This window comes from Bombina bombina, chromosome 3, assembly GCF_027579735.1.
Source record: "Bombina bombina isolate aBomBom1 chromosome 3, aBomBom1.pri, whole genome shotgun sequence".
Taxonomy (NCBI): Eukaryota; Metazoa; Chordata; class Amphibia; order Anura; family Bombinatoridae; genus Bombina; species Bombina bombina.
This window is the reverse complement of record NC_069501.1, coordinates 973,425,943-973,498,031: the sequence shown is the minus strand read 5'-3', so window position 1 is coordinate 973,498,031 and position 72,089 is coordinate 973,425,943. Positions and strand designations below refer to the sequence as shown.

At 40.8% G+C, this 72,089-nt stretch overlaps 1 protein-coding gene across 1 annotated transcript; it reads right to left on the bottom strand.

Moving 5' to 3' along the window:
* Window positions 1–21,874: 21,874 nt before the first annotated feature.
* CCDC65 (coiled-coil domain containing 65) lies at window positions 21,875–46,688 on the bottom strand. Its single transcript, XM_053704954.1, has 8 exons — window positions 46,548–46,688; window positions 41,083–41,250; window positions 38,969–39,138; window positions 38,164–38,302; window positions 37,293–37,490; window positions 35,871–36,089; window positions 25,224–25,376; window positions 21,875–22,352 (listed from the first exon to the last, which is right to left on the bottom strand). The coding sequence occupies exons 1-8, from the start codon at window positions 46,686–46,688 to the stop codon at window positions 22,032–22,034; spliced, it is 1,509 nt and encodes a 502-aa protein (XP_053560929.1). The 3' UTR covers window positions 21,875–22,031.
* Window positions 46,689–72,089: the final 25,401 nt, after the last annotated feature.

The window sequence follows — 72,089 nt, the reverse complement described above, 5'->3', positions numbered from 1 at the left end:
CTCTTTGCTCTCTCTCCCTCTCTTTTGCTCTCTCTCCCTCTCTTTTTCTCTCTCTCTCCCCCTCTTTTGCTGTCTCTCTCCCTCTCTTTTGCTCTCTCTCTTCCCCCCTCTCGTTTGCTCTCTATCCCTCTCTTTTGCTCTCTCTCCCTCTCTTTTGCTCTCTCTCCCTCTCTTTTGCTCTCTCTCTCCCTCTCTTTTGCTCTCTCTCTCCCTCTCTTTTGCTCTCTCTCCCTCTCTCTTTTGCGCTCTCACCCCCTCTCATTTGTGCTCTCTCTCCCTCTCTCTTTTGCGCTCTCTTCCACTCTCTTTTGCGTTCTCTATCGCTCCACCTCTCTTTTGCTCTCTCTCCCCCCTCTCTTTTGCTCCCTCTCCCTCTCTCTTTTGCGCTCTCTTCCACTCTCTTTTGCGTTCTCTATCGCTCCACCTCTCTTTTGCTCTCTCTCCCCCCCTCTCTTTTGCTCCCTCTCTCTCCCCTCTCTTTTGCTTTCTCTCCCCCCTCTCTTTTGCTCTCTCTCCCCCTCTCTTTTGCACTCTCCCCCCTCTCTTTTATGCTCTCTCCCCCTCTCTTTTGCGCTCTCTCTCCACCCTCTTTTGCACGCTCTCTCTCCCCCTCTCTTTTGCGCGCTCTCTCTCCCTCTTTTGCGTTCTCTCTCTCCCCCTCTCTTTTGCTCTCCCCCATCTCTTTTGCGCTCTCTCTCCCCCCTCTCTTTTAATCCTTCTCTCCCCCTCTCTTTTGCTTTCTCTCCCCCCTCTCTTTTGCTCTCTCCCACTCTCTTTTGCGCTCTCTCTCCCCCCCCTCTTTTTTACGCTGTCTCAACCCCCTCTTTTGCATTCTCTCTCTTTTGCACTCTCTCTCTCTCCCCCCTCTCTTTTGCGCTCTCTCTCTCCCCCTATTTTGCGTTCTCTCTCTCCCCCTCTCTTTTGCGCTCTCTCTCCCCCTCTCTTTTGCTTTCTCTCCCCCCTCTCTTTTGCTTTCTCTCCCCCTCTCTTTTGCACGCTCTCTCCCCCCTCTCTTTTACGCTCTCTCAACCCCCTCTCTTTTGCATTCTCTCTCTTTTGCGCTCTCTCTCCCCCCTCTTTTGCGTGCTCTCTCTCCCCCTCTCTTTTGTGCTCTCTCTCTCCCCTTCTCTTTTGCGCTCTCTCTCTCCCCCTCTGTTTTGCTCTCTCTCCCCCTCTTTTGCTGTCTCTTTCCCTCTCTTTTGCTCTCTCTCCCCCTCTTTTGCTCCCTCTCTCTCCCCTTCTCTTTTGCTTTCTCTCCCCCCTCTCTTTTGCTCTCTCTCCCCCTCTCTTTTGCGCTCTCTCTCTCCCCCTCTTTTGTGCTCTCTCTCTCCCCCTCTTTTGTGCTCTCTCTCCCCCCCTCTCTTTTGCGCTCTCTCTCCCCCCTCTCTTTTGCTCCCTCTCTCCCCCTCTCTTTTGCTTTCTCTCCCCCCTCTCTTTTGCTCTCTCCCCCTCTCTTTTGCTCTCTCTCCCCCTCTCTTTTGCGCTCTCTCCCCCCCTCTTTTATGCTCTCTCAACCCCCTCTCTTTTGCATTCTCTCTCTCTTTTGCGCTCTCTCTCTCCCCCTCTTTTGCGTGCTCTCTCTTCCCCTCTCTTTTGTGCTCTCTCTCTCCCCTTCTCTTTTGCGCTCTCTCTCTCTCCCCCTCTCTTTTGCTCTCTCTCCCCCTCTTTTGCTGTCTCTTTCCCTCTCTTTTGCTCTCTCTCCCCCTCTTTTGCTGTCTCTCTCCCTATCTTTTGCTCTCTCTCTTCCCCCTCTCAATTGCTCTCTCTCCTCTCGTTTGCTCTCTCTCTCCTCTCTTTTGTGCTCCCTCCCCCTCTCTTTTGTGCTCTCTCCCCCCTCTCTTTTGTGCTCTCTCCCCCCTCTCTTTGGCGCTCTCTACCCCTCTCTTTTGCGCTCTCTCCCCCTCTCTTTTGCCCGCTCTCTCTCCCCCTCTTTTGCTGTCTCTCTCCCTCTCTTTTTCTCTCTCTCTCCCTCTCTTTTGCTGTCTCTCTCCCTCTCTTTTGCTCTCTCTCTTCCCCCCTCTCGTTTGCTCTCGCTCCTCTTGTTTGCTCTCTCTCTCCTCTCGTTTGCTCTCTCTCCCTCTCTTTTGCTCGTTCTCCCTCTCTTTTGCTCTCTCTCCCCCTCTCTTTTGTGCTCTCTCCCCCAATTTTTGCGCTCTCTCCCCCTCTCTTTTGCGCTCTATCCCCCCCCTCTCTTTTGTGCTATCTCCCCCTCTCTTTTGCGCTCTCTCCCCCCCTCTCTTTTGCGCTCTCTCTCCCCCTCTCTTTTGTGCTCTCTCACCCTCTCTTTTGCGCTCTCTCCCCCCTCTCTTTTGTGCTCTCTCCCCCCTCTCTTTTGTGCTCTCTCTCCCCCTCTCTTTTGCGCTCTCTCCCCCTCTCTTTTGCGCTCTCTCCCCCTCTATTTTGCGCTCTCTCCCCCTTTTTTGCGCTCTCTCCCCCTCTCTTTTGCACTCTCTCCCCCCTCTTTTGCGCTCTCTCCCCCTCTATTTTGCGCTCTCTCCCCCTCTTTTTTGCGCTCTCTCCCCCCCTCTCTTTTGCGCTCTCTCCCCCCTCTCTTTTGCGCTCTCTCCCCCTCTCTTTTGCGCTCAATCCCCCTCTCTTTTGCTCTCTCTCCCCCTCTCTTTTGTGCTCTCTCCCCCCTCTCTTCTGCGCTCTCTACCCCCTTTTTTGCTCTCTCTCCCCCCTCTCTTTTGCGCTCTCTCCCCCTCTCTTTTGCGCTCTCTCCCCCCCTCTTTTGCGCACTCTCCCCCTCTCTTTTGCGCACTCTCCCCCCTCTCTTTTGCGCACTCTCCCCCTCTCTCTTTTGCGCACTCTCCCCCCTCTCTTTTGCTGTCTCTCTCCCCCCTCTCTTTTGCTGTCTCTCTCCCTCCTCTCTTTTGCTTTCTCCCTCCCTCCTCTCTTTTGCTGTCTCTCTCCCTCCTCTCTTTTGCTGTCTCTCTCCCCCCTCTCTTTTGCTGTCTCTCTCCCCCTCTCTTTTGCTCTCTCTCTTCCCCCCTCTCTTTTGCTGTCTCTCTCCTCCCCTCTCTTTTGCTGTCTCTCTCTCCCTCTCTCTATCACCACACTTCTGCTCTCTCTATCCCCAGTCTTTAGAGCTCTCTGTCTCTCGGCATCTGGCCCAGTCCAGCCCCGCCCACGTCACGCCCATGCCGCGCCCGGCCACGTCCATGTCGCATCCGGCCGGCCACGCCCACTCCACACCTGCAGGTCCACGCCCACTCCACCACATGACACCAGGTCAGTTGGAAGGCCAGGTGTGTTTGTCCTTGCGCGCAGTCTCTACTGTGCATGACAGCTTTGGACAAACACACTTGGGGGCCTATCTATCAAGCTCCGAATGGAGCTTGATGCCCTGTGTTTCTGGCGAGCCTGCAGGCTCGCCAAAAACAGCAGTTATGAAGCAGTGGTCACAAAGACCGCTGCTCCATAACCTGTCCGCCTGCTCTGAGCAGGCGGACAGCCATCGCCGGAAATCAACCCGATCAAGTACGATCGGGTTGATTGACACCCCCCTGCTGGCGGCCCATTGGCCGCGAGTCTGCAGAGGGTGGTTTTGCAATGCTGAATACGGAGAGCGCATTGCTTTCCGTATTCAGCGAGGTCTGGCACTGTCGGATCAGGTCCGCCACACCTTGTTAAATATAGGCCTTGGCCTTTTATTATATAGGATAGAAATATGAGATTTGGTTATTGAGGAGGTAATACATAAAACTTCAAGGGGGGTAAGAGGTCTGATAAGGTCTGGTTTAAAGGGGCTATTAAATATAGTGTGTCTCACTTGTAGATAGGGAAATTAGAGATGAAATGGAGGACCTAGTAGTTGGGAAAGTTCCATTTGGGAACGGATGAGGCCTTTATTTAGTACCAAATGTACTGGGATATTAGTGGGTGAACCTGCAACAAACAGAGTATGTATAACGAGTGATTGTAGTAGAATAGGGTTATTGAGAAGAAGAGTGAGGGGAGACGGCTGGCTTGAGATCAGTTTATCGGAGGCTAAGGTTTTTTTTCCCCATACCCGCAGCGTAGATGCAACATAATAGTTTGTGTTAGCTTCTGGGGGTCTGTTTTTGGATAGGATCCAGCATAAATCTCCAAGATTATATCCTCCAGTTAGAAAGGATTCTAGTTGCACCCAGGGCTTATTGGGTTGAGAGTGCTTCCATGCTATTATTCGTGCTATATAAGCTGCTTTAAAATAGTCAATTAGATTTGGGGCTCCTAACCCACCATGTTCTCTGCTAAGGTATAAAGTATTTTTAGTTACTCTCGTTCTCTTTTGGGCCCAAAAAAAAGCTTCAAACATTTTTTGTTGTTTTGTTAAGAATAGGGGAGGGGAAGATCTAAGGGGAGGATCTTAAAGGGACAGTAAACACCAGAATTTTTGTTGTTTAAAAAGGTAGATAATCCCTTTATTACCCATTCCCCAATTTTGCATAACCAACACAGTTATAATAATATACTTTTTACCTCTGTGATTACCTTGTATCTATGCAAACTGCCCCCTTATTTCAGTTCTTTTGACAGACTTCCACTTTTAGCCAATCAGTGCTTGCTCCTAGGAGCTTCACGTGCCTAAGCTCAATGTTATCTATATGAAACACATGAACTAACGCCTTCTAGTGGTGAAAAACTGTCAAAATGCTTTGAGATTAGAGGCGGCCTTCAAGGTCTAAGAAATTAGCATATGAACCTCCTAGATTTAGCTTTCAACTAAGAATACCAAGAGAACAAAGCAAAATTGGTAATAAAAGTAAATTGGAAAGTTGTTTAAAATTACATGCCCTATTTAAATCATGAAAGTTTTTTTTTTTTACTTTACCGTCCCTTTAAATATGTATAAGAATTTAGGGAGAAGATTCATTTTTATTGGGTTAATACACCCCATCCAAGAGAGATGACCTTGCTTATGCTATACTTCAAGGGAGGATTGTGATTATTTTTGAAGGGGGATGAAATTAAGGTCAAATAGATCAGACTGGTTAGGGGAAATATCAATTCCTAGGTGGCGGTTTTTTTTTTTTAAAAGTGGTATGTGCCATAATAAATCGGGATTCATCTTCTGTAATATTTAGAGGCATTAACATTGATTTCTCCATATTAATAGAGAAGTTGGAGACTTTCTTATAATCCTCAAATTCGGTAAGAAGGACAGGCAACAAAGTAATCAGGGAGCGAATCATAAATATGATATCGTCAGCATATAGTAGGCATTTTTGTTGGGCGACTCCAAAAGAAATGCCCGGTATTGAATATTATTTCTAACCCTTGTTGCCAATACCTCCACCACCAGTGAGAATAATAAGGGACAGAGGGGACATCCCTGACGTGTTCCATTTCTGATGGGGATCTTTTGGGATATAGTGTTATTAGCATTAATTCTAGCATTTGGGTTATTATATAATGCTGGTATTCGGGTGATTAGTGTTTTTGAGAATCCAAACTTTGACAGAGTGGCCCAGAGAAAGTCCCAGTCCACCCTGTTGAAGGCCTTTTCCACATCCGTAGAAAGAAGGATTAGGGGAGTTTTGGAGGCATTAGCAGAAAATATAGTTTGTAGGACACGAATAATATTATCTTTGGCTTCTCTACCAGGGATAAAGCCTACCTGGTCGGTATGAATAAGAGTGGGGAGAATTTTATTTATTCTTGTTGCCAATAATTTTGCATACAGCTTAATGTCAATGTTTATCAAGGATATTAGGCGGTAATTAGAGACATGTTCCATGGATTCCCCTGATTTTGGGATGACGGATATTGTGGCTTCCAGAAGAGACTGCGTTAGGTGACAGTCATGATCTAGGGAATTATACATTGTTAGAAGGTTGGGACTTAGGTGAGATTTTAAACAAGTGGTAGAATTTAGGAGTAAAGCCATCAGGGTCAGGTGCTTTACCCTGAGGGAGATTTTTAATGGCTATAAGGATTTCTTGTAGGGAAAACTGTGAATCCAAGGACTCACAGTTTTCCGTGTTTAAGATGGGAAGTTGGACTTGTGAAAGATAGTCATCAATCAATTAAAGTTTAGTGTGAAGACGGAGGTTGTACAATGAAGAGTAGTATTTTGCAAATTGATTAACTAAATCTGTATTAATAGTGAGTGAAGACCCAGAAGAGTCTAAAATTTTAGTAATAAAGGTTTTGTATCTTTTCTTTTTGAGAGATCTGGGCAATAGGCCTCCAGCTTTACTTTCAATAAAAAATGTTGATTTTGTTGTGAGTGCTCGTAGGTGTGCATTTTTAACCAGGTATTGGTTAAGGGCTTCTCTTGCTTGTTGCGACTGTAATAAGAGTTGTTGGGATTGAGGGTTTAGTTTTAGTGCTTTTTGGCTATTATGGACATCTGATGTTAGTGATAGGAATTGCGCCATTCTTTGTTTACGTAGCTTGTGTGTGTGGCTCATTATCACCCCTGTTATGTAGCATTTATATGCCTCCCAGTTATTAGTAGCCGAGGTATTGGTAGGATCATTAAAAGTAAAGAACTCAGATGTTTTTTTCAGCTATATCTGTGGTTATTAGTGGGTCAGAAAAGATTTGATTGCTGAGTTTTCAAAGCTGTTGGTGTTGTGGTTTGGAGGACCACAAGAAAGTGGAACTGACTATACTATGATCAGACCATGTGGTGTGATACAGTCTGGAATCTATTAAAGTGGTCAGTATGTTTTGATCAAAAAAATGTAATCCAAACGGGTATATGAGCGTTGTAGGTTGGAAAAGAATGTAAACTCTTTTGTAGTAGGATGGGTTATTCTCCAGGTGTCAAAGAAGGGTATTGTACATATTGCTTGCCAGTTGGCTTTTATTTGATTATTTCATATATAGGATTTGCCTGTAGATGTGTCTAATACTGGACAGATAGGAAAATTAAAGTCTCCATCTAATAATATTTTGGCCTTTGGAGATATCTATAAGTTGTTTAATGTTTTTGCGAAAGAAGGGAGGGGAGGGGCGATTAGGAGCATAGATATCTGCCAGAATTATGGGTCTACCATAGTATAGCCTCACCAGGATCAATATTCTACCTTCCTGATCTTGATATTTTTGTAAGAGTTTGAAAGATGTTCCCTTCCTAAAAGAAATACATACCCCATTGTGTTTTGTCAGGCCAAAGTTTAGAAAGTGTTGGTCGTAATAAAAGCTGGTTTGTTAATTTTTCTAATATGTGTTTCTTGATACCATTATAACGTCTAATTGTTTCTTATAAAAGTCATGAAATGCTATAGAACGTTTTTGTGGAGAAAAGAAGCCCTTAACGGTTTGTGAAGCAACTTTAAAATGGTTAACTAGGGAATGAGGAGCCATAGGTGCCTTGATGAGGTTATATGTATTAGATGTGTTTCAGATAAAGACTAGGAAGAATTACAATTGTTGTAGTCGAAATATATTCTGAACTTAAGGACTTTTTAAAAATGAAATAAACAATAACATGCACAAAAGGAAAGGAGGGTTTTGGGAGGGAGGGTTTAAGATAAAGAAGGAAATAGGGAGTAGAAAGGTAGAAAAAATACCTGACGGAGTTAAGCCTGACAGGAAAATGAGAATACGGAGAAGGAGAAAAGAAAAGGTTAAGAGAAATAACAATAGGGGGAAGTACAGCTCAACGGAGCCCCCCCAACAGGCACATTAAACTGATATATATATATATATGCCTTGTAAAGAAGCATAACATTTTGCAACAGGATTTACAACATATTACCAAATGAATTCTGAACAAGTTTAAACTAGAATTGATAAGTAGACTATGCTATAATATCAATTTACGGCCTATATTAAGACCCAGTAGCACCTAAATTTAATATAAGAATTAAACAGTAATACAAATTATTGAAAAATACAGTGTGAGTTAATTTAGCGCAGCTTCTATTTATGCCACAAAGTTTGCAAACAAATGATAAGTGGAATCTAAACAATTTGAATTAGAATAAAGAATAATTACTCTATAACAGAGTCTATAACCTGAATTGGACAGTAGTCTGTTGATAGAAAAGTCAGTGTAAATGGTATTATTACAGCTTCTAGGTAAGGGTACCCAAAGCTCAATACTTACTAACTCCGAAGAACATAAATAATGTTACCATGGTTCAAGACGTGTCCAGCGGATTAGAAGGTTTGATACATTGGGGCATTTGTATCAAGCTCGCCAGAAACAGCAGTTATGAAGCTACGGTCACAAAGACCGCTGCTCCATAACCTGTCCGCCTGCTCTGAGCAGGCGGACACAGATCGCCGGAAATTAACCCGATCAAGTACGATCGGGTTGATTGACACCCCCTGCTGGCGGCTTATTGGCCGAGAGTCTGCAGGGTGCGGCGTTGCACCAGCAGCTCTTGTGAGCTGCTGGTGCAATGCTGAATACGGCGAGCGTATTGCTTGCTGTATTCAGCGATGTCTGTCGGACCTGATCCACTCTGTCGGATCAGGTCCGACAGACATTGATAACTATAGGCCATTGTTTCTTCTTGGTCTGTTTGCTGGTGATTTCAGACCACAGTCTTCTCTGTGGTTTAGAAGGTGTAGATGCGTCTTTTGTTGAGGAGGTGTTTTTTTGAAGAGGTAGATCCAGTTGTTTGCAAAAGTCAGATACATTAGCTGGATTAGAACATTCATATCTTTTACCATTTTTAATGACTTGCAGAGAGACGGGGAAGCCCCATCTGTAGGGGATCTTTAGGGATCGCAGTTGGGTAGTGAAGAAGGCAAACTCTTTTCTCATTTGAAGCGTTCTTGCAGAGAGATCCTGGAATATTTGAATTTTAGCGCTCATGAAGGAGAAGGTTGGTTGTGCTCTTGCTAGTTGGAATATCTTTTCTCTGTAGCTTTGGAAGCACACAATAATATCTCTAGGAGGTTGATTGTCGTTTGGCTTAGGTCGCAGAGCACGATGGGCTCTTTCAAGAGGTATCTACTCAATTACACGCTGGTTGGCAATAGCCAATGATCGAAACAAATTTTGTAGATGTTCAGAAATATCTTCACCTTTTACTGATTCATGTACTCCACGAATTCGAAGGTTGTTCCTTCTTGCTCTATTCTCAATATCGTCCAATTTGTTTTCCAAGTCAGATATCTGTACCTGTTGTGTTTCAATGGAATGCGACATGACAGACATTTCTTTGACTAGTTCTTCCCTGTCGTCTTCTAAAGTTTAAACACGAAAACCCAATTCATTTATATATTTTTTCAATTCCGCGCATTCAGATTTAATGCAGGATTTGACTTGATTTATAAGGGCTTCCATGGCTTTTAGCGTCACCAGGCCATCTTCAGCTTGTGTTAATGAGCTAGGTGAAGCAGGAGGGGCTTGAGAGATATCTGGATTGTCAGACAGGGATTCTTCTTCACTGTATACATGAGAAGTATCCGCTTTTTTCTTTCTTTCTATATTCTCAAAGAAAGTGTTCACTGTGCTGGTAGTATTACTTTGTTTTAAATTTTTGTCTGCTTTAGAATTTCTATGCAGCGCCATTTTGTGGTCTGAATGCTCGAATGGACGTGCAGATTATGGTTCCTTATTTCTATGTGCTAAAACAGAATATTTTTTATAAAGGAAAACCTCAGATGTGACACAGCGAGAGAGATTCAACAGCATTTATAGTGCTTTGTAACTTGTATGATTTCCTACTTGTGCCCACCTTGCAGATAACAGAAGTTAGCTATATATGGGGTTAATGGCATTTCAGTTGCTTAAGTGGTAAAGTGCATGCTTTTATGCAAACACTGCGTATGTAGTTGTCTGTATAATTTTTGCCAGTACCAAGTTATTTAAAAGTTATCTCTGCTTTCAGCTTTTCAAAGCAGTTTTTAGTATGTTCTGATATATTATAATTGACAATATAAATGGTGTTGAGATTTTGAGCTTATAATGGATGCTAGCTGAGCCAACACTGTAGATGTCAAAATTAAGCTGTTTAGGCAGTTGAAAGCAATTGAAGCATTTAAAGTTAAAAGTACATGCAGTTACGACTTGATATAATTTGCTGCTAAGTAAATAATGCTTGTCTAAGCAGTGTTATATAAAGGTTGCAGGCTATTTGCAGCTGTGCGGTGAAGCTGTAGTATTGATTTGGGGGCTATTTATGAGAGTTTAAGTGTTCATTTAGCATTTCCCACATGCTTGCTTACCCGCAAGATAGTGGCCTGTAAAGGGAGTGCGTCACTCACATAGGGACCATGGCGGTCGGTCTCATACAGCAGGTTTGGTGTTCCTGGGTAGCAGAGAACCTTTAGTCCTGGTTCAGGCAGATGCTCTCTTCTTTGTGCAGATGTGTGCAGATGAGGCTCTGTGCCGCAGTGCGCAAAGACTTAACTATAGGTACGCTCTGTTTGCGGCCTACACCGCAAGTCACATAGGAATCTCCGGGTGTAGATTGAGGCACAGATGATGTGGCCAGAAGGTCCGTGGGCACTCCTGAATGTGCTGTGAATATTTTTAGGGCATCAATCTTGCACACTATAAGCCTGGGAGAAGGCTCCGTTGCTACCGCCTACTGGCACATGAGCTCTAGTGTGGTACGGCCATTCAGAACGCCCGTACGCTCCACCCCCCCCCCCCCCCGGTTCATTGTTTTTATGACATAGGCACCCACTAATGAAGGATTTTTGGAAAGTACGTCCCTAAGGGGGTGAATTGTTTTTATTAGTATACCTATATATCAAAAACCAAAGATGTTACAGATGTGAAAATTGGTATTTAGATTCACCTTTAAAAATAGAGAAACACATGATTTACCATTTCCTGAAAATCCACTTAAGGGGGGGGGATTTATGGGGATACCTATATTTTAAAAACCAAAGATGTTACAGACGTGAGCCGAACCGAAGATGATAGAAAAGTAAAAATTATCATTTAAAATCTTCATTATAAAGTAAGTTTACATGCCAAATTTCTTGCTCGAGTCATAATATATCATTTTGATTTAATATTAAAGTATTTGTGCACAGGATAATAATAACATATTTTTGATGTGCCGGACAGACTACCCGCCCAAAACCTAGCTAATTAGTGCCCATGTACGAGAAACACAGAGAATTGTGTTTTTTGCTATTTTTTTTAAAAATCACAAATTCCACGTGAGGCAAGATCGTCTGGGGTTGTCATGTTCCTTGTTCAGAGGAGAATTGCCTGGTATTTCGGGGCTGGACTGACCTTACTTGGCGGGATCAGACTGATATACTTCAGGAAAGTTTTCTTCTGTGAAAAGCACACTGGTCTAAAAGAGGCTGCTTCCGGGTGGTAAATCGCCATAGAACAAGCCACTGAGCTGTTGTTCGTTCCTGGTAGAGCGCTTCTCTCTTTGTATGCAAATTATTATGACCCTGGGGAAGTCTCCCTATGGGTGATGGGGGAAACCAGACGTGGACTCCTTGCCCAGTGTGCTTAGAGGAATGTGGCTGCACCTCACTGACGAGGCCCATAGAAGGCCGAAACGATCGTCTGGGGTTGTCATGTTCCTTGTTCAGAGGAGAATTGGCTGGTATTTCGGGGCTGGACTGACCTTACTTGGCGGGATCAGACTGATATACTTCAGGAAAGTTTTCTTCTGTGAAAAGCACACTGGTCTAAAAGAGGCTGCTTCCGGGTGGTAAATCGCCATAGAACAAGCCACTGAGCTGTTGTTCGTTCCTGGTAGAGCGCTTCTCTCTTTGTATGCAAATTATTATGACCCTGGGGAAGTCTCCCTATGGGTGATGGGGGAAACCAGACGTGGACTCCTTGCCCAGTGTGCTTAGAGGAATGTGGCTGCACCTCACTGACGAGGCCCATAGAAGGCCGAAACGATCGTCTGGGGTTGTCATGTTCCTTGTTCAGAGGAGAATTGCCTGGTATTTCGGGGCTGGACTGACCTTACTTGGCGGGATCAGACTGATATACTTCAGGAAAGTTTTCTTCTGTGAAAAGCACACTGGTCTAAAAGAGGCTGCTTCCGGGTGGTAAATCGCCATAGAACAAGCCACTGAGCTGTTGTTCGTTCCTGGTAGAGCGCTTCTCTCTTTGTATGCAAATTATTATGACCCTGGGGAAGTCTCCCTATGGGTGATGGGGGAAACCAGACGTGGACTCCTTGCCCAGTGTGCTTAGAGGAATGTGGCTGCACCTCACTGACGAGGCCCATAGAAGGCCGAAACGATCGTCTGGGGTTGTCATGTTCCTTGTTCAGAGGAGAATTGCCTGGTATTTCGGGGCTGGACTGACCTTACTTGGCGGGATCAGACTGATATACTTCAGGAAAGTTTTCTTCTGTGAAAAGCACACTGGTCTAAAAGAGGCTGCTTCCGGGTGGTAAATCGCCATAGAACAAGCCACTGAGCTGTTGTTCGTTCCTGGTAGAGCGCTTCTCTCTTTGTATGCAAATTATTATGACCCTGGGGATGTCTCCCTATGGGTGATGGGGGAAACCAGACGTGGACTCCTTGCCCAGTGTGCTTAGAGGAATGTGGCTGCACCTCACTGACGAGGCCCATAGAAGGCCGAAACGATCGTCTGGGGTTGTCATGTTCCTTGTTCAGAGGAGAATTGCCTGGTATTTCGGGGCTGGACTGACCTTACTTGGCGGGATCAGACTGATATACTTCAGGAAAGTTTTCTTCTGTGAAAAGCACACTGGTCTAAAAGAGGCTGCTTCCGGGTGGTAAATCGCCATAGAACAAGCCACTGAGCTGTTGTTCGTTCCTGGTAGAGCGCTTCTCTCTTTGTATGCAAATTATTATGACCCTGGGGAAGTCTCCCTATGGGTGATGGGGGAAACCAGACGTGGACTCCTTGCCCAGTGTGCTTAGAGGAATGTGGCTGCACCTCACTGACGAGGCCCATAGAAGGCCGAAACGATCGTCTGGGGTTGTCATGTTCCTTGTTCAGAGGAGAATTGCCTGGTATTTCGGGGCTGGACTGACCTTACTTGGCGGGATCAGACTGATATACTTCAGGAAAGTTTTCTTCTGTGAAAAGCACATTGGTCTAAAAGAGGCTGCTTCCGGGTGGTAAATCGCCATAGAACAAGCCACTGAGCTGTTGTTCGTTCCTGGTAGAGCGCTTCTCTCTTTGTATGCAAATTATTATGACCCTGGGGAAGTCTCCCTATGGGTGATGGGGGAAACCAGACGTGGACTCCTTGCCCAGTGTGCTTAGAGGAATGTGGCTGCACCTCACTGACGAGGCCCATAGAAGGCCGAAACGATCGTCTGGGGTTGTCATGTTCCTTGTTCAGAGGAGAATTGCCTGGTATTTCGGGGCTGGACTGACCTTACTTGGCGGGATCAGACTGATATACTTCAGGAAAGTTTTCTTCTGTGAAAAGCACACTGGTCTAAAAGAGGCTGCTTCCGGGTGGTAAATCGCCATAGAACAAGCCACTGAGCTGTTGTTCGTTCCTGGTAGAGCGCTTCTCTCTTTGTATGCAAATTATTATGACCCTGGGGAAGTCTCCCTATGGGTGATGGGGGAAACCAGACGTGGACTCCTTGCCCAGTGTGCTTAGAGGAATGTGGCTGCACCTCACTGACGAGGCCCATAGAAGGCCGAAACGATCGTCTGGGGTTGTCATGTTCCTTGTTCAGAGGAGAATTGCCTGGTATTTCGGGGCTGGACTGACCTTACTTGGCGGGATCAGACTGATATACTTCAGGAAAGTTTTCTTCTGTGAAAAGCACACTGGTCTAAAAGAGGCTGCTTCCGGGTGGTAAATCGCCATAGAACAAGCCACTGAGCTGTTGTTCGTTCCTGGTAGAGCGCTTCTCTCTTTGTATGCAAATTATTATGACCCTGGGGAAGTCTCCCTATGGGTGATGGGGGAAACCAGACGTGGACTCCTTGCCCAGTGTGCTTAGAGGAATGTGGCTGCACCTCACTGACGAGGCCCATAGAAGGCCGAAACGATCGTCTGGGGTTGTCATGTTCCTTGTTCAGAGGAGAATTGCCTGGTATTTCGGGGCTGGACTGACCTTACTTGGCGGGATCAGACTGATATACTTCAGGAAAGTTTTCTTCTGTGAAAAGCACACTGGTCTAAAAGAGGCTGCTTCCGGGTGGTAAATCGCCATAGAACAAGCCACTGAGCTGTTGTTCGTTCCTGGTAGAGCGCTTCTCTCTTTGTATGCAAATTATTATGACCCTGGGGAAGTCTCCCTATGGGTGATGGGGGAAACCAGACGTGGACTCCTTGCCCAGTGTGCTTAGAGGAATGTGGCTGCACCTCACTGACGAGGCCCATAGAAGGCCGAAACGATCGTCTGGGGTTGTCATGTTCCTTGTTCAGAGGAGAATTGCCTGGTATTTCGGGGCTGGACTGACCTTACTTGGCGGGATCAGACTGATATACTTCAGGAAAGTTTTCTTCTGTGAAAAGCACACTGGTCTAAAAGAGGCTGCTTCCGGGTGGTAAATCGCCATAGAACAAGCCACTGAGCTGTTGTTCGTTCCTGGTAGAGCGCTTCTCTCTTTGTATGCAAATTATTATGACCCTGGGGAAGTCTCCCTATGGGTGATGGGGGAAACCAGACGTGGACTCCTTGCCCAGTGTGCTTAGAGGAATGTGGCTGCACCTCACTGACGAGGCCCATAGAAGGCCGAAACGATCGTCTGGGGTTGTCATGTTCCTTGTTCAGAGGAGAATTGCCTGGTATTTCGGGGCTGGACTGACCTTACTTGGCGGGATCAGACTGATATACTTCAGGAAAGTTTTCTTCTGTGAAAAGCACACTGGTCTAAAAGAGGCTGCTTCCGGGTGGTAAATCGCCATAGAACAAGCCACTGAGCTGTTGTTCGTTCCTGGTAGAGCGCTTCTCTCTTTGTATGCAAATTATTATGACCCTGGGGAAGTCTCCCTATGGGTGATGGGGGAAACCAGACGTGGACTCCTTGCCCAGTGTGCTTAGAGGAATGTGGCTGCACCTCACTGACGAGGCCCATAGAAGGCCGAAACGATCGTCTGGGGTTGTCATGTTCCTTGTTCAGAGGAGAATTGCCTGGTATTTCGGGGCTGGACTGACCTTACTTGGCGGAATCAGACTGATATACTTCAGGAAAGTTTTCTTCTGTGAAAAGCACACTGGTCTAAAAGAGGCTGCTTCCGGGTGGTAAATCGCCATAGAACAAGCCACTGAGCTGTTGTTCGTTCCTGGTAGAGCGCTTCTCTCTTTGTATGCAAATTATTATGACCCTGGGGAAGTCTCCCTATGGGTGATGGGGGAAACCAGACGTGGACTCCTTGCCCAGTGTGCTTAGAGGAATGTGGCTGCACCTCACTGACGAGGCCCATAGAAGGCCGAAACGATCGTCTGGGGTTGTCATGTTCCTTGTTCAGAGGAGAATTGCCTGGTATTTCGGGGCTGGACTGACCTTACTTGGCGGGATCAGACTGATATACTTCAGGAAAGTTTTCTTCTGTGAAAAGCACACTGGTCTAAAAGAGGCTGCTTCCGGGTGGTAAATCGCCATAGAACAAGCCACTGAGCTGTTGTTCGTTCCTGGTAGAGCGCTTCTCTCTTTGTATGCAAATTATTATGACCCTGGGGAAGTCTCCCTATGGGTGATGGGGGAAACCAGACGTGGACTCCTTGCCCAGTGTGCTTAGAGGAATGTGGCTGCACCTCACTGACGAGGCCCATAGAAGGCCGAAACGATCGTCTGGGGTTGTCATGTTCCTTGTTCAGAGGAGAATTGCCTGGTATTTCGGGGCTGGACTGACCTTACTTGGCGGGATCAGACTGATATACTTCAGGAAAGTTTTCTTCTGTGAAAAGCACACTGGTCTAAAAGAGGCTGCTTCCGGGTGGTAAATCGCCATAGAACAAGCCACTGAGCTGTTGTTCGTTCCTGGTAGAGCGCTTCTCTCTTTGTATGCAAATATATATATATATATGTGTGTGTTAAATATATATAATATATATATATATTTATGTGTTAATATGCAGACCCGGCGCTTGCATAAAGGCAGACTTTGCAGCCGCCTTAGGTCGCCCAAGCAGTGGGGCGCAATCTTGGAGAAAAACAACAATGATATTTAAAAAAAAATATATATATATTTTATTTAGTGAGCCTATTCATAATTATTTGATGCAGATTTTATTCTCGCCTGTGTGGCCAAAAATCCTAGCACCGGCCCTGCTAATATGTGTATATACACATATTAACACATAAATATATATGTATATAAACATATACATAAATATTTATTTTCCCATAGACTGCAATCTACCCCACTCGCACCAACTTTAAAGCCTCAAAACTACAATGCCCTCTATTTTGAGGGCATTTATAGCACTTTTAGAAAATGAACCACAGATCAGATCTCTGGTTAATTTTCTGCGCTAATTGCTCATGGTAGCAATAACTAGCCACTTATAATGACTGGTTAATTATTGGGCGCCCAAACAACAGCCAAATTTGCCGGTTTGCGAAAGCGCGATAATTTAACGTGCCACATGTAATCTAGCCCAAAGGGTTTACTGCCCCTTTAAATGTGTAACGCTATAATGTGGGCAACAGTACTCACATAGGACTAGGTTACAAGTGAAGCTCTACAGATAGCACAAGGTGCGGTTTTAATATCGCTAGCTCATGCTCATTGGGGCTTATGGAAGCGCGCTCTCGTGAGCCCAATGCTTCCTAGCAATGGGAACGCAAGCTTGCCTTCACATTGTGCTTTACTTGTAATACAAGCTCACATTAGCATGCAAGCGATATTTAGCGCTCCACTTGTAATCTGGCCCATTGTAATTACAAGACATTTCTGTTGTGTTGCTATAGAATAACAGATTAGCCAAGTTTTAACATTTTTTTTTAATAATGTTTTAGTGGCCAAACTCCACCCTCCATTTGTATTATTTGGAGGAGCCAGTCTAGACTTTAGTCCACAGACAAGGCTAGTCACTGTCAGAAAGTTAGTATAAAGTATATTTTGCAGTTGTTATCTGATAAAGCCAATTAGGGAGAGATATGTAGCAGAGTTAGCCTTGACAAGTCAGCCATTTCAAGTTCTGAAATGCTCAGTTTTCAGAACTAAATTACATACAAAGTGGGCAAAATAAATAATGAAAGTATAATTCAAAGCTGTTTCATTACGCATAACATTTTATTTGAAAATCCCAAGTTGTTTATTGTCCTTTTAAATTAGCATGGAATGAAAAGATGGATCCCCCCCCCTCTTCCCATTGGAAATAATAGACAGGCACACAGTTCTGAATAACATTTCTTGTTCTGGCTGCTGGTAAGATGAGGAAGAAGGTTGCAGGCTGCTATGACAGCCTGGGCAGCTGCTTTCCCTTTCGATCAGTTTGCTCCATCACTGTAATACTTCCTGAATGAAATCTAATCAGGTAAATGTAACAATCTGAGTGTAAAAACAATCTTCATAAAACAACTTATGTCGACAAAACAAACGAAAAAATATTAAAACTGCATGGCCTCTCACTCCCAAAAATCTACATTCTGTTTGACCTTAAAGGGACAGTACACTGTAAAATTGTTTTTCCATTAATGTATTTTAAATGACTTGTTATACCAACTGCAGAGTATAAAATATTTGAGAAATTCAATTTTCATGCTTATTTGTGTATATGAAGTAGCTGATTTTGTGCTTTGAAACCACAGCCTATTACAATGGGTTGAACTTAAAGTGAAGGTAAAGTTTTCCCAATTGCATTATCTAATTATACTTTTTACCCAAAATAAATAGTAGTTTAATTCATGATTTTTTTTTAATTAAGTATAAAATGAGTTTTATAGCTGTAAACTTACTTGCTTTTGAGTAGAAAATTCAACCCGTCATAATTTATTTTTTTTATTTGCAGGTCACGTTTTTATTTCTGCCTATTGAAATCCTGGCCGTTAGGCGTCCGTTAAACTACGTCATCCACCTAAGGGATGATCTGCGCAGGCGTTTAGCCTTTGTTTTTGGTCTAGAAGATTACCGCATGCGCATTGCTTAGTAGACAATGCTGTGCGTATGCGCAGATCATTTGGATCCTCCTGAACGCTCTTTTGAGACACGTATAGAGCGGGTGGGACCGCTCTATACGTCACTGTCACTAAGATCAGGAAATGGATGTGGGGAGGAGTTTTTAACATAACGGTATGTTAATATAGAACAATATTATTTTGCAATTAAATAATGAATTGTAAAAATAAAGTTAGTATTGGAACTAGGAAGACTTAATATTGGAACTAGGAAGACTTTGTTACTGTTTACAAGTAGGTAAAACTTTACCTTCACTTTAAAGGTGATATCAGATCTCATTCTGTTCTAAGTTTGTGTAAACAGACTTGCTTCCTTATCTTTTATTTGGCTGGAACACCAAAGCTCAATACATAGAGAGAACAATGGAAAATTATCATTTTATTACTTAACTATCCTGCATCCCACTGAGAGTGTAATCTCTTCTGCTGGCTGTGTATACTTAGGCTATTCAATAGCCTATACTCCAGTATTAATTTGTTCAGTGTAGGTGGCGATACCAAAGGCTAAATCAGCTATTTCAAATGCTGAAATAGGAGTAAAGGAGCTACTTGTAACCAATTTAATACACTCTAGCAGGTTAAAAGGATCATTGGGAATAATTTAAAGTGGAGAATTTTTTGGGTGAACTGTCCCTTTAATACTGCATATTTGTTTACTGGATTTCAGAATCAGGATATTAATGACAAAGGTGACAATGTTTTGTTGTTTTTGGGAGATAAACATTTTGAACTTGAAGTGTGTTAAATTGAAGGTCCATTTTGATGAATTAGTGCCCGGTTTTTAATAAACCTATTAAAAACAAGGGCACTTTAATTCATCAAAATTTACATTTCACTGTTTTCTTCAAAAACTTACCTTTTAATCCTGAATGCCGCTCCAGCGTCAGAAATGACGAATCAGGCTTCCTCCAATCACAGCTTCCCCCCGGGGGAATCTTGGCCTGATGCAACGCTGTGATTGGAGGAAGACGGCTTCGTCATTTTGGACCCGCAAAGACGGCTTGCGACGGGCGGAGGAAGTGCTGGAGTGGGTGCCAGGATTAAAAGGTAAGTTTTTGAAGAAAACAGTGAAATGTCAATTTTGTTTAATTAAATTGCCCTTGTTTTTAACAGGTTTATTAAAAACCGGGCACTAATTCATCAAAATGGACCTTCACTTTAAAGTCAAAATTAATCTTACACAGGAATCATTCTTATTATTATTATCATTATTATTATTATCATCAGGTATTTGTAAAGGTTTTGGCTTTTGAAAAAGATCTAAATGCCCTTTAAAGGGCAATGAAAAAGAGCTTCATGCCCTTTTAAGGGCAATGCCCATACAGATGCCCCTTTAGGGGCAATGAATAGCTTAGGTTTTTTTTAGAGTTAGGTTTTTTTTATTTTGGGGGGTTGGTTGGGTGGTGGGTTTTACTGTTGGGGGAACTTTGTATTTTTTTACAGTTAAAAGAGCTGTTTAACTTAGGGCAATGCCCTCCAAAAGGCCCTTTTAAGAGATATTGGTAGTTTATTGTAGACTAGGGGGTGTTTTTATTTTTATAGGGCTATTAGATTAGGTGTAATTCTTTTTATTTTTGATCATTTTGTTTATTATTTTTTGTAATCTTAGAGTTTTTTATTTTTTGTAATTTAGTGTTAATTATTTTTTGTAATTTTTTTCGTAGTGTTTGTAATTTAAATTTTTTAATTGGTAGTATTTTTTATTTTATTAGAATAGTAAGGTTAGGTTAATTTATAGTTTAATATTAGGTTTATTTTTAAGTTTTTATTAATGTAAATATAGTTATATTATAATTTTAATTTAAAGTTATGGGGGTTTAAGGTTTAGGGGTTAATAGTTTAATTTAGTGTTTTGCGATGTGGGGGGCCAGCGGTTTAAGGGTTAATATGTTTATTTCGTGGTGGAGATGTGGGAGGCCGGAGGTTTAGGGATTAATAACTTTATTATAGTGTTGTTGATGTCGGGGAGCGGCAGAATAGGGGTTAATAACTTTATTATAGTGGCGGTGATGTTGGGGAGCGGCGGAATAGGGGTTAATAACGTTATTATAGTGGCGGTGATGTCCTGGAGTGGCGGAATAGGGGTTAATAACTTTTATTAATGTCAGCGACGTTGGAAGAGGCAGATTAGGGGATATTAACTTTATTTAGGTGTTGGCGATGTCGGGGACGGCGGATCAGGGGTATTTAGACTTGGGGTTAGGGTATTAGGTTTAAACTTAACTTTTTTTTCCCCATAGACATCAATGGGGTTGCGTTACAGAGATTTTTCATTCCGCACTTCAGGTTTTTTTCTAACACTCTATCCCCAGTGATGTCTAAGGAGGAAAGCGTGCACGAGCACGTCAAAGCAGCCCTTGGATTTTGTGCGGTATGGAGTTTAACGCCACCATATCGCATGCATAAGGAGGCTTTTCAGGAACTCGTAATGGCAGCGCTATGGAGAGTGAAATAACGCAACTTTTTTTGGTGTTAGTTTCACACCCTGTTTAGCGCAAAACTTGTAATCTAGGTGAAAGTCACTGATGCTCATCGGTTTACAGTGCATTGATAAAGGGACATGAAAGTCAAAATCAAACTTTCATGATTCATATAGAGCCTGCAACATTCAGAGGCTTTCCAATTTATTCCTATTATCAAATGTACTTTGTTCTAATCGAATCCTTTGAAGAAAAGCATATCTAGGTAGGCTCAGAATCAGCAACGTACTACTAGGTCCCTATAAATGTATGGAAATATTTAGCAAAATCAATTCAATCAAATCAAATGTTCATAAAATCTGCAAATTATTTGGAAAAAATGTTAAAAGTTACCCATCTAGGGCTAGATTACAAGTGGCGCACTAAAGCTAGCGTGGTAAATGATAAGCAATAATGCAACCGAGCTAACTTGTGCGCATTACAAGTCGAATGTAAATGGGTGCGCTTTAGCGCAAACAAAATTTGCGATCGTTGGGTTAGTGCGAGTGAAGACCTTGTAAAGTATAAGGGGTACAATTAAAGTTGCAGCAAGCACGGCATAAGTACATTAAATAAAGTGTTACAGTCATCTATACACTATCTTATACAAATTATTAATTTCAATATTTTTAAAAAAGTATTAAAAGATTTGGTATATGACAAGGTGTTTGACTGGAAAGGGCTATTATGTATATTAATATATATATATATATATATATATATATATGTCTAAATATGTGTATATATATATGTATGAATACATATTATACACACACACACAATATATACACATATACATATAATACACTTTGGAGCCCTTCCCAGACAAATACCCTTATCATGAAAATTAATCATTTATTCAATCGGAATTATAAAAAAGAAAATTTTCTCCTATGTGAAGAACATTGGAATGTGAAATATTCATAACTACCTTTGGCTTTAGCACAGTTAGTCTAACGCGATGTCGGGTAAGTGCGCGATCAATAAGTGTTCATTTGTTTTTTTTAAAAGCACACTTCATTGAAGTATATGGAGGGAAGAAGTTAATGTGGTCGCTATATTCGTATATAAGTCCCAAAGTTAGTGTTCATCAGGTTTCGATAGCTCGCTCGCTAACTTTTTATTCTTAACTTGTAATATGCACGTTAAAAGTTTTCTTCCAGTGGTGTAAGCTCGCAATCTAAATAAATATTTAGCGCACCACTTGTAATCTGGCCCCGAATAGGCAGGACTTTACCTATGTATTTAACAAGTTGTGAGGTTTAAACGCATATGCTCTATGATTCAAAACATATAATTTGTTCATTAATAAATAATATGTAAACTGGTATCTTTGAACAGCAGTATGTTAATAAGTGATATCTATGAGATTTCAGGTTCACAAACCCATTTGCTACCAATCTTTACTCTAGATAGCAAATGCAACCCCGTATATGAGATCCAAGCATGCAGCATTTATACAGCCTTTTTTGACTTGCAAGTTTATTGAAAACTAAGGATACTGTACCCAGTACACAGAGTAGATCATTCACTGTAAGCAGAAAGTCTGTGACAACTAGACAGCGGTGTGACACAATAAAGTATTCACTGTTGGGCCATAAAAAAATCATTTTGAGCAGGTATTAGCTCACAGTATGGCTGACGATGTGAGCAGCTTCAATGACGTTGTGGACTGGACGTCGAACCCTTGTGTCAGTGACGGGAACTTGCAACGGAAGCTTCTGCTGCAACATGCTTTGGTTGTTTAGTATCAGCAGAGAGTTATCCTGAGACAGGACCTCATCACTCACAGAGATGCCATCCAAATATTGCTTCAGCAAAATGCGCAACCTCTTATTGTCTTCAGCCAGAACAACTTTCTCACGGTCCAAAGCCCAGCGTTCAAGCAGTACCTTGTTGTATCTCTTCCAGAAGAGGTCCAGGGCTGTGTAATCATTCATTAGCTACAATAGACAGAAATAAAACACTTTACAATGCTATTATTTGTTACTGATTCATTTTTAACCCATTAGCTGTCAAATAAGCTTGCAATGCAACTGATATCTAGAAAGACAAAATGCAGATAAAAACCACAGGACCATCAAATTGGCCCCTATTGCCTATAAAGTGTAAGCTTAATCAGTACATAGGATAGCCTTAAGTTTATCTCAGACATTTTTGAAGTTGCACATGCTGTATATCTTTACCAATGTAATGGAAGCTTATTCAATTAATCAACCACCCTTTCTTACTACTGAACCTATTACCCTTCAACTTGAGATTATGACCCCATACTCTGGTTTTGCTCTTTTTGTGAAACATACTTTCAGTTACATGCACTGTGTTGTAGCTCTACATGGTAAGAAAGGGTTAAACACCTATAACGTAACTTTGTAAGTTTATATTTAATAAAGAAGTCAGCAGTATTCATACTCTGTAGTTATACAAGTGCAAGATATAACATTTGAAAAGATATTAAAGGGACATCATAACATGCTGGCAAGTCACATCATTCATACTATAGGAGAAAGGTAATAATAAAAAAGACTTGACTGATGTTGATGAGTAGTAGAATTTAAAGAAAGGGGAACTGAGTATGCAACAGTCTTTCAGCAGCAGCCATAGGTAGAATATGATGTATCTATGTCTAACCTGAGAATAACTTAAAGGGACATTGTACTCAGTTTTTCCCATCTTCAAGAGAATATTTAAAAAAGTATTACCGTGTTTGTTTTTAAATGTATGCTTCTGTGCTAAATAAAGTGTAGCAGCTGTTCCTATCAGCCAGTGAGCAACAGACACCTAGCTAATAACATGCACTTTCTGTTTATTTTCAATTTAAACAGCTTTTACTTTTGTTCTTGCAAAATAAATAAATAAATAAATAAATAAATAAATAAATAACTAACATGTTTACTGTTTTTTTCCCTTCATATACACTAAAAAACAATTCTGAGTATTGTGTCCCTTAAAGCTCCATAAAATGTGCAAAGTTAAAAACAAAAAAATGCTAAGGGGTTGATTTGTTAAGCAGCGGATGCGGCATCGAAACCCCATTGTTTCAGGTCCGCCTGAAACAGAAGTTAAGAAGCAGCTGGATGATTGACGGCCCCTGCTAGCGGCCAATGAGCAGGGGGTGGCATTGCACAAGCATTTCACCAGAAATGCTTGTGCAATGTTAAATGCCGACAGCATTTAGCGAGGTCAAGTGGACATGATTCGCTACAGCAAATCATGTCCGCTCAACCATTAATAAATCTGCCCCCCCCCCCTTTCTTGCAATTTAATTCTGAAAACTGCTCCCAGAAAGGCTAAAGTGAATTCTGGAGGATACCCTTATATTGTAACATTTTACACAGCTATGAGGCAGAGACAATAAAGTGTGTTGCACCTATGCTTTTATAAACAGATTTTCCGTTGTGAGGCCAGTTACTGTCTATGAATAAAGCAGTGGGAGCTCTGCTTATCAGTCAGTAAGCCATTTGTATATAGATCCTAGCACTTTATCAGCCAGTAAGCCATTTGTATATAGATCCTAGCACTTTATCAGCCAGTAACCCATTTGTATATAGATCCTAGCACTTTATCAGCCAGTAAGCCATTTGTATATAGATCCTAGCATTTTATCAGCCAATAACCCATTTGTATATAGATCCTAGCACTTTATCAGCCAGTAACCCATTTGTATATAGATCCTAGCACTTTATCAGCCAGTAAGCCATTTGTATATAGATCCTAGCACTTTATCAGCCAGTAACCCATTTGTATATAGATCCTAGCACTTTATCAGCCAGTAACCCATTTGTATATAGATCCTAGCACTGTATCAGCCAGTAAGCCATTTGTATATAGATCCTAGCACTTTATCAGCCAGTAAGCCATTTGTATATAGATCCTAGCACTTTATCAGCCAGTAACCCATTTGTATATAGATCCTAGCACTTTATCAGCCAGTAAGCCATTTGTATATAGATCCTAGCACTTTATCAGCCAGTAACCCATTTGTACATAGATCCTAGCACTTTATCAGTCAGTAAGCCATTTGTATATAGATCCTAGCACTTTATCAGCCAGTAACCCATTTGTATATAGATCCTAGCACCTTTAAAATAAAGCTTAGTTACTTTCATTGCTTGATCAGTGCAGGAGCTCATTTCTATTTGTCACTAATTGACCACTGTGAATGACATGAGTATAATATACTAATACATTTCAAAAGGGTGTGTCCCTGTACTGCAAAACATTGTGCATTATGTTGATAGTTGATATATACTATGTATATATAAGAAAAAATATTATAGTGTTCCTTTAAAGTTATACTGAGGCACCGATTAATGTTCTTACAGTTTATATCATTCTCCTTTAACTCAGCATGTTAATTTCATTAATTACCGAAATAGGACAAAGGGGTCAATTTATCAAGCTCCGTACGGAGCTTGATGCCCCATGTTTCTAAAGACCGCTGCTTCATAACTTGACCGCCTGCTCTGAGGTGGCGGACAGAAATCAACCCAATCAAATACGATCTGGTTGATTGACACCCCCTGCTGCAGGGAGCGGCATTGCACCAGCAGTTCACATGAACTGCTTGTGCAATGATAAATGCTGACAGCGTATGCTGTCGGCATTTATCAATGTGGGGCGGACATGATACGCTACATCGTATCATGTCCGCCCGCACGTTAATAAATTGACCCCAAAGAGTGCTGTGAAAAACATGCCTGAACAACAAGTGTTTAGTTTTATAACACGGAATGATTGTAAACTGCTCCCGTTACTATTATGTGTACAGATCACACCTTAGGCTAAGGAGTGCGGTTTCTATCCATACTCACCAGTGCCAGCTGCTCGGAAGGTTTTTCCATGGTGGCTCTTTCTACCTCTTCTTTTTCTTCCGCGCTGAGAGAAGAAGTATAGAAAGGCAACACCTTCTCCTCCTCAGTCTCCAATTTGCGACACATCTCTGCCAGGCGAAGAATGTGATCACCCTGGATCCAGGAAAACACAAAATAATTAGCGAATATGATGTAAGAAAGAAAAAAAAGGTAAGACACATATCATAGGGAATGTCACTTAAAGTGCAATTATAGTCAAAAAATCACATGCGCTTATTCATTAGAGCATGTCATTTTAAGACTAGCGACCCTGCACCTCTGTGTGTTTAACCACTGCAAAGGGGTTAAACACATAGTAGAAGTAGCAATCAGGACCCACAGCGCACTCTTGGTTCAGAGCAGAAACTGCAGCAGATCAACTCAGCATTGTTAGTTACACAGATGGATTTTGTGACTAGTGCTTCCGGTTGGCTCAGTGTCATTTTCTGTTTAGGACCAGCAGTGCTCTGTAGGTCCTGAATGATACTTCTACACATAGAGGTGCAGGGTCGCTAGTCTTAAAATTGCATGCTCTAATATATATGCATAAAAAGTTAAATTATTAATCTTAATGCAAAGAGGTAAAGCAAGCAGCTATTGAACTATTGAACGTCAGCCAATACTGTCAGTGTATTTTTCCCAGTAATCACAATCCTAAAATGCTCCTGGCATTAATAACCCTGAAGCAAAAATATTTACAACACTAAGGACTAAATTATAAGTGGTGCGCTTACTGTTGCGCACAAGAAATAAGGGGTTAATCGTGGCTCTTGGCGTTCATTGGAAGTAGAGCACTTATTACGAGTTGAAAGTAAATGCGTTTGCTTGAGCACAATTAAATTTAACGCATGTTGAGTTAGCACTTCAGAGCTCTGGATAACTGTTACATGGGACAAAAAAGTTGCACAAATCACATAAAAAATACATTTAAAAGTACAGTTACACATTGTATAACACTGTCTGAAAAACGGAACATGAAAAGTAGAAAAACCTAACACCCTTACTCATGCGCAAAGCTGATCGCATTTACTCAAGTGCGCTAAACCGACATGAAATATTTTACATTGTTTTTCACATAGCAGAATATGTTCAATTTATGCTTAAATACATATTTCTATATAGAAAAGAAAAAAATTGTGTTTCATGTCCTTTTAAGATAGTACTGGCTCTTGGGAGCCTGAGAAATTCGTTATGTATTATAAAGGCCCAAGTGTTTATTAATGGCAATATGATGTTTTATAGTGATTGGTTTAAAGTGAAATGGTGAGTAAGAGAATGGCTGCTTGAGAGGAAAGCTCCGTGCAGGATAACCGGTCTGAAGGCAAGGATAAGGAGTCAGAGGCGCAAAATATAAAGAATATGTAACCGCAAGAGTCGCGGCACCCGTGGGCAACTACCTGTAAGCTCCGGTTCACATATATCCCAGTCAGGGAGCGGAGTCTCAGAGGAGGTCATACAGAGACGGCCGGGCGCCATTGCCGCAACCCACGTGGCAGCATCTGATGGAGTGGCGGCCGCAATGAAAGGAGAGCCCCAAAGTTAAGGTTGGTTGAAAGTGAGCAAACGGCTACAGAGGGGCCAATTGATTGTGTGAGAAGGGCAAATAAACCGCAGAAGGCGGTGGGAAGATAGTGACAGAGGGGGCACCGGTTGCAGCTCCTAAGCTACGGCACACAGAACAGACATTAACGGCTCAGTCACTTTACATCTGCCTGGCAGGGAGGTCTGCAATCTTGAATTTAGAAATGTGATGGGGATGTGAGGAATGAGCACAGCAGTAGAGGGGAGACAGTGAACTTTATTGCGGATCCAGTATGCTGCAGCTCCTTTAGCAGAACTTTTGAGACCATAGTGGTTAAATTGGACTAGCCCTGCCCCAGGAGAGCTATGAGACGTTCAATCCAGGAGATTTTATGAGGAGCTCCACAAGGAAGGTTTTGGGGAAATCTCTTTATAATTTCAAGAGCTGCAATGAAAGTGGTGGAGGCCAGGAAAAATTAAAATAAATACAGAGGCCTGCATTTGCTGGTCAATGTGAAACAGCACAATTTAAATAAGCAGAAACTTCCCTCTGCCTATCATAAGTGACGCCCCAGACATGCAGACATAACCTATATATTAAAGGGGCTTACCTACACTATACTTGTTCCCCTTGGTTCTGCTGGGAGGAGGAGAGGGGAGAAGCACAGGCAATACTGTGAGCAGATAGACCACCCACCCACTATCTACATACCAGTGATACACTACAATGGCAGCTAGAAAGAACACTAAGGCGACCCCACTGAATAAACACTCGGCATCCAGTCTCTTTTTTAAACCTACAAGGGGGGATAAATCCTCTGACATCCAAGCACAACAATCTGATGAAGAGAGAGATTTGGATGACCAATCTATAGAAGGAGCAGGGGTTGCAAGGCCTATAACAATAGCTGATCTAGACCACCTGGTCTCAAAGCAGGATATCAATGCTAATTTTGAAAAGCTCCTGGAAAAGATGGAAAGTTTACAAAATTCTGTCACCAACAGTATAGCAGACCTGAAGCAGGAAGTGGTAGAGTTGGGATCAAGAGTAAACACCCTGGAAGAGAGTGGGGATTCTATGGTGGAAGGCCTAAATGAAGTAACAGAAAGAGTCACCGCCCAGCAAGCGGACATAGAAGATATATACGACAAGCTGGAAGATCTAGAAAATCGCAGTCGCAGGTCTAATTTGCGATTAAAAGGAGTCCCAGAATCAATTGGTCCTAAGGAACTGAATTCATATCTACTTAACCTGTTCCGGGCCATTACCGGTTCCGTTGGAGAAGAGAAATTTCAGATGGAAAGGGCACACCGGGCACTCAGACCTAAACCTAGGGGGGAAGAACCTCCCAGAGATGTCATTATAAAGATGCTACGTTTTCAAGAAAAGGAGGAAATTCTTGCGGCGGCAAGGAAGAATCCCACATTCAAATATCAAGGCAATGTCATCCAGTTCTTTCAGGACCTTTGCTTAAGGACATTACAGAGAAGAAGCTCTCTCCGGCCTCTAACTTCTTTACTAAGGAAAAACCAGGTCCCTTATAGATGGGGATTCCCTTTTGCCCTCCACATTACGTGGGAAAATAAGACATTTTTCATTAAAGATCCCCAAGAGATTTCAGAAGCATGCCGCAGAATGAAGATGGAGCCTCCGGCTCTGGTTCAACAGGGGGAATCCTCAACACAGCTTACTCAAGGAGGCAGAATCCGGCAGAAGCAATGGACCAAGATACCGGAGAAGAAGCGAAAGACTTGACATTCATAGGTTGCATTGGTAATCTCTGAGGTTAAGAATTGTTTCTTCCCTTTTTGGGTATACCCCAAGTGAGGGGGGGAGAAATCTCTGGGACTGTCCAAAGAACATTATGAGACTGGATAATGGACAGATGAGTATAACATTGCTGTGTTTGTTTCCTGCTCTTCCCTTTTTTGTTTTTTTCTTCCTTCTCTCTTCTTTCTTTCATTTTGTTACCTTGCGTGGGAAAGTTTATGACTTACTGTTGGAGGGTTGGGGGATGAGTGTCCTTAGGGGCCCTGAATATGGAGCCAAAAAATGACAAACACGAAGTAATGTCACATAGCATTTACAGTTAATGTTAAAATGGAGCGGTCTTTAGGATCATAGTTGAGAGGGTTTGAATTATTTTTTAAACATTTAGCTGCCCCAGGTAAGGCAAAGTGAGAGGTGGATAGTGCAAGACCTCTTCTTACTTTGGTTTGTTTTATCACATTCCGGTTTTCTATCTTGCCATAATAACTAAAATATTTATATAACTGCACTTAATTTCATGATGTGGTGGAGTCCTAATTGGACCAAAAATGTTTATGTTCATGTTTTTGTTTTTCATTGTTTTTTAATGTGTTTTTTTTTTCTCAACCAGGTGTTTCCTTATGGGTATCTAAGGGTAAAACGAGAAAGGAAGAGAAGGGTGAAGGTGAAACAGGTGAAGGTGGTTGGGAGGGTAGGAGGGGTCCTTTATCACACAGGGAGGCCCTGGAGATTAATAGTTATATGGGGAATAGGGATAAGCAAACAGGATAATATCGATGTCGCATAACTTGAGATTAATATCCCACAATGTGAGGGGGCTTAACACAGACATTAAAAGACGCACGGCCATGACACACTATTTAAAACTAAAACCAAACATCATATTCCTTCAAGAGACTCACTTCATCCCCCAGACAATCCCAAAATACTGGTCTCATCAATACCCCCAACACTTTCACTCCACAACGGACTCAAAGAAAAGGGGGGTAACAATCTTACTACATAAATCACTAGATTTCATACTCGAAAAGGTCACTAGGGACAGGGAAGGCAGATATGTGATCGTTCAGGGTACAATTCAGAACTCCAAAATCACTTTGTGTAACATCTACGCACCTAATGAAACACAGAATGCCTTTTTCCGGCAGATATCACACCATCTCACTCAATGGTCGCGGGATAGAATTCTTTTAGCCGGGGATTTTAATGTTTCCATGGTCCCCTATTCGGGTGGGGGCTCATCAGGGACGACGAGTAAACAACATAGACACAACGCCATTGTTAAGTCCATTAGGGAATCGCTAGAAGCACACAATCTCATAGACTCTTGGACGGCGGTGGGTAACTCCAAGCATGACTATACATATTACTCGCCGGCACACCAAACGTATTCCACCTTAGATTATATTTACGTGAGCCAAATATTGACCCCTAATTTAGTTGCATCAAGCACACAGCCGTGTGTTTGGTCAGATCATTCTTTGGTGATCCTAGACCTCTCGGGCCTACTAAACTTTTCACGACAAAGATCGTGGTCATACCACCCCACACTCCTTAGGAACCCAGAGATACATGAGAGAATACTCAAAGCACTGAAGGAATACTGGCTACTTAATGTGGGATCCACTAGTAATCCATTGGTCGCATGGGCAGCACACAAACCTTACTTAAGGGGTCTACTCATTAAAGAGAAATCGATTCTGACAAAAAAAATCTACACTTTTAGTGAATACCATTCAGGGAGAGGTTGAGACTTTGGAGAAAGAGCATAGACGCACTCTATCAGCAAAGGTGTATAGGACCCTTCAATCTAAAAGACAGGAGTTGTCTAAGATATTAAATGAATTTTCCATCCGAGCGGCCTTGAAGCTGAAAGCACATTACTATATCTATGCGAATAAGCCGGATAAGTATTTGGCATTTAAATTAAGGGAAAGAACTAAATTCTTTGCTATACCCTCTATACAGAGGCTTAACGGAACTCCCACTTCTGACCCCCAGGAGATAACTGAAACTTTTGCCCAATATTATGAGGACTTGTATGATGGGAAAAAGGTACCTTCAGGGGACCTATCTACACAGACAGATGACTTTTTGCGGCAAGCGAATTTACAGACAATTCAGGACTCAGACCTGACACAACTTAATGCTAAAATTTCGGCCATAGAAATACTATCGGTAATCAAAAACCTAAAGTCAGGGAAAGCTGCGGGCCCAGATGGTTTCATAGGGGAATATTACAAACTTTTTGGGAAAGAACTGTTACCCCACTTACTAACATTCTGTAATGGGATCCTGGAAGGGGGGGAGATACCTAAGGAAATGCTCCAAGCTAAGATTGTGGTTATACCCAAAATAGGGAAGAATTTGAAATTTTGCAAAAACTACAGACCTATTTCACTAATAAATACGGATCTTAAGATCTTCACTAAAATTATTGCAAACAGACTGAAATTGATTATTCCCTCTTTAGTCCATCAAGATCAAGTAGGGTTTGTTACGGAACGGGAGGCCCCGGACAATGTGAGGAGAACCGTATCCCTAGTGGATTATCTAGCAAACACCAAGACGCCAGCCTTATTACTATCACTTGACGCAGAAAAAGCATTTGATAGGGTGGATTGGAACTTTATGTTTAGGGTACTGGATAAACTTGGTTTTAAAGGAGGTTTTATAAAGGCCCTCCAGTCTATATACTCAAAGCCTACGGCAGTGGTGGGGGCGGCGGGATACGTCTCGAGATCAATTGACATCATGAATGGCACTCGTCAGGGGTGCCCGCTGTCTCCACTACTGTTTGCCATATGCATCGAACCACTGGCAGCATTCATTAGACAATCGACGGAGGTGGCGGGGGTGCGGTTGGCGGGGAGGGAATATAAGCTATCGTTGTTCGCGGACGATGTCCTACTGACACTGACTAGGCCACTGATCTCACTACCCCACCTATATAACATTTTGAGACAATTTTCAGAGATTTCGGGGTATAAGGTTAATTTGGAAAAGTGCGAGGCCCTGCCGATTGCCCTCCCCCCCCATACAAAAAAAACAGTGGAATTAAATTTTAATATTACTTGGGCAAAGGTACATATAACTTATTTGGGAGTGAAGCTAAATGGTAATTTTTCAGACCTGTACAAACTGAACTATATACCCCTCTATAAAGCTATCAGGAAAGACCTCGATAACTGGAAGAAAGGCAGGTTCTCGTGGTATGGGAAACTGTCGGCTATAAAAATGAATGTCCTACCTAGGATCATGTATCTATTTAGGGCTTTGCCAATCGCAGTACCCTTAGCGGATTTACAAGCCTTACAGGCGGACTTATTCCGCTTCTTGAGAGGGGATGGGAAAGCAAGAATAGCAGCACAGGTGTTAAAACAACACAGACAAGTTGGAGGAGTGGGAGTTCCGAATCTGGTAGAGTACTATCATGCATCTAGGCTGGCACAATCTATCATCTTAGAGAAAAACTTAAAAGACATTGCATGGCCACGTATAGAGGCGGATATTGCTGGGTGTGACAATCCAGCTGAGATACTGTGGGATCCCACATTGAAAACCAAAACACTTACATACAGATCCCCGGTTACGGGAGAGACAATACACTTATGGCAGAAGCTAACTAATGCTCTGGGACTGTACCCTCCCCATTCCTTACTGATGCCCTTGAAATTTTTGTTGCCCAGGGACCTTAGGAAGATAGTGGGGAAATGGGAAAACAAGGGATTATACAGGGTGGCGGATTTTGTAGATAACAACAGAATACTAACATTTAATCAGCTTAAAGATAGAATTCAACCATACACACTGCATTGGTTTCTCTACCTGCAGATTTCGTCGGCTGTTACGAAGTATATGTCAGGGAGATCTAGCCAACCCTTGACCCTAATGGAAAAGATCTGTAGCACTCCCTCAAGAGGGAAACATGTGATCTCGCAGGTATATATATTACTCCAGAGGAGTAAAACTACATCTAAGTCTCCCCTGATGGAGAGATGGGAGAGAGATGTAGGAGAGATAAAGGAAAAGGGGGTTTGGGAGGGTATTCTTCTAGAAGCCGGTACAGGACTGTTGAGTGCAGATATGAAAGAAAACTGTTTGAAAGTAGCTTTCAGATGGTATCTTACACCCGAGCGGACAGCACACAATAACTTAGGAAATGCAGGGACTTGCTACAGAGGGTGCAGGGAAAGAGGGACATATAAGCACATGTGGTGGGACTGCACAAAAGTGCGACCACTGTGGGTGAGGCTATCGGAATTAGTTAGCAACATATTAGACGAAAACATTACTTTAACGATGACCCAAGCGCTTCTGAACGAAAAGGTAGAACCGTTCAACTCAGCGACTAATAAATTTATCAAAACCCTAAGTACATGTTTACGAATCTGCATAGCTAGACATTGGAAAGTGGGGGCACCTAGCTGGGGAGAAGTGGTAGAAAAAATAAAGGACACCTACGTGATGTCGGAGTTGGCAGCTTGGGCTCAGGGTTCTGTCGAGCAGTTCCAGAAGGTATGGTTTTACTGGGTATTGAGAAAGGATAACTACCTCTAGGGGGCAAGGGAGGGGGAAGCTGACCTCGAGGTTCACCTGACACCCATATATGCTTATACCTTTCTCGAGTTAATATATTTAGTACTCTTTAGATACAGGAATATAAAATCTACCTGATTCTAGTTTAAGATCTTGGAAACACCTGGGGGGGAAGAGGGAGGGGGGTCGTTAGTTGGTTTTAAGAGTTTTGAAGTTAATATTTTGTCTTAAGAGGTTGGACAACAATGGAGGAGCTGGTTTGATTTCTTTAAAAGATTGTCAGGATATGTACCCTGGTCATGTTTGTATACTCTGACTTCTCTATTTACACTTGATGTACTATGTATTGTGTCCAACAGAAAACTAATAAAAATTTATTTCAATTAAAGTGAAATGGTTTGTGATTGTAATATAAAAGGGCCAGATTACAAGTGGTGTGCTATTTAGCACTTTTAACTTGCACGGGTTAGAACGCGTATTACAAAACTTTGACAGCTTCATGAGCACTGGGCTTGGACAGGCTGCTTGTGTAATGGCTCTATTCCAACTTGATTTTGACAATTACATGAGTATTTTGTGTAGCTTTGTCCAAATATGATTCTTAACTAAAATATCAGATGAGAAGTCTCATGGTCCCTTTTTGAGCAATACCAATCAGTATTCATCTAGTGAGTGGCTTTGAGACATATAAATCACTACTCTTATGTTATTCAGAAACCTGGACTTTTATCGGATACCAGAGGAACTGATACATAGAATGTCATATATCAAATGAAAATACAATCCAACTTAAATATTTTCATTTTAATACACACGATGTGGGAGCCTTCAATGTTCAACCCCTATATAGTCTTTAATGTCTATTAAATACAGTAGAATTGAAAAATCAACAAATGAATAATAAAAAGACAATGCAAACGCATTTAATATGAATTTCAAATGAGTAGTAGATTTTTTGTTAACAAATTTCAAAGTTAGTTCCATTTTCCATCCCCTTGCATCATGTGACAGCCATCAGCCAATCACAAAATGTAAAATTCATATTCGTATATTCTGTGAATTTTATCACATATTCAGAAGGATCTGGTGCCTCAGAAAGTGTGCATATAAAAAATATTGTGCACATTTTGATCAAATTTAAGTAAAGGTAAAGTTTTCCGTTTTTTTACCTGTATTATATTAGTCATATGCTATATAGTATGATCGCTAACTTTTTTTAAATTATTTTAATATATCTTATTGTATTATAAACTAGTTGTATTTACCTACTCGGCCATTCTTTACTCCTCCCTCCATGAATTTCCTGGTTTTTCTCACTCTTACGTACAGAGCGGTCCCACTCGCTCTATACGTAGTTCAAAAGCGCGTTCTCGCTTGCCGATCAATTTGCGCATGCGCATACTTCACCGTATATTCAATTTGCGCATGCGTGACTTTAATACTGATAGACCAAAATACTATCGAAATTGCGCATGCGCTAAACTGGAGCGAGCTCGGCTTGGAAGGGAGAGGAAGTAATGCCAACGCATGCAAAGAACGTCAAGGAATGCTGTGACGTCAAATGATGGCCGCCTAACGGCCAGACTTACTATTGGCTGATGCAAGAACGTGACCGGACAGAAAAAAAAAAAAAGCGGGTTGTTTTTGAAACGATCAGAAATAGAGAGAAAACAGGTGATAACTAAATAAATATATCAAATTAAAAAAATTCATGAATTAAACTAACATTAATTTTTTTATTAGCGCCCCACTTAGTAATACCAGTGTACGATAATGTGCACTGGTATTACAAGTCAATCACAATTCGAATGCAAGCTTCCGGTCGCATTGCTAAGAGCCTCTTTCTGATGCCGTCACAGACAGCATCAGAACTTCGTGCAGCGAAGTGGGTAAGTAGCGCAGCCATGGGCAGCATTTTAAAATATATATTAATATATACAAATATATTTATGTGTTAATATGTGTATAAGCACATATTAACACATAAATATATAAGAATATAAACATATACATATATATTTACATTGCGATCTTTGAGAACACACAGTTCCCATAGACCGCAATGTAAAGGCACTTTTCAGAACAGTCCCACCAACTTTAGACTCCAAAAACTGCCTAGTACAGTTGTGTTTAATTTAAAAAAATGCTTCTTTTTTTTAAATAAAAAACTACAAAGCCCTCTATTTTGAGGGCATTTGGGGCACTTTTAGAAAACGAACTAGAGATCTAATCTAATTGCGGTAGCAATAACAAGCCACTTGTAATGGCTGGTTAATTATTGGGCTCCCGCAAACAGGCAAATCTGCCCGTTTGCGGGAGCACAATAATTTTGCGCTCCACTTGTAATCTAACCCTTAGTATTTAGTATTGTAGAAAAGTATGTATGAATTTGTAGCCCCAAGTGGAAAAAAGATGAAGATTTTGTAGGGCACAGCAAGGAGTGTAATAAATATAGTGCCAGGCAGGTAAAGTGTAACCTCCAATATGCCAAAAGCCAAGTGATAGCACCCTGGGCACATAATACACTGACAGTCACATTCCCTTTAACATTGGGGTCATTAAGCTTTTGAAATAGAAATATTACAGGGTTGATCACTTTGCAAAATATATATAATGGGCTGTGAAATAAGGGGTCACATTGGAGTTTTTGACAGTAGACTTTACTAATTCTAATTCAAAATAAATAAAATTCTAAAACAAATACACAGACACAAGAATGAGCCAGTATATAACTGCACTGAATAAGAACTAGTATAATATATATAGGACATGATTACCTTGTCAATTAGGCGTTTTAGTTCTTTCAAGGCAGCGTTGCTCTGCAAGGTCAGTGAGGTGAGACGGCTGTGTTCTCCAGTCCTGGCTTGGTTCATCTGACTCTTCAGTTTCTGAAATTGCTTGAGAATAACTTCTTTCTCCTCTCGCACCTGTTGGTTCTGCTGCCCACTTTCACGAGCATGTGCTGCGATCTTGCTCCTCAGCAAAGCTATTGACTCCTAGAGAGGTATGTTTTCATTATCTCAACAGTTCAACACAGAGGAGATCTAACACATGACTCCCAATACACTAGCAGCCTTTTATGATGATTTTGGAGCTATAGTGATCTAAGATAACAAATTATGTCTTCTTGTGATATTGGAAGCATGATCATTCTCAGGCAGATAATTATGTTACTTTTATTAATATTTGTGAAAAAAGATCACATACAGAGGGCGCCCTCTGTATGTGATCTTTTTTCACAGATTCATTTTTTTGGTTTCGTTGTTTATCCTTGAGGGGAGCAGCCGTGACGTTCACCGTGGATTGCACCACCTGGGAATATAACAATTGCAACTGAAGTTACACCTGACACTGGTCTGTTTGTCGGTCAACAATTTGGACTCAGATAAGAACTTTGTTGGTGTCTCTATCTGTGACACAAATATTGTGCCTCTTTCTCTTCAACTATACAGTATTAACCATATATATCTTGTAAACTTTGATATTATTGTACCTATTTCATATGATCACCATTTCTTTGTACTATTGCGTTCCCTAGAGTTGGACATGGCAGTATTACCAGCAGTTTTGTTTTATTAATATTTGTAACTATAGGAATCTAAAACAGCAAATTCACGTATTAGAGCTCATAATTAAATGTCTTATTGCTAAAAAAAAAAAAATCACAGCTCACGTTGTAAATATTTATCCTCACAGCAGAAGTTCTTGGTTTGAGCACAATTATTCCATTGACTGAAATGTGGTGCAGCAAAGAGGCAAAGAGGTTAGGGACACTTTATCATATGTATGTATTAAATGGCAAACAAATGTACAAACACCAGGCTTTAAACTCTCATTTAGCCAATAAAAAGGCAGAGAAAGTCTTGGTTTTAGTAGCATTTTGTTAGCAACATTTACATTGTTTTGCACTCCAGGGACACAGCCTTTGAAAAGCCTCTTAATTATTGTTTATCTTATCTTCTCCTTCGTGGCCAAATAGAGACATATATAAATGAGATTCTGTAATGATCAAGCAATCACTGTGTAGAATATTGCATGATCAGGGATCAGAATCCTACAAGATGCAACCCAGCCTCCTTGGATGCAGTAGAAAAACACAAATATAAAGGCAAAATCAATAATGAAAATGTTTTAACTATACACATATATAAATCATTACCTAATGATTATGGACAGTACAATCAAGCAAATGACCTTACCTGAATCTTGTTAATCTTTTTCATCTGCATGTCTATTTCCTGGGATGTTTTCTCATCTTTGGCTTTCAGGGCTTCAAAGGCAATCTTCTGGTCCTCTGTGGATTCAGTGTAGTTTTTCAGAGCTTGCTGAAACTGTTTCCACAGGTTTTCCACAGCTCCCTCCAACACGACACGTAGGGCATGTTTCTCCTCCAAGTTCTGAGACAAAAGAACACAGGGCAGATAAGAGAAAGATCTGCTGATCTAAAACGTTACTACCATAACAGACTCCAATATGTCTAAATCCTATTTGCAGAATATATAGGTTAAACACACAGAAGGAGTACCTCTTGGGACCCACAGAGCACTGCAGAACCTGAGAGGAAACCCCCACTGATCCATTTGCAGCGCTAGTCACACAATTCAACTGTGTTCATAGCGCTGCTGATGGGATCCGCAGCAGTTTTCTGTCCTGGGAGGTACTTTTACTGTGTGTTTAACCCCTTTGTGTGGCATAGTAGTGCAGGGTCAATAGTCTTAAAAGGACATGCTCTATTATGCCATATTATAAAAAAAATTACATATATAATATTTTTTCACTTTCTTTGTGCAACTTTTTGTTATTTCTGCAAGTTAAAGATTTTTTGTGAAGATACACAATCTGCTAAACAAAAACAACACGTGATTTGTGAAGGTCACTAAAAGTGATGTTTAAATTCAAGAAGAAAGTCTAAAAACTAGTATAGCACAAGGGGACAGAAATATATTGTTATATGAAAAATCTACAAAACATTGACAATCATCAAATCTAAAATTGAAATGTAATGTTAACTAAAATAAAAGTAAAACAAATATGTAAAATAATGAAACGGTAATGCTAGCACATTGATACCTTGTTTTTGACCTCATCTCTGGTGTTCTGGAAGTCCAGTTTGGCTTCGTTCTCACTTTCTAAGGTGTTCTGTTCCATAGCTAGCGTTACATTCTGAATATATGTATTTTCTGTCTCTTTCTGCTGCAAGATCATCTTTCTGGAAAAAACAGTTTGAACAAGGGGACTGTAATTCACTTTTCCCACTTTACATTTAACCCCCTTGTGCCAGAAAGGTCTATAGTGTTTAAGTGGTTAAGGTATAACTTACAACCATCACGCATTTCGTTTAGGTGAGGTTGCTGTTTGGCAGCTTTGTCCCTTGTGTCAAGTTTTTCTATAAATGTCTCAGTTTCACACACTAACCCCTGGGCTTCACTCAAATTGCTCATGACATGCCAGGCCTCGGCCCACTGAGATTTCACCCACAGCCCTCAAGGACTCCACCCCAGCGTCCTGATCCCAGATACTAGAAGGGAAACGTTGGGAGGTATGTTAAAGGGATACACTTTGTTATAGACCAGTTATGCACCATATCGAAACAGATTTTGTAGAGCTGCTCCAGGGTGACAAACTTTGAAGGGACAACAGACAGACCTGAGAATGGGATTTATGTAAATAATTGCTCCCAACTCTGCCTGGATCTCTCATTGCTTTCCTCACCCCATATTTTGTGTGTATGAAGAATCAAGCTATAGATTAAACAAATAAGAACATCTGTAAGGGAAATCATTTTAAAAACTGAGTGGTGTAACATTGTTTTGGGCCTAGGGGAGCATGAAACCTAAATATGCCCCTGGTGTTTACTAATAAATAAATCCCCTACCTCTCAGTCTCAAATTCCTGTTGCACAGCATCCAGTTCTTGCTGATATTCCTCCTCCAGTAAATTCAGTCGCTCCCTCTGCAGTTCCAGTAGACTATCAATATTTTGCAGATGGCTACGCAGTGCATGGCTGTACTGTTCTTCTGCCTCTTCAGTATCTTTTGCTAGGGACTATGAAACGCATATCATGAATATTACATATAAAATGTCTCTTAGATTTCAGCACAAATTTAATAGTAACGAAACACTAAAATGTTGTTAAGGAAAATAATAATGTAATAAAATAAAATGAACTTTATTTACAAAAGTTTATCAATCCATACCTTAAATGGACATGAAACCCAAAAAATGTAATTTATGATTTAGGTAGAATATACAATTTGAAACAACTTTCCAATTTACTTCTATTATCAAATTTGCTTCATTCTCTTAGTATCATTTGCTGAAGGATTAGCAATGCACTACTGATTTCTAACTCAACACATGGGTGAGCCAATGACAATCAGTATAAATATGCAGCCACCAATCAGCAGCTAGAACCTAGGTTCTTTGCTGCTCCTAAACTTTCCTAGATAAACCTTAGAGCAAAGGATAACAAGAAATGAAAGCAAATTAAATAATAGAAGTAAATTAAAAAGTTGTTTAAAATTGCATGCTCTTTCTGAAGCATACAATAAATAATGTGGGTTTCATGTCCCTTTAAAGTGATAGCAAATTTGTGCATTGTAGAACTAATAATTGAAACAAATGTTAGATTTTAGTATAAGGTTCATTGATAAACTCTTTCTTTTTATGTGCCAAACGAAAGTTATACATTAATCTGACATCCTTTTCTTCTCATACCTTCGTCCACCCTTCACAAGACTGCTTTTTTATGCAATTTGCATACAGCAGCCAATCAGATTGTGTGCCTTATGGCACTTGAAAGAAAAACAGTCTTGTGAAGGGCAAATGGAGATATGATAAGAAAAGGATGTCAGATTAATGTATAACTTTCAATTGGTGCATAAAAAGTAAGAGTTTATCAACGAACCTTATATTAAAATGTAACGTTTATTTCAATTATTAGTTCTACAATGCACAAATTTACTATCACTTTAAAAGAGGGAGTTCAAGGGTCCTTGTAATCAAACAATTTATATAATACGCATGAAAAAGTTTTTAAACATATTGAATATATTTTTGCCAGAAAAGTTTGTAGCAAAAAGCTGTTTTAATCTAAATGTATACTAATGCAGCAGTATATGTAGTGTACTTTGTAACAAAGCTCACTGGTTGGTAAAGATAATTCTTAATGCTCTATTGGTGGAGAGGGACACACCTTTGTAACATATACAAGAACAATTCCAGCAAGAGAGCTGGACAGGATACTAACCGGAAAAGCCGGTAGAGTGTTTTTCCGGTTAGTATCCTGTCCAGCTCTCTTGCTGGAATTGTTCTTGTATATGTTTCTCTCTGATACTCAGCACCTATACAGAATTACATAGTATAATTATATATTAGATTATATTCCATACATTCAATATAGTGTTCCCTCAAAGTAACAAGAGTGGTGCCATTACTCATCTCTCAAATTTTACACACCTTTGTAAGCCTGGCATAAAAATAATGGATTATTTAGCTGTAATCCATCTTAAAATGCTCTCTTTTATATTAAAAACATACTACAATGTCCGTTTAAACAATGCTGAATTGTTGAATGCTGTTGTTGCTGAATCTTACATATGTTCACTATTTGAACCAAATATTTATTTTTTTAATTAATTACACCACACCAAAACTATATTGTACTACTTATGCCATAACTACATTAAAGGCACATAAAAGTGAATTTAAATGTACAGTAGAGCATTTAAAATTCAATTAGAATGTTGTTCTGTTTTTTTGTTTTTTAAATATACTTGTATTTGCCAATAATACTTCCTAGAAAAGTGATCACTAGTTTTGATAATGTTTCTTCTGTGCACACAACTAAAAACACACTTGTAGGCGACAAAAACACAACCCAAAAACGTAAACCAGAAAAGTTAAGAATTTTAAATCCAATTTTATATCCCTTAAATTATAACTGAAAGCAAAATCCATAGCAATATTACCTGAATTTAAGCAGCTTACCTTAATGACACTGTCCTTACAGTCCACAACCCGTAGAAAGGTCTGGCTAAGGATCTTAATATCCTCTCGCAGTTCCTGGGCCTTTACTTCCCTAAGGACTGAGCGCCACTGCACGTTCAGCTTGTTCAAGTTAATACGGCTGCTCTGTTCCTCTTTGGCAAGTTTGTCCTAGGTGTGAAATCACAAAAATAATATACAACAAAATGAATGAGCAAACTAGCAAGAAGCCTGTATATCAAAGTGACATTATAGTAAAAGAATAAATAAATCAAATATATATAAATCTACTTCTATAAACAATAAATGTTGATTGATGGTCATGCAGAGTGTAAAACATTTCAAATGTGAACAGAATCATGTGAACAGAATTTAGGATACAATTATTTTTGCAATATAGATCTATTTGAAACCATTTTTGTAAAGTCATTGGTAATGTGAATGTGCACCCCCCTCTTGTGAATATTCTGAGTGCTCCCAGTGATATGTAACATGATGTCACAGCAGCTTAGAGCATTGCGAGACGGACATGCACATGCCCTACTGTCTGCTTTGCAAGTAAAGCAATATAATTTTAAAAAGCTGTGATAACATTTAAAGGGGCAAATTAAAATTAAACTTTCATAACTGAGATAGGACGTGCAATTTTAAACAACTTCCCAATTTACTGGTATCATCATATCATATTTGCATTGTTCTATTAGTATTCTTTGTTGAAAGCTAAACTTTGATAGACTCATATGCTAATTGATAAGCCCTTGAAGGCCACCTCTTATCTTAGTGCATTTTGACAGTTTTTACAGCTAGAAAGTGCTAGTTCATGTGTTCCATATAGATAACATTGTGCTCACTCCCGTGGAGTTACTTATCAGTCAGCACTGATTGGCTAAAATGCAAGTCTGTTAAATGAACTGTAATAAGGGGACAGTCTGCAGAGGCTTAGATAGAAGGTAAAAAGTATATTAATATAACTGTGTTGGTTATGGAGGAATGGGTAATAAAGGGATTATCTATATTTTTAAACAATAAAAATTCTGAAGTAGACTGTCCCGAAACCCAAATTTTTTCTTTCATGATTCAGATAGAGCATGCAATTTTGAAAAACTTTCTAATTTACTTCTATTATAACATTTCTTCATTCTGTTTCTATCTTTTGTTAAAAATCAGGGATGTATACTTGATGGCAGCAGCCATATGCAAGAATGTTATCCATTTGCAAGTGCTACCTAAGTATTTCTTCAACAACAACAAAATTATGATAAAGGGTGAATTATTTTATCACCTAACAAGAGGGAATATGTTTAAAATAAAAGAATATCTACCATGTAGATAAACCTTTGTAATTTACCTTATCAAGTGTCCTTATGGTCTTATTTATATTGGTGAGACCACCAGAGAGGCAAGAGAAATAATTAACAAACATAAGTGAAACATCAGATGTAAAAATAAAGAAGCCCCTGTCTCTTCACATTTTTGGAAGTAGGAGACAATATAAGTCAGCTTAGGTTTCAAATAATAGATAAAATGAGGGGATGATAGGCAACATCAGTTAAAATGAGATAAATGATTTAGATAAATTTTACATAAATTAGAAATATTATTACCAAAATGCCTTAATCGGGATTTTGATTGGTCTTGTTTATTTAACTTATTTAGTGAAATGTGATGTTGGTTTAGGTACTTGATAGTTGTAGTCTTGTGCAAATGCCATCTTTTAAATTGTACATATATGATTATTTTTTTTGAAGGATATAACATTTTAAGGTATTGCCATTATGTTTATTATATTATAGAAGAAATGTTGTGTGTAATATTTGAGATAATTACAGGATGGCTATGGCCCACTGTTATGCAAACAGCCTGATTTTAAAGTATATCTGCCCCAGTCTTGCAAGAAAATACACAGACCTTCATTTCAGCTGTCCCACTGATATACAAACAGCCTGATTTTAAAGTATATCTGCCCCAGTCTTGCAAGAAAATACCCAGACCTTCATTTCAGATGTCCCACTGCTAACTATGCAAACAGGTAGCCTCTGGAAGATAGTAATATTATTATATTTGACCTACCCTGTTATTTTCTGATGTGTGTATTGTTATATGTATTGGTTATTATTTTGTTTGTTATTTTTTTTTTTATTATTATTATTATTTTAAATGCATATTTTATCCCATTATGTCTGACCATTATGTTAAAAGTTAGTTTAACCAGCTAAGGCCCATATATCTTTTTTGTACTTTGTTTAATGGTTTTATTCTCCTACATGAATACCTCTGTCTTATCTCTGTAATTTTGAACTTTCCCTGTGTTTTTGCTTGAATGGCCCTTAGCTCAAATCTCCATAGATATACCCTCCCCATTCCTTTAAATTTTTTGCAGGCCAATCTGATGCTAATATATATCTCTCCTTCAGCCTGATTTTAAAGTATATCTGCCCCAGTCTTGCAAGAAAATACACAGACCTTCATTTCAGCTGTCCCACTGCTATGCAAACAGGTAGCCGCTGGAAGATAGTTTTTGTCGGATGCTCCACCACCCTGATTGACAAACTAATAAATGACACACATCCTGAAACTACAAATGTGGATCAGGCCCCACTAAATCAACCCAAATCCAACTCCACTACAACTGCCCTCCTAAAAGTTTGCAACAACATCCTAACTGGCATGGAACAAGGAGACCTAACTGGGGCTATTTTCCTTGATTTTGCAAATGCCTTTGACACAGTAGACCATGACATACTACTGCTCAAACTAAAAAACCCTGGTATTGCTGATCGTCTGTTAACCTGGTTTCGATCATATGTATCAGATCGATCACCATATCTCGCCATTTCTGACAGCGACTCCCTCCCTCTCCCAGTCACGTGTGGTGTTCCCCAAGGTTCCATTCTCGGCCCCCTACTATTCACATTATTTATAAATGATCTGCAAATTCTCAACTGTACACATGTACGCAGATGACACAATTCAGATCTGCCGCAGCTTGAAGCAGTGCTCCAAGACCAGTTCACAGAGGTAGAAAAGTGGATCTCAAAAAACAAACTCTTCCTAAACACTGACAAAACCATCACAATGATCTTTGAAACGGGACCTAAATTACGCAAATTACAAAATTTCCATCTACGCAAAATTGCATCTAAACTTTATCCAAAACTAGGTGCCCTGTACAGAAACAAATCCTGCCTCAGCCCTACAGTAAAGGAAAAGATTGTACAACAAATGCTGATGCCTATCATAGATTACAGGGACGTAATATATGCACCTGCACCGCAAACTCACCTTAATAAACTTAATACATTGTATAACTCGTTCTGCCGCTTTGTGATACAATGTAACTACAGGACCCACCATTGTGACATGTTAAAAAAACAAAAACTGGCTGTCGCTGGAATCCAGGCGCACCGTCCATCTTTCCTGCCTTGTGTTTAAGAGCCTTTCTGGGAAGCTCCCACCCTACCTGAGCAGAATGCTCTCCCCGGCTATTCCCACTTCCTATAATATCCGATCCAGCACATTATTTCGTTTTCCTCAATACAAAAATAAAGCAGCTCAATCCTCCTTTTCCTACAGAGCACCACAATTATGGAATGACCTCTCAGACACTTTCAAACTTTCCCCAAGCTAAATATCCTTTAAGAGATCTCTCTCTACATATCTCAAGACAGAATGCACCTGTCATGGTTGATTATATATTTCCTACCTGTTCTATGTTAAATGTTTGCATATATTGTGTATTATTATTGTTTTTGTATTTTATTGTACCCTATTGTATCAATGCAATGTTTTGTGCACCCAGGACATACTTGAAAACGAGAGAAATCTCAATGTATCCTTCCTGGTAACATATTTTATAAATAAATAAATAATTGTATGTGCATGTGGAATGATTTGATTGTAATAACTTGATTGTCCACATGATGGCGATATTATACAACAGGATGTGAATTTCAAATTTTTGTAAGGATATAAAAGGTAAAAATCAGTATGTATCCTTCTGACATGAATAAGGGGTCGATTTATCAAGTTGCGGCGGACAGGGGCGCATATACGTTATCGGAATTCAGCATTGCACACGAGCGCTATTTTGCGCTTGGGTGCAATCTCGCCCCCTGCCTGCACACAGCCAATCACGCGCGGGCAGGAGCTGTCAATCTCCCCGGTCGGACAATTGAAATTCGCCACCTAAGAGGTCTGATGCTTGTTAAATACGGACTGCAGGTTCTCTGGTGAGAATCGGCAGTCGTAAGGGGTGCGAAGCTTTGATAAATCGACCCCTAAGGGTCTAATGTAGATCTGAAACGTTGTTCACAAGCCTTATGACCCAGTTGTAACAATAAAGGTCCTTTTTAAAGTAAAGGAGGATGGAGCTGAATTTGTTATTCTATGTGTTTTGCTGTTGGATGTGGCAGGTTCAAAGCTTGTACGTGCTGTTTTCCTACTTGGGATTAAAGGGATATGAAACCCAAAATGTTTCTTTAATGATTTAGGTAGAACTTAAAATTTTAAAAAACTTTCCAGTTTACTTCTATTATCAAACGTGCTTCATTCTCTTGGTATCATTTGTTGAAGGATCAGCAATGCACTACTGGTTTCTAACTGAACACACGGGTGAGCCAATGACAATCAGTATATATATATATATATATATATGCAGCCACCAATCAGCAACAAGAACCTAGGTTCTTTGCTGCTCCTGAGCTTTTGAAATTAAACCTTTCAGCAAAGGATAGCAAGAGAAGGAAGCAAATTAACTACTAGACGTAAATTGGAAAGTTGTTAACAATTGTATGCTTTGTCTAAATCATTAATGTCTAATTATGACTTTATTGTCCCTTTAAGGTGATATGTAACATGATGTCACAGCAGCTTGGATCATTGTGAGAGGTAAAATGCACGTGACCTGCTGTCTGCTTTGCAAGTAGAAAATAGAACTAAAGGGACACTAAATCCAAATTTTGATTCAGATAGAACATGCAATTTTAAGCAACTTTCTAATTTACTCCTATTATCATTTTTTTCTTCGTTCCTTGCAATCTTTATTTTAAAAGCAGGAATGTAAACCTTAGGAGCCAGCCCAATATTAGTTTAGCACCCTGGATAGCACTTGCTTATTGGTGGCTACATTTGGCTAACCAATAAGCAAGTGTAACCCAGGTACTGAACCAAAAACGGGCCGGCTCCTAAGCTATACATTCCTGCTGTTTAAATAAAGATAGCAAGAGAACGAAGAAAAATTGATAATAGGAGTAAATTAGAATGTTGCTTAAAGAAAAAAAATAGGTTTAGTATCCCTTTAAACAAAGGTATAATAACATTTTAAAGGGATATCTAACCCAATATTTTAAATAGCAAAGTTGTGCATGTTTTTCAGCAAGATATTAGTTTCAGGAATATGTTTTATTGAATCTAGGCCGTTGTGCATTTGTTATAGTCACATTATTTTGTCACTGACATCTCTTGATTACCTTTAGGAACTGCATCAACATCTCTTCTTTCTTCTTACTGTGCTCTTCCTCAGACAGTATCTTCTGTTGCATAAAGAGCAGCCTTTCCTCTTCAGTCATACGACTCATCTTGCGAGACTTTTTCCCACCTTTCTTCGGCATGGCTGCTAAGGAAAAATCTTCAAAAGTTTTGATTTACAATTTATATGGCAGAATGTAAATTCCTTTCTTTACTATGTGTTTATTCTCTGCATAGAAGTTATGCACCCTGGCTCAGTACAATAGTACCACACCAGATAAGTATGAGGTCAGTTAGCCAATCAGAAGTAACATTATGTAAGTATTCTCCAATCACCAGCTGTATACTGAAACAGTGTATAGTAAGCAAGTTTGTTGTCCCAATTAAACAAAAAGTTTAGTTTACAAATGAACCACATAAATTACAAATGGCAACAATGAAATACACAAGTCAACAGAAACAGGATTTAAAGGGATACTGAACCCAAATTTTTTTCTTTTGTGATTCAGATAGATCATGAAATTTTAAGCAACTTTCTAATTTACTCCTATTATCAAACGTTCTTTATTCTCTTGGTATCTTTATTTGAAATGCAAGAATGTAGGTTTAGATGCCGGCCCATTTTTGGTGAACAACCTAGGTTGCCCTTGCTGATTGGTGGATACATTTATCCACCAATCAAAAACTGCTGTCCAGAGTACTGAACCAAGAAAAAAAGCTTAGATGCCTTCTTTTTCATATAAAGATAGAAAGAGAACAAAGAAAATTTGATAATAGGAGTAAATTAGAAAGTTGCTTAAAATTGCATGCTCTATCTGAATCACAAAAGAAAATGTTTGGGTTCAGTGTCCCTTTAATGAAAATCTTCCATATCAGATATATTTTATTCCAAGTATTATTATTGTAGTTTGAATTATTTTTGTTAATAGTAACTATTGTAATACATAACATGGAAGCAGGCTACAATAGGCATAGCAGGAAAAACAGAGGATGAAAGAAGAAAATCTGTTTGTTTAAGAATGTCCCCTTAAAGTCTTTTTTTTTCTTTTTCCCATCTATAAGATTTTTTTTATTTGATTTTTTTCAATGGATATTCTTGTATACAGGGAAAAAACATATCTGATTAAAATGCAACATGGAGCTGCACTGTGGCCCTATGGTATTGGGTTAATCGAGTCTGAACCAGAAGATACACGTTTTTCTGGAGATAAAACTGAGCATTACTTCTCTGCTCTCTGGGGCCATATCTGAAATCTTTAAAAGCCAGAAGTGGCCCCTGGGTCAGCACAAGCACACTTCCCTATACAATAGATAAGCTGCAGCATCATAACCCATGCAGTGCTGTGATACAAGTAATGCTTAGATGTATCTTATGGAAGTGCAACAAACACACCCTGTTGCCTGGACTGTGTATACCCGCAGCGGTATAGTCTATACTAGGCCCCGCTGGCTTCCCTATCTTCCTTCCCTGATTCGGCCCTCAGTGTCCAAAGTACCTGTATCCGATCCACTTCGTGCAGAGTTTATTAATGTTTCCTAGCAACAGAAATCTCCGCCCATACTAAGGCGGGGCCTAGACAATTCTGTCTTCATAAAATGCCTTGTGAAGCACGTGGTGCGTGCGCTAGCCGCTTGACGTCATCGAACCGCTTTGCAGGTAGTGGCATATAATACTTTATTGTATTATGTACAGTGCGCTTGCCGCTTTCCATTAGTAGTGGAGTGGTTACATTCTATTTTGCTGTACAAGGTTACAATGATGTTATATCATTTTTATAGGTAGTTTTAGTAAAATATAAACTCGTATTTTTGTGTAAAAATTGTATGTTTCTACGCTCCATGGAGAGGCCAAAAAGCTAATTCTGTAAGATGTAAATTTACAGTTTTTGCTTTTTGATCTCTGGCTAAGCCCAATTTTACAGAAAAGCAAATGATGTTTAGTGTCCCTTTAAAGGGATATGACATATGAAAGACATTTTTTTCTTTCATGGTTCAGATAGCGCATGCAATTTTAAGCAACATTTTAATTTACTCCTATTATCAATTTTTTTTCCTCTTTGTTCTCATGGTATCTTTATTTGAACAGCAGGAATGTAAGCTTAGCTTTCGGCACATTTTTTTTCAGCACCTGGGTAGAACTTGCTGATTGGTGGCTAAAAACACAATACAAAATTAATCACAGTCCATGTATATAAAAATTAATTATCGAATACCATTACACAAAGCAGTTAAAGGGACATTCAATACTTCCCTTAACATTATTTGCGCTAGAAATATAAGAACCGAAGATCCGCCTGCAGTATATCCCTCCTGCCATGCCGCCTTGCTTCTGTAGTAATCACTTTCGGTAACTTGTGTAATACCAGGTAAATATGGCATCCGGACTCCCCCCACCGTGCGCGTGCAATTTCTGTCCGAGGACTGGATTCTGATTTGATGATGATTTGAAGAAGGCAGCTACGTAACGGTGGGGGGAGTCCGGCTTCCATATTTACCCGGTATTACACAAGTTACCGAAAGTGGATTACTACAGAAATGGCAGGAGGGATATACTGCAGGCGGATCTTCGGTTCTTATATTTCTAGCGCAAATAATGTTAAGGGAAGTATTGAATGTCCCTTTAAAATAAAAAGGATAAAATAACAGAAGCTAATACTATACTCGCATAGATCGGGAGAGTGGCATGAAAGATAGTAACTTACGCTGTAGCAGCCTCCCATGTAGAATGACATACACCTAAATTACAAAAAAAAAAACTATAACCCAGAGTTTCATTGGAGAAAGGAACTTGGGTTGTTTTCCCTGTCTTGGCTGTTAAAACTGTAACAGTATCATTAAAGGTCCTACCTGTACCCACCCACGTACGGGCAAACAGTATAAATTAAGGGGATATTACACATGCAACACCAATCTTGCTATATACTTAAGTGCCCATGTGGGTTGGGGTATGTTGGCGAGACCACACGTAGGGTCCGCGAACGGATAAACCAGCATAAGAGCAAGATACGGACGGGAGACCTAGAGGCACCTGTTTCATACCATTTTATTAAATTTTATTATTTCATACCATTATTTATTTATTATTCCCAGGACATACTTGAAAACGAGAGAAATCTCAATTTATCCTTCCTGTAAAATATTTTATAAATAAATAAATAAAATAAAGCAGGTCACCAAATTAACCAATTTAGGTTTCAGGTATTAGAACAGATAAAAATCCCAAGAAGAGGAGGTAATAGGGCTAAAACCCTATTATATAGGGAACTCTATTGGATACATGAACTGGGGACTATGTCCCCAGGGGGATTAAATAGAGGGATGGATTGGAATGTTTGCCTTTAACCCCTTAATGACCACAGCACTTTTCCATTTTCTGTCCGTTTGCGACCATGGCTATTTTTACATTTTTGCGGTGTTTGTGTTTAGCTGTAATTTTCCTCTTGCTCATTTACTGTATCCACACATATTATATACCGTTTTTCTCGCCATTAAATGGACTTTCTAAAGATACCATTATTTTCATCATAACTTATAATTTACTATAATTTTTTTTTATAAAATATGAGGAAAAATGGAAAAAACACACTTTTTCTAACTTTGACCCCCAAAATCTGTTACACATCTACAACCACCAAAAAACACCCATGCTAAATAGTTTCTAAATTTTCTCCTGAGTTTAGAAATACCCAATGTTTACATGTTCTTTGCTTTTTTTGCAAGTTATAGGGCCATAAATACAAGTAGCACTTTGCTATTTCCAAACCATTTTATTTTCAAAATTAGCGCTAGTTACATTAGAACACTAATATCTTTCAGGAATCCCTGAATATCCCTTGACATGTATATATATTTTTATTTATTAGACATCCCAAAGTATTGATCTAGGCCGATTTTGGTATATTTCATACCACCATTTCACCGCCAAATGTGATCAAATACAAAAAATCGTTCACTTTTTCACAAATGTTTTCACAAACTTTCGGTTTCTCACTGAAATTATTTACAAACAGCTTGTGCAATTATGGCATAAATGGTTGTAAATTCTTCTCTGGGATCCCCTTTGTTCAGAAATAGCAGACATATATGGCTTTGGCGTTGCTTTTTGGTAATTAGAAGGCCGCTAAATGCCACTGCGCACCACACGTGTATTATGCCCAGCAGTTAAGGGGTTAATTAGGGAGCTTTTAGGGAGCTTGTAGGGTTAATTTTAGCTTTAGTGTAGTGTAGTAGACGACCTCAAGTATTGTTCTAGGCCCATTTTGGTATATTTCATGCCACCATTTCACCGCCAAATGCGATCAAATTAAAAAAAACGTTAAATTTTTCACAATTTTAGGTTTCTCACTGAAATCATTTACAAACAGCTTGTGCAATTATGGCACAAATGGTTGTAAATTCTTCTCTGGGATCCCCTTTGTTCAGAAATAGCAGACATATATGGCTTTGGCGTTGCTTTTTGGTAATTAGAAGGCCGCTAAATGCTGCTGCGCCTCACACGTGTATTATGGCTAGCAGTGAAGGGGTTAATTAGGAAGTTTGTAGGGAGCTTGCAGGGTTAATTTTAGCTTTAGTGTAGAGATCAGCCTCCCACCTGACACATCACACCCCCTGATCCCTCCCAAACAGCTCCCTTCACTCCCCCACCCCACAATTGTCCCCGCCATCTTAAGTACTGGCAGAAAGTCTGCCAGTACTAAAATAAAAGGTATTTAAAAAAAAAAATGTGCTGATGTGTAGGATCCCCCCTTAGCCCCCAACCTCCCTGATCCCCCCCCCCCCCTCAAACAGCTCTCTAACCCTCCCCCTCTACCTTATCGGTAGCCATCTTGGGTACTGGCAGCTTTCTGCCAGTATCCTGTTTTCAAAAAAATATGTTTTTTTTATTTTTTGCCCGGTTTTTCTGTAGTGTAGCTCCCCCCCTCCCCACAGACCAACCCCCCCCCACCTAACTGATTGTTTTTTTATCTTATTTGTTTATTTTTTTTTTACTATTTTTTTTTCATTTTCCTACAGTTTTTTTTCTGTGTGTAGCGGTTCCCACCCTCTCCCTCCCCGTGCACGTGCCCGCCCCCACCCTCCCGTGCACGTGCGCACGTCAGTGCGCGCCCCCTGGCATCCCTTCCCACGATCCCGCCCCCCTCCACATCACATGGGCCATCGATGGCCGCCTCCCGGTCCGGCTCCCACCCACCAACGCAGTAAGCCACCGATCTCCGGTGCAGAGAGGGCCACAGAATGGCTCTCTCTGCACCGGAAGGCTTAAAAAGGTTATTGCAGGATGCCTCCATATCGAGGCATCACTGCAATAACCGGAAAGCAGCTGGAAGCGAGCAGGATCGCTTCCAGCTGCTTTCCACACTGAGGACGTGCAGGGTACGTCCTCAGGTGTTAACTGCCTTTTTTTTGAGGACGTACCCTGCACGTCCTCGGTCGTTAAGGGGTTAACAACAATAATCAAACAAAATGTGTGTATATTCTCTCAAGTAACCACTAGATGGAGCTCTATATGTGTTAATATTTAGGAGTCTGGGTTTAAGTATTGGAATACGATACAAGGCAACCACTAGGTGGAGCTAAAAGGAATTTTTATACTTCTGTTGAAATTAAGGGGTTAATTGGGGATAGTAATGTGGGTGTGGTTAAAGGCCTTTATAAGGCCACTTTTAATTGTTTGTAAAATAGACATGATTAAGGTTGTTTAACCGAAACGTTGTCATTTTATTGGGCTATGATGGCTTAAATAAATATTTATAACTCTTTCCTTGGTGGTGCTGCTATCCACTTTTTTTTGAACATTGATATTTGGAGACTAAGGTGCTGGTCTTGGGCAGCGTGCACACCTGCATATATTGCTAAATCCCATATTGGGTATTACCTTGGTGCTGGAACTTTCTTACCTTTACACCTAAATTTCAAGTTTTGCACTAAACAGGGTGCGAAAATAACGCCAAAAAATTTGCGTTATTGCACTTTCCATAGCACTGCCATTACAAGTTACTGAAAAGCCTCCTTGTGCTGTGCCTAATCCACCGCTCCCCCAACATCACCAACACTAAATATAATTATTAACCCCTAATCTGCCGCTCCCCGACATCACCGACTCTATAAATAAAGTGAATAACCCCTAATCCACCGCTCCCCTACATTGCCGACACTAAATAAAATTATTAACCCTAATCCGCCACTCCCCTGTCATTTCCGACACTAAATAAAGTGATTAACCCCTAATCCACAGCCCCCACATCGCAACTAATAAATAAACCTATTAACCCCTAAACCGCCGGACCCCCACATCGCTAACACTAAATAAAGTGATTAAACCCTAATCCACAGCCCCCACATCGTAACTACTAAATTAAACCTATTAACCCCTAAACCTCCAGCCCCCCACATCGTAACTACTGTACTAAACTAAATCTATTAACCCATAAACCGCTGGCCCCCCACATTGCAAAACACTAAATTAAACTATTAACCCCTAAACCTAACACCCCCCAACTTAAAATTAAAATTACAATATAACTATCTTAAAATAAATAAAAACTTACCTGTGAAATAAAAAAATTAAGTTTAAACTATAAATTAACCTAACATAACTATTCTAATAAAATAAAAAAACCTAACAATTAAAAACCTTAATTACAAATTTAAAAAAACCTAACACTACGAAAAAATTAAAAAAATCTAAAATTACAAAAAATAATAAACACAAAATTACGAAAAATAAAAAACTCTAAGATTACAAAAAGTAATAAACGAAATTATCAAAACAATTACACCTAATCTAAAAGCCCTATAAAATAAAAAAGCCCCCCAAAATAAAAACACCCCCTAACCTACAATAAACTACCAATAGCCCTTAAAAGGGCCTTTTGTAGGGCATTGCCCTAAGTTAAAGGGACACTGAACCCAAATTTTTTTTTTCGTGATTCAGATTGAGCATGAAATTTTAAGCAACTTTTTAATTTACTCCTATTATCAAATTTTCTTCATTCTCTTGGTATCTTTATTTGAAATGCAAGAATGTAAGTTTAGATGCCGGCCCATTTTTGGCGAACAACCTGGGTTGTCCTTGCTGATTGGTGCATAAATTCATCCACCAATAAAAAATTGTTGTCCATAGTGCTGAACCAAAAAAAAAAGCTTAGATGCCTTCCTTTTCAAATAAAGCTAGCAAGAGAACGAAGAAAAAATGATAATAGGAGTAAATTAGAAAAGTTGCTTTAAATTGCATGCTCTATCTGAATCACAGAAGAAAAAAATTGGGTTCAGTGTCCCTTTAAACAGCTCTTTTACCTAGAAAAAAAAATACAAAGTCCCCCCAACAACCAAAATAAAAAAACCTATGTCTAAAAAAACTCCTAAGCTACCCATTGCCCCTAAAGAGGCATTTGTATTGGCATTGCCCTTAGAAGGGCTTTCAGCTCTTTTACACTGCCCAAAAATCCCTAATATAAAAAAAAAACCACCCACATTTAGACGTCACTTCCTCACATTCTAACGATCGTGATTTTTAAAATTCTAACCAAGTTTATTAATGGGTATTACATCGTTATATCTGAATAGAAGCTATTTGTAAGTATAAATAAATCGGGTGTTAGCGCATGCGCTGTAAAAAGCGGCATCGGGAACATGCTTTTGAGAGACGTAGAGAGCGGGTGGGACCACTCTATACGTCACTTACCTAAAACAGGGAAATAGGGGTTGGGAGGAGTCAGCTGTGAAACTGTAGGGATTTATAAAGATATATATTTTTTTAAACTAGCTATGTAATAGAGAAATAAACTTTGCGATTAACACAAACTACACATATACATGTACACACACTCAAATACACAGAAACACACACTACATAGCATACACTTACACATGCAGATAAACAAACAATGACACAAACACTATATAGCATACACGTATACATGCAGATACACACACACTACACAGCATACACTTATACATGCAGATACACACACACACGCTAAATAGCTTACACTTATACATGCAGATACACACACTACATACCTTACACTTATATACATGCAGATACACACACACTACATAGCATTCACTTGTACATACACACAAAGATACACACACACTACATAGCATTCACTTGTACATACACACAAAGATACACACACACTACATAGCATTCACTTGTACATACACACAAAGATACACACACACTACTTAGCATACACTTACACATGCAGATACACACACAAACACTACATAGCATACACTTATACATGCAGATACACACACACACTGCATAGCTTACACTTATACATGCAGATTCACACACACTGCATAGCATACACTTGTACAAACAGATACACACACACACACACACACACACTGCTTAGCATACACTTACACTTGCAGATACACACAAAGACACTACATAGCATACACTTGTACATACAGATACACACACACTACTTAGCATACACTTATACATGCAGATACACACACACACACTACATAGCTTACACTTCTACATGCAGATACACACTACATACCATACACGTATACATGCAGATACACACACACACTAAATAGCTTACACTTATACATGCAGATACACACTACACAGCATACACGTATACATGCAGATACACACACACTACATAGCTTACACTTATACATGCAGATACACACTACACAGCATACACGTATACATGCAGATACACACCCACACTACATAGCTTACACTTATACATGCAGATACACACACACTACACAGCATACACTTATACATGCAGATACACACACACACTACATAGCATACACTTATACATGCAGATACACACACACACTACATAGCTTACTATACATATAGATACACACAAACACACACACACACAACATAGCTTACACGTATACAGTCATGCAGATACACACACACACTACATAGCATACACTCATGCATGCAGATACACACATATATATATACTCCCCCTCTCTTTTGCTCTCTCCCCCCCTCTCTTTTGCTCTCTCTCTCTCCACCCTCTCTTTTGCTCTCTCTCCCCCCTCTCTTTTGCGCTATCTTCCTCTCTGTTTTGTGCTCTCTCCCTTCCCTTTTTGCTCTTTTCCTTCTATTTTGTTCCCCCCCTCTTTTTTGCTCTTTCCCCTCTCTCTTACCTTCTCTTTAGCTCTTTCCCATCTCTTTTGCTCTCTCCCCCTCTCTTTCTATCTCCTTCCCCTCTCTCTGTCTCTCCCTCTTTCACGCGTGCCCGGCCCCCCCCCCCGCCACTCTCTCTCCCCCCTCTCTTTTGCTCTCTCCCCCCTCTCTCTCCCCCTTTTTTTTTTGCTCTTTCTCCCCACTCTCTTTTGCGCTCTCTCTCTCCCCTCTCTCTTTTGCGCTCTCTCTCCCCCTCTCTTTTGCGCTCTCTCTCCCCCTCTCTTTTGCGCTCTCCCCCTCTCTTTTGCGCTCTCTCTCCCCCCCTCTCTTTTGCGCTCTCTCTCCCCCCTCTCTTTTGCTCTCTCTCTCCCCCCTCTCTTTTGCGCTCTCTCTCCCCCTCTCTTTTGCGCTCTTTCTCACCCTTTCTTTTGCACTCTCTCCCCCCTCTCTTTTGCATTCTGTCTCTCCCCTCTCTTTTGCTCTGTCTCTCTCCCCTCTCTTTTGCTCTCTCTCCCCTCTCCCCCCCTCTTTCGCGCTCTCTCCCCTCTCTATTCTTCTCTCTCTCCCCCTCTCTTCTTTTGCTGTCTCTCTCTTCCCCTCTCTTTTGCTCTCTCTCTCTTTCCGCCTCTTATTTTCTCTCTCCCCCTCTCTTTTGCTCTCTCCCCCTCTCTCTTCCCTCTATTTTGCTCTTTCCCTTCTATTTTGCCCCCCCCTCTTTTTTGCTCTTTCCCCTCTCTCTTACCCTCTCTTTAGCTCTTTCCCATCTCTTTTGCTCTCTCCCCCTCTCTTTTTCAATCTCCTTCCCCCCTCTCTCTCTCTCTCTCTCTCTCTCTTGCCCGGCCCCCCCGCCACTCTCTCCCCCCTCTCTTTTGCTCTCTCTCCCCCCTTTTTTTTTGCTCTCTCTCCCCAGTCTCTTTTGCGCTGTCTCTCTCTCCTCTCTCTTTTGCGCTCTCTTCCCCACTGTTTTGTGCTCTCTCCCTTCCCTTTTTGCTCTTTCCCTTCTATTCCCCCCCCTCTTTTTTGCTCTTTCCCCTCTCTCTTACCCTCTCTTTAGCTCTTTCCCATCTCTTTCTTTTGCTCTCTCCCCCTCTCTTTCCATCTCCTTCCCCTCTCTCTCTCTCTCTCTCTCTCTCTCTCTCTCCCTCCCTCTCTCTCTCTCCCTCTCTCATGCGCGCGCGCCCGGCCCCCCCGCCACTCTCTCCCCCCCCCTCTCTTTTGTGCTCTCTCTCCCCCTCTCTTTTGCGCTCTCTCTCCCCCCTCTCTTTTGCGCTCTCTCTCCCCCCTCTCTTTTGCGCTCTCTCTCCCCCCTCTCTTTTGCTCTCTCTCTCCCCCCTCTCTTTTGCACTCTCTCTCCCCCCTCTCTTTTGCGCTCTCTCAACCCCCTCTCTTTTGCAATCTCTCTCCCCCCTCTCTTTTGCGCTCTCTCTCTCTCTCTCTCCCCTCTCTTTTGCGCTCTCTCTCTCTCCCCTCTCTTTTGCGTTCTCTCCTCCTCTCTTTTGCGCTCTCTCCCCCCTCTCTTTTGCGCTCTCTCCCCCCTCTCTTTTGCGCTCTCTTCCCCCTCTCTTTTGCGCTCTTTCTCTCTCTCCCGCATCTCTTTTGTGCTCTCTCTCTCTCCCCTCTCTTTTGCACTCTCTCTCCCCCTCTCTTTTCTGCTCTCTCCCTCTCTCTTTTGCTCTCTCTCTCCCACTCTTTTTTGCTCTCTCTCCCCCCTCTCTTTTGCTCTCTCTCCCCCCTCTCTTTTGCGCTCTCTCTCTCCCCCTCTCTCTTGCTCTCTCTCCCCCCAGTCTCTCTCCCCTCTCCCCCCTCTTTTGCTCTCTCTCCCCTCTTTATTGCTCTCTCTCTCCCCTCTCCCCCTCTCTTCTTTTTCTCTCTCTCTCCCTCTCTCTTTTGCTCTCTCTCTCTCCCCCTCTCTCTTCCCTCTATTTTGAACTTTCCCCTCTCTTTTGCTCTCTCCCCCCTCTTTTTTGCTCTTTCCCCTCTCTCTTACCCTCTCTTTAGCTCTTTCCCATCTCTTGCTCTCTTTTGCGCTCTCTCTCCCCCTCTCTTTTGCGCTCTCTCTCCCCCCTCTCTTTTGCTCTCTCTCTCCCCCCTCTCTTTTGCTCTCTCTCTCCCCCCTCTCTTTTGCTCTCTCTCTCCCCCTCTCTTTTGCTCTCTCTCTCCCCCCTCTCTTTTGCGCTCTCTCAACCCCCTCTCTTTTGCGCTCTCTCAACCCCCTCTCTTTTGCAATCTCTCAACCCCCTCTCTTTTGCGCTCTCCCCCCTCTCTTTTGCGCTCTCTCCCCTCTCTTTTGCGCTCTCTCTCCCCCCTCTCTTTTGCGCTCTCTCTCCCCCCTCTCTTTTGCGCTCTCTCTCCCCCCTCTCTTTTGCGCTCTCTCTCCCCCCTCTCTTTTGCGCTCTCTCTCTCCCCCCTCTCTTTTGCGCTCGATCTCGCCCTTCTCTTTTGCGCTCGATCTCGCCCTTCTCTTTTGCGCTCTCTCTCTCCCCACTCTCTTTTGTGCTCTCTCTCCCCCCCCTCTCTTTTGCGCTCTCTCTCTCCCCTCTCTTTTGCGCTCTCTCCCCCCTCTCTTTTGCACTCTCTCCCCCTCTCTTTTGCGCTCTCTCCCCACTCTCTTTTGTGCTCTCTCCCCCTCTCTTTTGCGCTCTCTCCCCCCTCTCTTTTGCGCTCTCTCTCTCCCGCATCTCTTTTTTGCTCTCTCTCCCCTCTCTTTTGCGCTCTCTCTCCCCCTCTCTTTTCCGCTCTTTCCCCCCTCTCTTTTGCTCTCTCTCTCCCCCTCTTTTTTGCTCTCTCTCCCCCCTCTCTTTTGCTCTCTCTCCCCCCTCTCTTTTGCGCTCTCTCTCCCCCCTCTCTTTTGCGCTCTCTCTCTCCCCCCAGTCTCTCTCCCCCCTGTTTTGCTCTCTCTCCCCTCTTTATTGCTCTCTCTCTCCCCTCTCCCCCTCTCTTCTTTTGCTCTCTCCCTCTCTCTTTTGCTCTCTCTCTCCCCCTCTCTCTTCCCTCTATTTTGAACTTTCCCCTCTCTTTTGCTCTCTCCCCCCTCTCTTTTGCTCTTTCCCCTCTCTCTTACCCTCTCTTTAGCTCTTTCCCATCTCTTGCTCTCTCTCTCCCCCTCTCCCTTCTATTTTGCTCTTTCCCCTCTCTCTTGGTCTCTCCCCCCCTCTCTTTTGCGCGCTCTCTCTCTACCCTCTCTTTTGCGCTCTCTCCCCCCTCTCTTTTGCGCTCTCTCCCCCCTCTCTTTTGCGCTCTCTCCCCCTCTCTTTTGCGCTCTCTCCCCCCTCTCTTTTGCACTCTCTCTCCCGCCTCTCTTTTGCACTCTCTCTCTCTCTCTCTCCCCTCTCTTTTGCGCTCTTTCTCCCCTCTCTTTTGCGCTCTCTCTCCCCCCTCTCTTTTGCTCTCTCTCTCCCCCTCTTTTTTGCTCTCTCTCCCCCCTCTTTTTTGCTCTCTCTCCCCCCTCTTTTGCGCTCTCTCTCCCCCTCTCTTTTGCACTCTCTCTCCATCCCTCTCTTTTGCTCTCTCTCTCCCAGTCTCTCTCCCCTCTCCCCCCTCTTTTGCTCTCTCTTCCCCCTCTTTTGCGCTCTCTCTCCCCCTCTCTTTTGCACTCTCTCTCCCCCTCTCTTTTGCGCTCTCTCTCCCCCCTCTCTTTTGCTCTCTCTCTCCCAGTCTCTCTCCCCTCTCCCCCCTCTTTTGCTCTCTCTCCCCCCTCTTTTGCGCTCTCTCTCCCCCTCTCTTTTGCACTCTCTCTCCCCCTCTCTTTTGCGCTCTCTCCCCTCTCTTTTGCACTCTCTCTCCATCCCTCTCTTTTGCTCTCTCTCTCCCAGTCTCTCTCCCCTCTCCCCCCTCTTTTGCTCTCTCTTCCCTCTTTATTGCTCTCTCTCTCCCTCTCTCTTCTTTTGCTCTCTCTCTCCCTCTCTCTTTTGCTCTCTCTCTCCCCCTCTCTCTTCCTTCTATTTTGCTCTTTCCCCTCTCTCTTGGTCTCCACCCCCCTCTTTTTTGCTCTTTCCCCTCTCTCTTACCCTCTCTTTAGCTCTTTCCCATCTCTTTTGCTCTCTCCCCCTCTCTTTCTATCTCCTTCCCCTCTCTCTCGTACGCAACCGCACCCAACCCCCCACCACTCTCTCTCTCCCCCCCTCTCTTTTGCTCTCTCCCCCCTCTCTTTTGCTCTTTCCCCCCTCTCTTTTTCTCTCTCTCCCCCTCTCTTTTTCTCTCTCTCCCCTCTCTCTTTTGCTCTCTCCCCCCTCTCTCTTTTGCTCTCTCCCCCCTCTCTTTTGCTCTCTCTCCCCCCTCTCTTTTGCTCTCTCTCCCCCCTCTCTTTTGCTCTCTCTCCCCCCTCTCTTTTGCTCTCTCTCCCCCCTCTCTTTTGCTCTCTCTCTCCCCCTCTCTTTTGCTCTCTCTCTCCCCCTCTCTTTTGCTCTCTCTCCCCCCTCTCTTTTGTGCTCTCTACCCCTCTCTTTTGTGCTCTCTCTCCCTCTCTTTTGCGCTTTCTCTATCCTCCCTCTCTTTTGCTCTGTCTCTCTCCCCTCTCTTTTGCTCTGTCTCTCTCCCCTCTCTTTTGCTCTCTCTCTCCACCCCTCTCTTTTGCTCTCTCTCCCCCCCTCTCTCTCTCTCTCTCTCTCTCTCTCTCTCTCTCTCTCTTTCCTCTCTCTCTCTCTCTCTCTCTCTCTCTCTCTCTCTCTCTCTCTCTCTCTCTCTCTCTCCCTTTCCCCCTCTTATTTTCTCTCTCCCCCTCTCTTTTGCTCTCTCTCTCCCCTCTCTCTTCCCTCTATTTTGCTCTTTCCCCTCTATTTTGCTCTCTCCCCCCTCTTTTTTGCTCTTTCCCCTCTCTCTTACCCTCTCTTTAGCTCTTTCCCATCTCTTTTGCTCTCTACCCCTCTCTATCTCCTCCCTCTCTCTCTCGTGCGCGACTGCGCCCGGCCCCACCACGCCCCTGGTCACGCCCGGTCACGCCTACTTTCGCCCACCGTCCGCCGCAACAGATCAGGTAGACTCTAAGGCCAGGTGTGTTTGTCCTTGTGCTGTCTCTACTGCGCATGACAGCTTCAGACAAACACACTTGGCCTTTTGTATTATAGGATAAGCAAGCAAACTTACCTGCTTTTTTCAAAAACGAAGACTGTAAATGTTTAAAATATTAAATGAAAGTTATGCCGAAATCCTTGCCAAAGACAGCCCACAAAAGAGGCTGTTCCATGTGAAATTTGACCAGCCAATCGCTGGCATTTAATTTGCATGTTCCATATGCGCATTCTGAATATAAATTTAACGCATACGCACAATTGCCTGATCTTGCTTTGAATTATTTTTTTTAGATATACGATGCAGCCACTGTTGGACTGTGAATTACGTCACACTCTTAACTCGAGCTCCTACCCAGGTAGACCCCCATGATAGGACTCGCATAATGAGTCCTACGGTGGGTTTGGAAAACCTTGCGGTTTTACTATCAAATAACTAGAAAAGATAGAGATTTATTACAGCAAGGTATTTTATTTAATATATGTTGTGCAACATTCTTGATTTATTTTAGAGTTTTTATATATCGTTAAAGGGACACTGTATTGAGAACATTTCTATAATATATCAAATACTTTAACCTAAAACCAACAGGAAGTGCAACTAATACCTACTGTGTATTGCTCAATCTCACAGGGACAAACATCACATAAAAAGTTAGTTTATTCGGCACATAAATATCCATTTTTGAAAAAAGAAAAATACAGTAATCCGTGGTGCATTTAGCTTTTATGCTGCCCTAGGCACTGAGAAATCTGCTGCCCCCGAGCTCCCATCTCTAACCGTGTTAGCTCATATTTACCTAATATATTTTTCTCACAAATTTATTGAGCAGTTAATTATTAATTTACTCCTGACGCACAAAAACCATGCAGTCATTATCCCCGTGTGTAAGTCACAGTTAGATCAGTTGTAAACCATTTCTATCTCTTTGTAGAGCTTGGACATCACAAAGCGTTCTGAGGCCAAAGCTGTTCCTCAGCAATTCATATCCCTCTAAAATGCTAAGTCAACATAAACCCCTAATGTAATGCAGTGTGACATATTCTGTCTTAGATGGAACAAAGACACGTTTTAGTATGATGTCTCTAAAAATAAATAAATCAGAATTTCTATTCAAATTGAAGTATGACATTTGTTTTATTTAATTTAATTATATTTTACGTGTAAAAAGCAGAGTAAAAATAAAATAATATTTTTGCTCATCTATTTATTTAAACTGATGTTAATGTGTAAAGTGGGGTCTTCTTGTGAACATGAAATACCCTATTAGAAGTTGTTAATCAGTACATTACAAACACAAGTGTTACATTATCCCATATTGTGGTAAATTACAGTATACAGCACATCAGCTACACATGTAATCAAGTTGGTTTTCTAGGAAATAAAATGTAATATAACTAATAATAACATAATTGTATAACAGAATAAAGTGAAGCCAAAAGTCTTTTACCCTACCACATGGAATTCATTTACACTTTTTTTACAATTTTTTTTAAACTTATTATAAAATAATTTATTGCACTATTGCAGAAAAAAAAAAACATTAGGTGATTGTGATTTTTTTTTTTAATGTATTGTTGATTCTTTCAGCGGTCAAACTCCACCGCAAACTCCATTTGCCTTATTTCCAGGAGCCAGTCAAGACTTGTTTGTGGAGTAGACACAGCTAGCCACATTCATTATGTTTTATTTCAACAGAGATGAGATAACAAACGGCAAATTAGGGACAGATATGGTAAGATTACGCTTATGAAGCTTGTCATGTGCTCTTTCACTTCTTAGAAGTGAAAAATGTACAGTTTTAAACTGATCTGCATCAGGATTTTAGTGCATGAGTAAAATGAGAGCCCTGTGCCAAAACAGTGTACAGATTTACAGGTACATTGTCCTTAGGATCTTGCATTCCCTAATGCAGAAGATAAAGCTGTGTATCTTTTTTTTAAATCCTTTATTTATAACCAACAGTGGTATCTTATCATGACTGTGACTTATCTGGAAGTCTCATAATTACTTACTAAACAGAACCAGAGAAGGAAATATTGATTTGGAGACTAGATTCCTATAGACACAGAAACAGGAGCCATTGTAAATAAATCTTTGACTCACTCATTTCTTATAACTGCTCATTCCTTGGAGACATGTTTGCTTAGGCAGTTGGCCTTTTTGCCAGGGTCTCTCTGCATTTTGTTTTTAATGAATATTATGTTTTATTCTGGTTTGGCTTGTGTGCCATTTACTTACCGGCCTGGATTCCTTGTGCAGCTTGCCTGAGGCCAGTGAGCTGGTCAGTGAAAGTAATGCAGCACTTATTAGTGGTCCACATTTACTTCATTAGTGCAGTCTTTTAGATTCATGCACTGCTATTTTCACACATAAATGGTCCTGGGCAGTGGCGTATTTAGGTTTTGGTCTGCCCTAGGCACTCAGAATCCTTGTTAGCCACATATGCTCGTTCACGTATTTCCCTATAGAGATCAATGGAGAAAAAATGTAGGAAAAAAAACCTAACACCTGCGATTGCGAAATCGCTACCGCATTTTCCCCCATTGAACTCTATGGAAAAGAAAGTTTTACAAAAACCTAACACCCTAACATAAGCCCCTTAATAACCCTGAAACCGGCATCCCTATACATTGCCAACACTAGATAAACCTATTAACCCCTAAACCGCTGTCCCCCCACATCCCCCCACATCATAGCGCTTGACATATTATAGTGGTATTTTATTCTCTTTTCGATATAATCAAAGGAGGGGATATCCATTTTCCAAACTGTAGCTATACACATGCGCATGACAGTACAGATCATATTGACTAATTTGGAGTGCCTCTTTAGAGGTCCTTCTAGCGGAAAATGCAATTGGGCCTGCTCTGGGGAAAGGGCTATATCTGATTCTAGTATTGCACTTAAATAGTTTGAGATAAAATCCCATACCCGCTTGACCCTGTCACTGTGCCACCACATGTGTAAGTAGGTGCCCATTTCATCACAGCCTCTGTAGCAAAGGTGATGTTCACGATCCTCTGCCTTGGCCAATCTAGTAGGATAAATATACCACCTATGTAATACCTTGAGATAGTTTTCTTTTAACGCTGCATTGGGGGAAAATTTAAGGCCTCTCTGGATATTTTCTGTCCAGGTCTCTACTGACTAGGATCTACCTAGATCTTTTTCCCATTTTATCATGGTACTATTTTTTTTATCCCTATCTTTGATATTAAAAATCGGATATAATAAAGTAATTATGCCCTTCTTGTATTCTTTTGATAAACATAGTGACTCATAAATAGTGTTATGTGATCTCATTGTGTTCCCTAATATCTCCTGTACCCTGGATTTAAGTTGTAGATAATGAAACCAAAGATTTCTGTCAGGATCCCCCAAGTCTTCATATTGTTTGAAAGTTAGTATCTAGTTATGTACAGTGTGTCTGCAATGCGATATAGGCCCTTGTTTTCCCACTTTCCCTGTAATTGTGAATTTGTTATTGAATTAATGGGTATTAAGGGTGTTGCCTGAAACCGACTATTGATTAATGTAAAAGTCTTAGTCAATGTATCCCATAAAAGGATGGTATGGTGTATTGCTACATACTGCCTTATAGAATGATGTCTACTTTGCTTATCTGCCCATAGCAGTCTATCTAACCTTCCTATCTCCATGATATCTGTTTCTAATTGAACCCATTGTGGAGTCTTTGTCGTTCTATGCCATTGGATAGTTTGGGCCATTCTAGCTGCATAATAATAGGAAATTAAGTCTGGGAGCCATACCCCTCCTCCTGACTTATGTCTGGACATAGTGTGATTCTCGCCCTTTTCCCTTGCCATATAAATTTAAGGATTTCCTTCTGTATCGTTTGTAACTCTGTTACCGGTACATTTATCGGGAGTGAGCGAAATAAATAAAGGATTTTGGGTAATATTGTCATTTTGATAGACATGATTCTGCCATATAATGAAAGTTTATATTTAGCCCACTTGGATAACAGTCTTTTAACCTGGTTAAATATAGCTGTATAATTTTATTTATAATGAGTATGCACATTGCTTGTAAGGTGAATGCCTAAATATTTGATGGATGTCTTTTGCCCAGGAGAAAGCAAAGTTAATCTCTAATAATTTTTTAGCGTGTTTAGATAGGTGGATATCTAGGGCCTCACATTTACTCTAGTTTACCTTGTAACCCGACAATGAACCAAATATACCTATCTCTGAGTATATTACTGGGAGGGATAACAAAGGCTTAGTGACTGCGAGGATGACGTCATCTGCAAATAATGATATTTTGTATTCTTTTTCACCTACTTTAATTCCTGTTATATTGGAGTTGTCTCTAATTCTTTGTGCTAAGGGTTCAATGCATAGTGCGAATAGTAACGGGGACAATGGGCAGCCCTGTCTGGTCCCATTTCTGATTGTTATTTGATTCGATTGGTATCCCGAGAGTCTGATAAACGCATCTGGAGTGGAATACAACTTCTTTAACCCCACATAGAATGGACCCCTTATTCCCACTTTATTTAGGACTGCTAGCATATAATCTTAATTGACCCTGTCGAATGCCTACTCTGCATCCAGGGTTAGGAACAGAGAAGGTACTCCCCTATTTGATGTCAGATTTATCAAATCTATAACCTTTCTTACATTATCTGGGGCCTCTCTTTGTGCTATAATTCCTACTTGATCCGTATTTATTAAATTTTTGATGGGGATAGCTAGTCGATTTGCCAAGATTTTGGTGAATAACTTAAGGTCCTGATTTATTAGAGAAATTGGCCTTTAATTTTGACAATATTGTTTGCATTTCCCGGTTTTGGAATAACTGTCATCCTCGCAGTCAAAATATCCTGTGGTACATCCACTCCCTGCAGAATATTATTAAAGGTTGTTACTAATTGTGGTGCTACAGATTTTTGAAGGTCCTTATAAAAGGAGCCCGGAAACCCATCAGGGCCCGGGGCTTTGTTTATCTTTAAATCTTTAATAGCTAGAATAACTTCTTGTAATGTTATAGGCACATTTAGCATATCAAGATCTTCTTGGGGGATTTTTTTGAGTGTACTACTCTCCAGGAAACTATCTAGTTCCTTCTGTTTATCTATCCCATGAGTGGGTTGTGGCAAGTTGTAAAGTGAATTATAATAATTGGCAAATTTGTTAGCTATCTGGACAGGATCATTAGATACTGTTCCATTTGCTAACTGTATTTGTGGAATAGTATTGGCTCTGGTTAAGTCCTTCAACTTGTTCGCTAACAGTTTGTCTGGCTTGTTAACATAAGTGTAATATCTAGTATCTACTGCTTTAAATGAGGAGATTGCCTCCTTGTCGAGCAATAGATTGAGTTCCTCATTTTTCTTTTTTAATAACTTGGTTGGGCATCCCTAAGGGTCCCCTATTACCTTTTCCAAAATTGTGGTGATCTCCTTCCTCAATTGCTCTATTTTGTAATTATATACGGCTAGATTTAGAGTTCTGCGTTAGCCTTAAAAAGCAGCGTTAAGGGGTCCTAATGCTGCTTTTTAACGCCCGCTGGTATTTAGAGTTTGGCAGGTACAGGTGTACCGCTCACTTTTTTTCCGTGACTCAAGGCTACCGCAAATCCCCTTACGTCAATTGCGTATCCTATCTTTTCTATGGGATTTGCCTAACGCCGGTATTACCAGTCTTGGAAGAAGTGAGCGGTACAGCCTCTACCGCCAAGACTCCAACCGCATAAAAATGTCAGTAGTTAAGAGTTTTATGGGCTAACACCGGAACATAAAGCTCTTAACTACAGTGCTATAAAGTACACTAACACCCATAAACTACCTATGAACCCCTAAACCGAGGCCCCCCCCACATCGCAAACACTAAAATAAAATTATTTATCCCCTAATCTGCCGACCGGACATCGCGGCCACCTACATTATAGCTATGAACCCCTAATCTGCTGTCCCTAACATCGCCGACACATACATTATATTTATTAACCTCTAATCTGCCCCCCCCAACGCCGCCGCAACCTAACTACACTTATTAACCCCTAATCTGCTGACCGGACATCGCCGCCACTTTAATAAATGTATTAATCCCTAAACCGCCGCACTCCCGCCTCGCAAACACTATAATAAATTTTATTAACCCCTAATCTGCCCTCCCTAACATCGCCGCCACCTACCTACAATTATTAACCCTAATCTGCCGCCCCCAACGTCAATGCTACTATAATAAAGTTATTAACCCCTAAACCTAAGTCTAGCCCTAACACCCCCCTAAGTTAAATATAATTTAAATAAAACGAACTAAAATTACCATAATTAAATAAATTAATCCTATTTAAAACTAAATTCTTACCTATAAAATAAACCCTAATATAGCTACAATATAACTAATAGTTACATTGTAGCTATTTTAGGATTTATATTTATTTTACAGGCAAGTTGCTATTTATTTTAACTAGGTACAATAGCTATTAAATAGTTATTAAATATTTAATAGCTACCTATTTAAAATAATTACAAAACTAAAATGCAATTAAATAAACTAAACTATAATACAAAAAACAAACAAACACTAAATTACAAAAAATAAAAAAATATTACAAGAATTTTAATCTAATTACACCTAATCTAAGCCCCCTAATAAAATAAAAAGCCCCCCAAAATAATAAAATTCCCTACCCTAAACTAAATTACAAAGTAATCAGCTCTTTTACCAGCCCTTAAAATGGCTTTTTGCGGGGCATTGCCCCAAAGTAATCAGCTCTTTTACCTGTAAAAAAAAATACAATTCCCCCCCCCCCCAACATTTACAACCCACCACCCACACACCCCTACTCTAAAACCCACCCGATCCCCCCTTAAAAAAACCTAACACTACCCCCCTGAAGATCACACTACCTTGAGCCGTCTTCAGCCAGCCGGCCACCGATGTGACAGAAGAGGACATCCGGACCGGCAGAAGTCTTCATCCTATCCGGGCAGAAGAGAACATCCGGACCGGCAGACATCTTCATCCAGGCGGCATCTTCTATCTTCATCCTCCCGGAGCGGAGCCATCTTCTATCCAGCCGACGCAGAGCCATCCTCTTCTTCCGACAGACTAATGATAAATGAAGGTTCCTTTAAATGACGTCATCCAAGATGGCGTCCCTCGAATTCCCATTGGCTGATAGGATTCTATTAGCCAATCGGAATTAAGGTAGGAAAAATCTGATTGGTTGATTTAATCAGCCAATCGGATTGAAGTTCAATCCGATTGGATGAGCCAATAGAATGTGAGGTCAATTCTATTGGCTGATCCAATCAGCCAATCGGATTGAACTTCAATCCGATTGGCTGATTAAATCAACCAATCAGATTTTTCCTACCTTAATTCCGATTGGCTGATAGAATCCTATCTGAATTTGAGGGATGCCATCTTGGATGATGTCATTTAAAGGAACCTTCATTCGTCGTTAGTCCGTCGGAAGAAGAGGATGGCTCCGCGTCGGCTGGATAGAAGATGGCTCTGCTCTGCTCCGGAAGGATGAAGATAGAAGATGTCGCCAGGATGAAGATGTCTGCCAGTCCGGATGTCCTCTTCTTCCCGGATAGGATGAAGACTTCTGCCGGTCCGGATGTCCTCTTCTGTCCCATCGGTGGCCGGCTGGCTGAACACGGCTCAAGGTAGGGTGATCTTCAGGGGGGTAGTGTTAGGTTTTTTTAAGGGGGGATCGGGTGGGTTTTAGAGTAGGGGTGTGTGGGTGGTGGTTGTAATGTTGGGGGAGGGAATTGTATTTTTTTTTACAGGTAAAAGAGCTGATTACTTTGGGGCAATGCCCCGCAAAAAGCCCTTTTAAGGGCTGGTAAAAGAGATCATTACTTTGTAATTTAGTTTAGGGTAGGGAATTTTATTATTTTGGGGGGCTTTTTTATTTTATTAGGGATCTTAGATTAGGTGTAATTGGTTTAAAATTCTTGTAATATTTTTTTATTTTTTGTAATTTAATGGGGGGGTTTTGTATTATAGTTTAGTTTATTTAATTGTATTTTAGTTTAGATAATTGTAGTTAATTAATTTAATTAATTTATTGATAGTGTAGTGTTAGGTGTATTTGTAACTTAGGTTAGGATTTATTTTACAGGTAATTTTATAATTATTTTAAATAGGTAGCTATTAAATAGTTAATAACTATTTAATAGCTATTGTACCTAGTTAAAATAAATACAAAGTTGCCTGTAAAATAAATATAAATCCTAAAATAGCTACAATGTAACTATTAGTTATATTGTAGCTATATTAGGGTTTATTTTATAGGTAAGTATTTAGTTTTAAATAGGATTAATTTATTTAATTATAGTAATTTTAGTTCGTTTTATTTAAATTATATTTAAGTTAGGGGGGTGTTAGGGTTAGGGTTAGACTTAGGTTTAGGGGTTAATAACTAGCGGCGACGTTGGGGGCGGGAGATTATGGGTTAATAATTGTAGGTAGGTGGCGGCGATGTTAGGAAGGGCAGATTAGGGGTTAATAAAATTTATTATAGTGTTTGCGAGGCGGGAGTGCGGCGGTTTAGGGGTTAATACATTTATTATAGTGGCGGCGATGTTCGGTCGTCAGATTAGGGGTTAATAAGTGTAGGTAGGTGGTGGCGACATTGGGGGGGGACAGATTAGGGGTTAATAAATATAATATAGGTGTCGGCGATGTTAGAGACAGCAGATTAGGGGTTCATAGCTATAATGTAGGTTGCGGCGGTGTCCGGAGCGGCAGATTAGGGGTTAATAGTATAATGCAGGTGTCAGCGATAGCGGGGGCGGCAGATTAGGGGTTAATAAGTGTAAGATTAGGGGTGTTTAGACTCGGGGTTCATGTTAGGGTGTTAGGTGTAGACTTAGAAAGTGTTTCCCCATAGGAAACAATGGGGCTGCGTTAGGAGCTGAACGCTGCTTTTTTGCAGGTGTTAGGTTTTTTTTAGCCAGCTCAGCCCCATTGTTTCCTATGGGGATGTCGTGCATGAGCACGTTTTTCCAGCTTACCGCTACTGTAAGCAACGCTGGTATTGAGGGTTGAAGTGGAGCTAAATTTGTCTCAACGCTCACTTTTCTGAGGCTAACGCAGCCATTCAGAAAACTCGTAATACCAGCGTTGTCTTAAGGGTGCGCTGGGGAAAAAAAAGGCTTGTTAGCACCGCAGGTCTTTACCGACAAAACTCCAAATCTAGGCGATAGTTTTTTAAGCTTGGAAGATTCAGCCATTATCATATCCCTAATGGAAGCTTTCTGAGCGCTCCAAACTATATTTGGGTTGATTGTAGAGCCCTCATTTATTTTTATGTATTCCCTGATATGTCTCTCAATTTGCTGTTTAAAGACTTCATTTTGGAATATTTTGGGTTGTAAGGTCCAGGACCTTACTCTGCCTGGGTTCAACACTCCCTCTAGATCTATTCTTATCATGTCATGATCTGACCATACACAATTGCTGATAGTTGCCTCTGTAACTAAGGGGAGTAGAATTTGACTTATTAATATCAAATCAATTCTAGAACGTGTTCCGTGTACTGACGAATAATAAGTATACTCTCGGGCTCCTTTATTTACTGCTCTCCAGCTATCTAATAGATTGTAGTCTAGTAAGAAATCCCTTAATATTTGCTGGTCTGGGGTCTGCCTTCTATTTTTTTGAGAGTCAATAGATGTCCTGTCTAATCCATCATATAGCGTCATATTAAAGTCACCCCCTATGATTGTTTTATATCTCTTCCAGGATAATAATAGCTTGCTTACTTTGGTAAAGAATGGCCCTTGGTGATCGTTGGGGGCATAAATGTTCACCAACATAATTGGTGTGTTATGTAATAATTCACGTACTATGAGGTACCTCCCCTCCCTATCCGAAATTTTAAAGTTAAGGGAGGCATGTAGTAGTATAGAGACACCACATTCCTTCTTATTTATAGCATGATATTTAACAGGGAAGAGTTTATCCCAATATTTAGGTGTCGTGGTAGAGGTAAAATGAGTCTCCTGTAACATCACTATGTTAGCGTTCTGGGACTTATACTCTATAATGGCTTTCTTCCTCTTTATATTAGAATTAAGGCCCCTGGCATTATGTGAAATTATCATAATCTGCATGTTGTTTTTCTATGTCTAAGCTGAATAATATTGATAACCTTTGTACCTAAATCCTTCTTGAGAAAATGTTGTGGAACCATTGCAAGTTGGGAGGATACCTTCATGTTGGGGGTCTCTTAATAAGCCTGCCTTTCTTAACTGTTGTAACTTGACACTTAAGACTGAACAATGAAACATATAACACATTAATATAACAAACAAACTAGGTGCCTTAAACTGCACCGGATATATTCTTTGACCCATTGGTCAATATTCAACTTTGGAGTAGTCTCCTGTTATCTTCTTACTCTTTATATTCTAAGAATATGTCTTGAGAGATAAAATAGAGTAGCAAAAGAAAATAGAGAGAAAGACAAAAAGATAGAAACAATACAATTTTCCATTACATTTTGTGGACCTTTGTCCCCTTCAGTTATAACTTACAACCAGTCCATCTGTGGGTGGTAAAGTTTGTATTCTTCGATCCCTTTCACATATAGTCCAAAGAATGTTGGATTCATGGGACAGGAGGATTCTCTTTGTTAGAGAATTTATGAGCTCCGCTGGGGGATGTATTCTCGGCTTTTTTGCATTCCCCTTTTTAGCGACCAAAGTCCAGTCTCTCTGAGGTAACCTTCTTGCTGTCTGCTGTGTAACCTGCTTCTTAGGCTCCTCCATTGGTATCTCCAACTTGTTTAGTATCATTTGTCCCTCTTCTAGAGATGAGCAGGAGTACGAGGTGTTTTGATGTGTAAAGATCAGCTTAAAGGAGAAATTCCACCGATATCTTATTTTCTCTCTGATCAGCAACTCCACAATCGGCTTCATTTCACGTAGTTTTCTCAGTGTTATGGGAGACAAGTCTGTATATATTTGGATGTTGTGCCCCTCGTAGGTGATCATCTGAGCTTGTAGAATCAGATCTTTAACATGGTAATAATGTAACTTAATTATTATGTCTCTGGTTTTGGACTGGGAGGGTCTAGTGAGGGCTCTGTGAATTCTATCAAATAGCAACATACTGATTTCTGTATCTGGAATAAGTTGATGGAATATCTCTGTTACATCCGCTTGGAGATTTTTGTAATCCTCTGGGAGGTTTCTAATTCTCAGATTTGATCTTCTTGACCGGTTCTCCAAGTCTTCCACCTGCTCTTTGAGCTTTTTGATATATATAGCATGGTCTAGCAAGGTGCGTTTGATGTGGGGGATTTCTTCCGGGATGTTGTTTATTTTGTTCTCCAGTTCTGTTGTTCTCCCCCCTATTTCTCTTATATCCTTCTTAAGATCATGTATTGCAGTTTTCAGTTCCTCATGGAAGAAGGATTT

Bases quoted from the DNA above. Each gene is read 5' to 3' on its own strand.
- CCDC65 (XM_053704954.1), bottom strand. From the start codon at position 46,688: ATGCCGAAGAAAGGTGGGAAAAAGTCTCGCAAGATGAGTCGTATGACT. The intron at 39,139-41,082 runs GTAAGCTGCTTA...TGCGTTTCATAG, and splicing joins GTAAGGACAGTGTCATTAAG to TCCCTAGCAAAAGATACTGA. The intron at 38,303-38,968 runs GTAGGGGATTTA...TGTTTTTTCCAG, and splicing joins CAGGAATTTGAGACTGAGAG to AAAGATGATCTTGCAGCAGA.